This window comes from Lacerta agilis, chromosome 14 (assembly GCF_009819535.1).
Source record: "Lacerta agilis isolate rLacAgi1 chromosome 14, rLacAgi1.pri, whole genome shotgun sequence".
Classification (NCBI taxonomy): Eukaryota; Metazoa; Chordata; class Lepidosauria; order Squamata; family Lacertidae; genus Lacerta; species Lacerta agilis.
Window position 1 is genome coordinate 27990403 of NC_046325.1, and position 60948 is coordinate 28051350.

Consider the following 60948-nt stretch of genomic DNA (forward strand, 5'->3'; position numbering starts at 1 on the left):
ACCCTTTTGTGAATAACTCAAGCCCAAACCTGCAAATCACACAAAGCTACCTGTGTGGTTCTTTGTATTTTGGCTGCTGTGCTCAAAAGGCCTTTGTTTCTAACACGTTGCCACCTGTCGTGGGCCCTTGGAAAGGAGGAGGCTCGAAATCAAATCCATTAAATAAATAATCTATAGGAGTTCATGCTGTGCTGGAATCTTTCCTCCAAACGCATCTCATGAGTTTTGTTCTTCTGCAAAAGAGGCTTCTGTTTTAATTCCTCATGCGCTTGGGAATTTCTTTAGAATTTCAGTCCTGAGCTTACCTTCTCGTTGTGAGGTGCCTGAGGATGGCATATGCCGTATGCCGTTTTCCCCACATAAACATCGTTCAAACATTTCTCTAATGATTTGCAGCCTCCCTGGCTACCCATACGTCCTGAACTGACAAAGCCCCTTCAGATGAGTTCCTATTAAACTTTAATGGAAGTCCGGGCACCTGGGGAGGCTGCAGGGTGCAGTCCACTGGTGAGACGATTTGTAGAATGAAACAAAAACTATTCACAAGTGTCTTTCAGCCACCTCAAAAGTAAAGTAAGGAGATCAGACTCCCCGACTTCATTCACAAGTCTATTAAGTTTTGGTTCCAATTTCTTTTGTCATAGCTAGCAGCTTGTAATGAAAAGAATGACTGTTATTTCCAGGGACTCTGGATAACTTCTAACCAACTTAAACCCTTTTCACCACTTGTATATGTAAACAAATTATGAAGAGGATTCTGGAGTTGTGTGTATCATCTGAACCCTAAACAGCAGTCAATCTTAACTACAGTTAGTGAAAACAAGTCAGTTTCATGAACTATTCTTTGAAGTTGACTTGTTTTCATTAATCACAATGAAGATTACATAAAGGTCTAGGTTTGAATGAAACAGGAGCGAAAGCTTCAAAGGACACAAGGGTTTTTTGGGGGGTGGGGTGGGGATCTAGGCTCATTCTCATAATGTTTAATGTGACTTAGTTTTGTGCCTGAACCAGCCTTGTAAGAGGGAGGTGTATATTTCAGGGATATGTTTGTCTTAATCATTCAAATACGATTATGTTATCTGGCAGAGATCTCTTTCCCATACCAAAGCAAGTTGAGATGTCAGGTCTATCTCCAAAGCCTGAAGGGTGCGTTTCAAATCTGTGATCTCATTCTTGTTGGTGCTGGTCTCCTTGGCACTCACGTTGATCATCACGTTCAGTTCCTTACTCTGCAATAATTCAATAACAGCATTTGAGCGGTATAGTATTCAAACGACGGAAATGTGGTCTGAGCAATTGATTCTGTTTTCCAGAGACTTAGCAGCTCTACCCCATTTGTAAAATGAGAGCTCTGGATATAACGGACCCCGGTAACAGAAAGCATAAGAGTAGGGCACTCTGTACATGCTCAGTGCATCTTATACACCCTCCAGCTTCTCCAGGTTTCTTCTGCAGAATTTGGAATTTTACAGGGAAAGACGAATGCTGCGTTTAAAGGGCAATGGGGGAATGAGCAGCCAGGGAACCGTGGAGAGACGTGCACTTGCGAAACCTGCAGAAGCCTTGTTCTGTTATCCTTGGAACCACTGCGCAGTGGTAATCTGCTGGTTTATTTTAATGTGCATGTTTAAGCTGTTTCACAAACAAGGAAATGAGATGATTGGACTGACAAATATCATTTCTTTTTCTTTCTTCTTTAAAACACACACACAAAGATTTGCTGGTAGAGTGCTGATTTATAGACACATCCCTGCATTTTCGTTTACCTTTTCGGCGAACCAGGTTTCAGCATCTTTGCGATTCTGCTCTGCCAGAGCCTCATACTCTGCTCTCATCTTGTTCAAGAGGGTAGTTAGGTCAATTCCTGGGGCAGCGTTCATTTCAACGTTGACTTTCCCGGAGGTCGCGCCTTGCAAACTTTTCATTTCCTACATGAAGAAAGAAAGGGAAGAGGGAAAGAGAAAGGGACAAACAAACAAACAAACAAAAACAAACTCAGGACCATAACTCAGTTGGTAGATTTGAGAACATAAGAAGAATTGCGCTGGATCAGAAACCCAGCTAGTCCAGGGAAGCCCACAAGCAGAACTTGTGCATTTCCCTTCTCTCGTATCTGCTCCCTGCAAACCAGTAATCAGAGGCACAATCTCTTGATCCTGGTTGTAATACATATCCACACTGATTAGTCATTTTCTGCGTATTCACAGTGGCAACGCGTTGACTTGCTTTACACATGTAGCATTTCTGCATCCCTAGAAACATGAATATTCATTGGCTGGTCGCTGCCTCTCTGCCTAACTTACTACTCCCCAGGCTTGTTGTGGGGATTAAATGAGGAGGAGGAGAACCATGTACACAACTGTGATCTCCTTGGAAGAAAGAAGGCGGGATATAAATGCAATCAATCCATCAATCAAGATAAGCTCGGCATTCGGGTTCCTGTAAACTTTCCCCATCCCTGGGAGTAAGTGAGTAGGCACACAGGCAGATAGTGAAAGCCGGCAGGGAGGAGGAATCACTGCCAGAAAAGCGCCAGCTCAGAGGGGTAGGAATAGCGGGGGGCAGGGAGTGGGCTCAAAAGGAATAGGTTGGGGGCTGCCTCATTCTGGTTAATGCAGTGGCAAACCTGTAACCCAGGGGTATGGAACCTCTGTCCCAAATTTGAGGAATTTGATCACCCTTCAGAAACCAGTTTTGCTAGCCTTATGCTTTCTCACACCTCCTATAAGCTGCTGAACTTTCGTTCTGTGAAGCACCTTGAAAGATACTCGGAGTCCAGTGTGACTTTCATGTTCTTTATTCAGCTCATAGTAGTGAGGAATGCAGTTCCCCCAAAACGTTTGCTTTATATACACTATTTACACAATGGGCCCCACGTGATTGGCTAATTCCGGGATACTCCTGTATGCCAATCAGAGTGCGGATTCAGTTCCACCTGGAGCTGGATTGGGTGGCTCCTGCAGACCAATCAGACTGCTGCAATCTCAATCCTATTGTTCTGGGACCAGTCAGACTGCTGCAATCTCAATCCTATTGTTCTAGGACCAATCAGACTGCTGCAGTTTGGATCCTATTCAGCTCAGTACATAACACACCTCTTGGTATTATTATTGTTACCAGCATTGAACATTCCCTAAATCCAACCGTTCTGGAATGCTAAGTGATCAAGTTGTACCAGGGGAGTTGCTCAATACTGAGAGGATTTGGGGCACTGGAGCAGGAAAGAAATTTGCATAGATCAGCATATGCAAACTGTGTTTGTATGTATGTATTATGCCTCTGGGCAACTTAAGATTAGTGGACTGCTAGGATCTTGCTGTGCTTTGAGGTGTGCCCAGCTGACCTTTAACTTAGCAAAATTCAAAACAAAACAAGTTCACGAAAAAGGGAACAGGATGGAACAGGAACACCCGGGGCTCAGTGCAAAAGTCCTGGAGCTCAGGAACCCCCTAACAATACTTGGAGTTATACTGTCAGTTGCTTGAGCAAGATGGCTGCCTTACCTCTTCATGGTTCTTCTTGAGGTAAGCCAGCTCTTCAGTCAGGGTCTCAATCTGCATTTCTAGGTCGCTCCTGGACAGAGTCAGTTCATCAAGGACTTTGCGCAGACCATTGATGTCTGCCTCAACGCTCTGGCGGAGGAACACCTCGTTTTCATACCTTTGAAGAGGAATTATTATTATTTCTTTAAATGCTTAGCTTGCTCAAGTACTTAACTTTCGCTATTGCATTGGCTTGGCCAGTTACTTTATTTTCATTGTGTTGAGAAGCCTGAGACTCTGCTTATCAGGCTCTTTGTTTCGGTCATATTTACAAGTAAAATTAGGTATATAAACGGCTTTTTTTAAATAGCTGGAATTCACCAAAACTCAGTCCAGGCATCTCTGAGGTGAAGAAGATGAAGAGTTTGGATTTGATATCCCGCTTTTTCACTACCCTAAGGAGTCTCAAAGCGTCTAACATTCTCCTTTCCTTTCCTCCCCACAACAAACACTCTGTGATGTGAGTGGGGATGAGAGACTTCAAAGAAGTGTGACTAGCCCAAGGTCACCCAGCAGCTGCATGTGGAGGAGCGGGGACGCGAACCCGGTTCACCAGATTACGAGTCTACCGCTCTTAACCACTACACCACACTGGTGGGCTCCATTGCCACGATAAGAGAACAAGGGAGGCATTCATGGTGAGTTCCGGCACCTCTTTTTCTAGAAAATAGCACAGATACCCTGACTGGGCTCAAACTTACTTCATTTTGAAGTCATCTGCAGCCAGCCTGGCATTGTCTATCTGCAGGATAATGCTGGCGTTTGTGACACTTGCAGCAATGATCTGCATTGGAGAGGGAGATAGAAAAAGGAACAGGCGCTGAAGTAAAAAAAAGCAAATCATTTATATTATTTACACAAAAAGATTACATCCCTCTTTCCCCCCTCCAGCAAAATCACTCAAAGCGGCTAGAAAAATTCTAAAACAAATGTAAAGATTAAAAATAAGAGTAACTGCATCATTAAAACACATGGGGTGGCATTGGGCTGAATTTTACTCAGAGCAGAGCAATCACAATTAACATGATCAAGGGGACAACCCTAAAGCTGAATTTGTTTTATTTATTACATTCACACCCCACCTTTCCTCTAGGAAGCTTAAGCTGGTTAACAGACTTCACCACCTCCCCATTTGATCTGCACAATAGCCTTGTGAGGTAGGTTAGGTTGAGAGACTTTGTGTGGCCCAAGGTTGCCCAGTGAGCTTCACGGCTGAGTAGGGATTTGAACCCTGGTCTCCCAAGTCCTAGTCTAGCATTCTAACCATTACACCACACTGGCTCTCAATCACCTGGTTTAACTACCTGATCCTGGCTGAGCCATAGATATTGCCTCTGTATCTCCCACATCCCATTTTGGCCAGGACCTAGCTGCCTGAGCTGAGCCCAGTAGTTCTTCAGCTGGCCTAACAACCCTGAACAAGGGACATTCTGGGGTTGAGGTGAGGGTGAGACAGGAGGGGGACTTAGGCTGGTCACGTGACCTGAGAACCTGGCCTACATTAACCTGGCAAACAGGGGGATATAAGTCCAACTCTCTTCTAAGGGCTTGCTTTCATAGAGTCATAGAACTTGTAGAGTTGGGAGGGACCACAGGGGTCATCCAGTCCAACTTCCTGCAATGCAGGAGTCTTTTTGCTCAGCATGGGGCTTGAACTCACAACCCCGAGATTGAGAGTCTTCATGCTCTACCAGCTGAGCTGCTTTACCTGCCAAGTTTAGGGCAGCTCAACTAACACAAGCCACTCCTGAATGGAGCTTGGATCTGGCGGACATTAACACCTGCTTCACGTAAACCAGCTTAATCTACACTGGATCCCATACTTGAGTCCATTCAGTTCAATGGATCTGCTCCGAGTGGAGAGAAGCCATAAAAAGCAAAGGTAGCCTGTTGATCTGTAAGAGAATACCCCCCCTTAATAAATGTCACAGCCAGGCAGTAGGAGCTTTAGTAGGACCGACTAGCATAATCACAAAATCATGGCAAGCTTGATTGCGATTCATTTAAAGGCGAACCTGCTAATTTGCACTTTCAGAAACAACAAGCGAACCAAACACAGATATCCCTTGACAGCCACACTTCATCAATTATACTGGTGTAACGCGTGCATAAAACTGCATATGTTTAATTTCCCTTGATAGAAAACATACCCCCCCCCCCGTTATTTTCACTAACATACTCATTTTTGTGCACACTTTATCCAGAAGAATGTGCCTATCAGGTGGAATTCACTGGAGAATTTAAAACTGGGGAAATAAGAAACAGAGAGAAGCTGAAAGGGACAGATTTGCCCACCTCTGCCTCTTTTCCATCTTTAGCCAGCCTTACTCCTCCAAAATCTCCCTCCCTTCCCCTCCCAAGTCTTGCTCACCTTATTTCGAAGGTCCTCAATAGTGGTGTGGTACTTGCTGTAGTCGCGGAGGCCTCTGTCGGCGTGCGACGCAGATTTCTCGTACCAGGTTTTGATTTTGAGCTCCAGGTCGCTGTTGGCCTCCTCCAAAGCCCGCACCTTGGATAGGTAGGAGGCCAAGCGGTCGTTCAGGTTCTGCATGGTTTCTTTCTCCCCTCCCGAGAGAAGCCCACCGTCGCTGCCGGCAGCGCCACAGCTGTAGCTCTGGAAGCAGCCCCCAGCCCCACCTCCCAGGCCGCCCCATCCTGACCCCGTGCCCCAGGCTGCCCCACCACCAAAACTCCCAGCGCTGAAGGACCCTCCACCCAAGGCAAGCGCTCCGCAGCCAGAAAGCTTTATAGACGCCCCGCCGCAGCGAGAGGAGGAAACCTGCCTAGATCCCCAGCTAAAGTAAGACATGATCTCAAGGAAGTTTTAAGCAAGCTTGGGGGGGGAGAAAAGCAGGAAGAGTCACCCGAGGGGAGTTTTCTTGAGCAGTCAGAAGAGCATCAAGGTTTTATATGCCGACTTTGTTAAGGGTGTGTTCCTTCGTTGGAACGTCATTTCATCGCTGCATTGTTTGTTTGGAAGATTTATCATTTCAAGCCTTCATGACTGATGGATATTAATAACTTGGCCCGGTATTCCATCTCGTTCATTTGCCCCCCGGGCCATTTGTGAGTCTTCTCCCACCCCACTCCCAAGATGGCGAATGGGTGGGTATCACCTGGCCGAAACATTCATCACCACCACCATCTTTTCAGCGAGGTTGAGTAATTCCTCCCATCCCACCGCTCTCTCTCTCTCTGTGTGTGTGTGTTTTCAAAGCCCATCATTATAAACATATTTCTTTGGGTCCCTACCCACTTTTTTTCCACACTCGCACTTGCAACACTCTTTTATGACAGAGGGGTGTGCAAACCGCTTTTTAAGGATGGTTCCCTCGCGTTGCGATTTCCTCACCCTGGGTGGTGCAGAGAGAACTATGCAGTTTGCATTAGCTCTGCGAAATTGTCTCAGCTGTCTCAGCTGTCTACGTTTCTGACGCGGAAGTTTGATATTCTCATTATTTCTTTAAGCACCTGCGTTTTAAGGCTAAACTCACAAGGCGCTGCTTTGATTTCCTGAAGCTTTTTGCTCTTTAAATTGTCAAGGATCCAGTGAATGAAACGTATTTAAAGAATCTGCTTAATCAAACCGGCTTTGGAACGCTTGGGAAATGGAAGCTAATGGTTTCGTGATGGAAGTGTAGGACGATTGAGGAGATCGCTTTTGCTGAATCAAGTCAGCTTGAAGACTTAGGCGTTCCTAAGAAAAAAGAAATGATACGTACATCCAGGATGAGGCAGTATGACAAAATCATTATTCTTCTGTGTACTCGTTGCTGGGAATCTCAGGTGGGTACAACCCTGTGGCACTCAGGTCCTGCTTGTGGATTGTGAGAAAGAGGACAGAGGTGGTCATCCCGTCTTGTATAGAATTCCATAGTTTAACTACGCTGTGTGTAAGGAGTTACCTCCTGTCGCCTCTCCTCAGTCCTTAGCTTCTTTGGATCACTTTGGGTTCTAGGCTCTCTCTGAAGATGGTTCGAAAACTTCAGCTAGTGCAGAATTCAGCAGCCACGTTCCTCACCGGTCCATAAATCACCATATAGCATATATTCAACACAAAAAACAGTGACAATTTGTTGTTGACAAAGGACAGCTGGACATATAAAGGGCCCCATTACCTCCAGTAGCTTGGGGCCTCATCAAACCTAAATCCGGCCCTGGCCATCCACCCAAAGGCCTCATACCCAGTAGATCACGATCTGTCTTCTGTCCCCCCCCACCCCCAAGTGAGAGCAAGCGTAGCCAAGTGCCTCAAAGACTTTGACCTTTGAACCCGGAAGCCCCTAATTTAAACTTTTCTTTGGCCATCATCCCGTTAGGTAGTCTTAGGCAGCCTGCACTAACGAAGTAAGTCGTTTACTCCCTCTTATCATCAGCTGCACCTATATCTTTGCAAGATGGGGAGAGTGAAAGTCCTGACAAATCTCACCGGGTGTTATAAGGATTACCGAGACAGTGTTTGTGGACATTCTGAAGTGCTGCATAAATACTGTTGTTACAGCGAATTGTAATTCTTGGAGTGATGGGATCAAAACGAATTACGCAACGTCACGGAGGACAGGGCCACCTGAGTGGATCGTAATCTCTGATACTGGATGGGGCACGAAGCAGTGTGAAAGGGAGATAGATTTTGGTTGGCTTTGTATCTTACATTACACAAGAGGAGGCCTTCGTCGGAAGAGGCGTCACAGGAAAATCCTCTGTTCGGAGGCCCCTCTGGTCTGGACCGAGTACATTTTAAAGATACAGCATGCAGGGAACTTGACGTTTGCTGTGAAGAGTTAGCACCCAGAGAGCAGATTGAGTGGGCGGCATGCAGGCACTGGCAGAGGAAGATGGGGGCGGGGGGAGCGCCCCGACACCCAGCAGCGTGATCCCGGTGGGGTGCCATTATGGCTGCCCCTACCTGCGCTGGGTGCCACACCCCATGACGCACACCACGCCCCTGCGGGCAGTGCACCACATCCCCAGGACACGCACCAGCCACGTTCCCCGCCTGCTCTTTGCCCCCCAGTGCCGGAGCATGAAGCTCCGCCACTGCAAGCAGGTCACCTGCTCACCGTCTTCTGCACAACGATGAGATGCATTTCTATTTAAATTATCGTGATTCCCCCCCCCCTAAAATTGCACCTATCTGCATACACAGCGCATTCAAAAGTTATGCGAATCGATGTCCTCTTTTGGGGCAACCAGCTGACCTTGTTTGCCCGCTCAGTCTGCAACCTTGGGCCAGCTGCACACTCTTAATCTAACCTACAGAGCAGGGTTGTTGTGAGAATGAAATGCGGTGTGGCGGGGAAGGCACATGTATGCCGCTGTGCGCTCCTTGGAGGAAGGGTAGGGTAAAATGATATCAATTAACAAATCGTAATAAAGTAAGAGTGGCAGGTAGCCAGCTATTGCTATGTTTCCAGAGTGAACAGGCTGCAATACCACCAATCTTCTCCAGTACCGCTTTGGATATGCAGGATACTGTTCCTGCATAAACTCAGCTGTTACGCTCGTTGACCTTTTGGGAAACAAGGGGAAGATAATAGACTAGTAGGCAGCCAGGATGCCATTGGCTTCAAAGGTGCCTACAAAGTACACTGAGAGGAACAAGAGCTACAGTTCCCCCTGTTTTTTTTTAAATGAAAAGGAGGCAGCCCTTAAGAAAAACAAAAGGGTCAACTGTGGTCATTAGTCTATGTGGGTAGGTAAAATGCGCCGACTGACCTATATAGACGGACTTTGGAATGCAGCTGTTTAATTCGGGGACTTTTCATCATTCTGCAGAATAAGGCAATCTGGTTTATTAATTGGATCAGCACAGCGCAGGAACAGAAGGTGACAGAAATTACACCCATCTTGCAGCAGCAAAATTTACGGGCGACAGCTGTTTGCCAAAGGGTGTAGTCTTTGGCTGCTGAAGCTGATGACAGTTTCAGTGAAGCTAGGATTTATTGCTAAGAATTATTTATTTAGTAAATTTAATGTGGGAAGTGCTGTGCCGTTTTTCAGTTTGTCTGGACTCCTAGGAACCTTATGTGTCGGATCACTATAATCCCTGTGTTACTTGTTTAAGGCCACCCACTGATAGGGGTGGGAGAATCTGCAAATTTTGGTTTTTTTCTCCATTTCTCATTTCCCCACTCCTATTTCCATGGACTGCAAAAAGATCAAACTTATTCATCCTTAAATAAATCAGCCCTGAGTGCTCACTGGAAGGACAGATCCTGAAGTTGAGGCTCCAGTACTTTGGCCACCTCAGGAGAAGAGAAGACTCCCTGGAAAAGACACTGATGTTGGGAAAGATGGAGGGCACAAGCCAAGGAGAAGGGGACGACAGAGGACGAGATGGTTGGACAGTGTTCTCGAAGCGACTGGCATGAGTTTGGCCAAACTGCGGGAGGCAGTGGAGGTTAGGTGTGCCTGGCATGCTCTGGTCCATGGGGTCACAAAGAATCGGACACGACTGAATGACTGAACAACAACAATTTTCAGTTGGCCACATCCTCATCCCCTGCAGTTTGGGTCTGGACAGGAAACTTGCCGTACCAAACTCCAGGATCCAAGAAAAGAGATGAGGAACTCTTTTCAGCCTGAGGGCCACATTCCCCTGTGGCAATCTTCCAGGGGCCACAAGTCAGTGCTGGGCAGGGCCAGAGGCAGAAGTGGATGGAGCAAGTTTCTACACACATTCTCTGTCCAGGAAATCAAGAGGAATCATTAGAACATATTCCAGACACGAAAACACAGCTGTTGAGGGTGTGAAACAGGGTGGATGAGGGGTTGGGGAAAGAAGAGTTGGCTAGGGAGGAAGTGTGGCCTGGATTCCTGACAGGTAGAGAGGCCTAGAGGGCCACATCCAGCCCTTTGGCCTGAGAATATCTATTCCTGCACCAACATGTGACTGGTGGTCTAATGACAGCTTCTCCACAAGTGCTCCAGGAGCGCAGGGGGCTTTTGAACTCACAGCCTGGCCTCATATACATGGAGGTGCCCTTAATGATCATTGGGGCTTCTATGTGGAGGATCTTCATGGGACTGGGCAATTATGATGCACAGAGCTGCAGTAGCTTGGAAACAGGGGTGCTGTGATTGTTTTACTGAGGGGAGTCCCCTCTTTTGAAGGACTCTCAGAGGGCAGCCCTCTCTTCGATGGTGTCCTCTGTTTGAGGGCTGTCCTATCTGTGACTGGTTTGTAGATCTGAAACCAAGAGATCCACGGACCTTCCTTGCTGTGCTGGCTGGGGCTAATGGGAGTTGTAGTCCGACGCACCTAGAAGCCACCAGTTTGGAGAAGACTGGCACAGGCAGTATGTAGACAATGCTTTAAAATAAAGACACATGACCACAGTGTTACCATTTACTTGCTACAGAAGGAAAATCTTTATTGCAGGGTGCTAGCTGATAAGATCATGGTTTTTTGTCTTGGTTTGCATGGAAGAAAGGTGCTCAAGAAAGCAGCAGTGACAGAAGCAGAGAAAAAAGCCAATTCTAACACAGCATTGTGGGTTTAAGGCAGAAATCTTCGAGCTCCTGACATCTTGGCATAGCTTTTTTCATGGCATGCATCTGCTATGGCATGCTTCGAAAGATTCCCCATGAGAATCTGAGAGGGCTTATTTAATTGGCTTTTCTTCAACTGACTGGACGTGAGTCGAGACGACTTGATCACCAATTCTGTCTTCCACTATTGTCTTGATCACTCTTGTTTTTTGTACATCTGTGCAAGAAAGGAAATGCAGGCATTTAGGGGAGCAGTTATTCTTTTAAACAGGCAGATCATGGAGCTCTTATTTAAACATTGGGGTGGGGGGATTGTACTACATAGAAACACAGGAAGCTGCCTTATAGTGAACCAGACCATTGACCCATCTAAGCCAGTATTGTCTACACTGATTGGCAGCAACTATCCAGGTTTTCAGTCTGCTTTCTCAGTTCTACTTGGGGATGTAGGGGTTTGAACCTTGGATGTTCTGTATGTAAGGCAGATGCTCTATCATTGTGCCACACACTGTGCAATCAATATCCCATTTGCCCAGAGTCGACCCACAATCCATAGCCCATGCAAATAGCAGCTTGGAGGGACGAGGGCCAATGGGAACAGCTGCAACCCTGATCAACCATCCCACTGGGCAATTTCTGCACTGGGTGACTATCTGAGGTATTTGAAGAAGTGTGCATGCACATGAAAGCTCATACCAATAAACAAACTTAGTTGGTCTCTAAGGTGCTACTGGAAGGAATTTTTATTTTATTTTATCTGAGGTAAAGTTGTTATTACATTGGTGGCTCCTTAACATTGATACTTTCTTCACCAGCACAACCCTGCCATATACACAACAATCTCAGTTCAATTTTGGTACATCAATAGGCAATTTATCAGCACTATTTCGCCCTCTGAAATTAGTAGCAAAATAAAATTGTTTTTAGAAATGTGCATTTTTAACAGAAAAATAAGAACAACATGTATTACCTCTGGTGGTGCTTCCATATCTTGATCCTGAATCCTGGGAACTTTCACCACTAAATCCTCTGTCTGTAGATCCTGAGCTTCTAGATTGTGAGTCTGCAGACCCAGAGCCTCTGGACTGTGACTGAAAGCTGGAAGTTTCTAGGACCCTGGATCTGGAATCTGAAGAACCGGAAGATCCGAACCCTCTAGATCCCATGGATCTCGAGTCTCCACTGCCAAAAGCTCTGGATCCAGAGCTGGAAGATGTCTGGTCTCTAGAACTTGAACCTACAGATCCTCTAGATCTAGTTTCTGAAGAGATTCTTCTGGATCCAGATTCAAAATCACTATAAGAACAGTAAAAAACAAACAAACTTTAGACTTGGTTATAGAAAAAAAGAGGGCTTCTGTGAATGTACATTTGGCAGTACCAAGATCAGTAAAGTCTTTATTGTAGATATTATGTGGGATTGAGATAAAAAAAAGATGAGAAAAGGCAACATCTAACTGAACCTTAATGAAGTTTGGATGTATTGAATAAGTGTGCTAATATCATTGTGGGTGGTTGGGTGCAGAAGTACTTCACACTCTTTCTCTCACAGCCCTTTCCCTCACTGCTGGGTAACCCTTCCTCAGCTGGTGAAAGTTTTCCTCCCCTGCCATTCCTGTATTTGCCCCCCAAGCTACTATCAAACTTTCTCCTAAGCTTAATAGAAGCATGGGTGGTGGTGGTCCATCAGAATTGTGGAATTGTGGGTGGAGGAGGGAAAATTTTAGACATTACTTTCCCCGCAAGCCTCCTTGTGCTGCTCAGCTGACTAGAGAACAGCTGACAGTGGTGGAAAGGGGGTTGGACTGCGGAAGGAGGAGGAGGAGGAGGAGGAGGAGGAGGAGGAGGAGGAGTTTGGATTTGATACCCCACTTTATAATCTTCTTGCTAAGTTAATCTTCTTGCTACTCTGCTGATCAGTAGGAGGATCTGTTTTATGGACCATGTACAATTAGGCAGTTGGCCAGAAGCAGCGTATTTTTTATATTTCTCCCAAACGCTTTACAAATTCTTCCTTAGAATATGGTTCATAAAAATTTTAAAAATTTTCACCTTCCCATACCAGAGATATGCATGCCAGCTGAATTTTAAATCATAACCTTCTAAGTCCAGGATGTCTGCATTATCCAATGTGATCAATTATTTTAACCAGCACAAGCAGGCTGCCTCATAATACATTTGCACATTTCTGAACCAGAAATAGAAAGAAAGGGCATGTTTCTCGGAGACTATGCAAACTGACTGGAGGATGTGCATATTGAGAGGGGGAATGTCCAATTAAGCAATGAGAAACCAAGTGATGTGCGGACCCTTAGGCAAAGGAGAATCAAAGACATTTAGGAATGGCAGACTTCTACCATGTTCCTCCTTTTTCACCTGTCTCCTCCATCCAGCAGACTGCGGTAGGTTTCAATCTCATTCTCCAGGCGGATCTTGATATCCAGGAGCTGTTCATATTCTCTGTTTTGGCTTTCCATGTCTTCCCTGATCTGCACCACTTGTCCCTCCACGTTGCTTATCACTCCTTGTATCTGGGAAAGTTCGCCACAGAATCTGCCTTCTACATCTGCCAGGGTGGCCTCCAGAGATTGTTTCTGATGAAAGGGGGGGGGGAATGGTACATTGAAAGTGGTATAAAAAGATAAAATGAGAACATAAACATATAATAAAAAACATAAACAAACAAATAGCTCCTCCCACAAACACATTTAAAAGATCATGGTATGTTTAATGGTAGGGCTGGATGCTACAAGGCCATGTGTGCCATCTGTGTATATTGTCTATCTCTCTTCTTGTTTTAAACTTAAGGAAGGGTTAGAAAGGTAATAAATTAATAAGTAAAGAAAGATGCTAACTGTTAGCCCGAAAATGGAAAGTGAGCAAGGTCCCAAGTAAAGAGGGTTGGCAACTTAAGTTGGCAGAATCTGCAGAACTTGCAGATTTAACATATAGAATAAGAGAGCAAAAAGAACATACATTTAAAGAAGAGTGAGTTGATCATATGGAAAATAACTGTATACAGCTGAAAACACTGGCAGCCTTAAGATAAATTCAACAGAGTAAATAATTTTTGATTGATATAAAAGTGGAGAATTGATTTGAATGGTTATAGTAAAATATGCAAGGATGTATGATTCACAAAAAGAACCACGGAAAGAGAAGAAGGGAAGTCATTGGATATTTTAAAGTTTGTAAAACGTTTATTTGGAATTGTAAAATTGTAAAATAAAAATTATCAAAGAAAAAAAAGATGCTAACTGAACGAAAGAAAGAATTCTTATACCATAGACAATTGGGTTTGCAGTTCCATTTCTAGGCTTTGCAGAGTGTGTCTTAGTTCGGTAATCTCACTCTTGTTGGTGCTGGTCTCTTCAACGCTGCTGCTGATCTGCTTATTCAGTTCTTGACTCTGAAATAAAGCGATTAAAAGAGGGAGAGAGAGTTATCCAAAGGTTTTTAGTCAAATGAATAATTTTGCAGTCAAAAGTGAGCATTCTCTGCAAGATAAAAGGAAGGCACCTTTTATCATATGTGGTGGAATTGTAAAGTGATAAAGGAATTCTGGGAAATGATATATAATGAATTGGAAAAAATGTTTAAAATAACCTTTTTTAAAAAAACAAAACAAAACCAGAAGCCTTTTTGTCAGGAATTGTAGTTGCAGTTCAGAAGGAACTGAAAATATTGTTTATGTACACTACAACAGCTGCAAGGATGCCGCCTGCCCAGAGCTGGAAAGATGACAAGATTCCTACGAAGGTGGACTGGCCGATGAAATTACTGGACTATGCAGAGATGGCAAGAATAACTGGGAAAATCAGAAATCAGGAGGATCAAAGCTTCAAAAAGGAATTGGACAAAATCATATTATATTTGAAAGACCACTGTAAACACTTTAACTCTTTGGCAGGTTTTAATTAACTCTTGCAATGATACATAGACTTTGGATACAATGGAGGATTGTAAATTAAATGGACTTACAGTGGTACCTCGGGTTACAAACTTAATTCATTGCGGAGGTCCGTTCTTAACCCGAAACTGTTCTTAACCTGAGGTACCACTTTAGCTAATGGGGCCTCCCACTGCCAGCGCCGATTTCCGTTCTCATCCTGGGGCAAAGTTCTCAACCCGAGGTACTACTTCTGGGTTAGTGGAGTTTGTAACCCGAAGCATTTGTAACCCGAGGTACCACTGTATAGTGTGCAGTTTTTAAAAGAATACCTAAAGAACCCACGGAGGGGAGGAGGGAAGTGTTGAGATTCAGAAGAATCTTGTGTTTTTATTTATTTTTGTATTACTTTGACTATGAGTGTGAATGAGTGAATGAGTGAGTGTGAATGAGTTTGTAAAACCAAATGAAAACAATTTAAATAATAAAAAGTGAGCACTTCCGCCACCTACCTGTTCGTTGAACCAGGCCTCAATGTCTTGCCTGTTCTCCTCAGCGAGGGCTTCATATTCTCCTCTCATCTTATTGAGGAGGGCAGTCAGGTCAACTCCAGGGGCGGCATTCATTTGCACGTCAATGCCTCCGGCTGTGGTATCGGTCATAGAGCTCAAATCCTGCACCAATAAAAATGATCTTTCAACACTTGCTGCAATAGCAGGAAAATAAATCAGATTTAAAAAAAATACCAGGAGTATCTCTGAGTAATTGTAATGTTTTCTAGATGATGTCGACTGGTTTCAATAACTTTGCTTCTACTGCCCAGACTTCAGAGAGGTCTGCATCTGATCCAAAATAGATTGAGCAGGTGTAGGTGTGAGGACCCTCTTACCCAGGCACCCCCAAACTCGACCCTCCAGATGTTTTGGGACTACAATTCCTATCATCCCCGACCACTAGTCCTGTTAGCTAGGGATGATGGGAGTTGTAGTCCCAAAACATCTGAAGGGCTGAGTTTGGGGGTGCCTACTCTTACCATTTCATAGAAGCCAACTCCTAGGGGCCATGGGGGCCTCAGCTCCCACAATAAAATATTTGAGGGGACCAGGCCCTCACAGAGTTGATGGGCATTCCCATTCAAATGGTGTGCTGTGCACTGCGTCATGTGATTGATTATGTGGGGTGGGGCTTACCTGGGCCACCAACAATATTTTATTCAAGTTGGCACCCCTGTACTCTTTTGTATTCTGCTCCATCATTTACCTTAAGTTGTTCATGCATAGCTAAAGCTTGATTTGGGCTCTGGTCTGTTTATTATCTATGTAGAGGTGAAAAGGCAAAGGAACCCTGGACAGTTAAGTCCAATCAAAGGCGTCTATGGGGTTGTGGCGCTCATCTCGCTTTCAGGCCGAGGGAGCCGGCGTTTGTGCACAGACAGCTTTCTGGGTCATGTGGCCAGCATGACAAACCACTTCTGGCGCAACGAAACACCGTGATGGAAGCCAGAGCGCACGGAAACGGCGTTTACCTTCCCACTGCTGCGGTACCTATTTATCTACTTGCACTGGTATGCTCTTGAACTGCTAGGTTGGCAGAAGCTGGGACAAAGCAACAGGAGCTCACCCCATCATGCGAATTTGAACTGCCGACCTTCTGATCAGCAAGCCCAAGAGGCTCAGTGGTTTAGACTACAGCGCCACCCGCTCCCCTATTATCTATATGAGTAATGCAAACCAATGCTATTAAGTCCCATGGCAAGCACCCATTGCCCTTAAGGTGTGTGTGTGTGTGTGTGTGTGTGTGCGTGTGTGTGTGTGTAAAGGTATATATACACAAACACACACATATTGGACCTGACTTTAGGCATAACTGAGTCCTACATTACCTCCTCATGAGTCTTCTTCATATACTCGAGCTCCTCGGTCAGGCTTTCAATCTGCATTTCAAGATCACTCCTGCTCATGGTTATCTCATCTAGGACCTTACGGAGGCCATTGGTGTCAGCTTCAACACTCTGGCGGAGAGCGACATCGTTGTCGTACCTACAGCAAAATGGATTAAAAAGGTTGTCAGCCGATCATGTGGGAAACATCTGAACACAGAGAGGGAAACGCATTCCTTTTCTGTGGGTGTTTTCTTCGATGCCTTCATCGGTTTTCTTCACGGTTGGAGGCAGCAATGCTTCTGAAGACCAGTTGCTGGAAACCACAAGAGGGGAGATGTCCCTTGCGCTCGAATCCTGCTTGCAGATTTCCCACAGGCCACTGTGGAAACAGGATGCTGGACTAGATGGGCCACTGGCCTGATCCAGCAGGCTCTTTTTAAGTTCCCATATTATTTTACGTTGGGGCCATTTGCTTGTATACCAGGTTTTAACTGTTGTTTCAATAAAGAAGATGCAGTTTCCAGCGGTGTTTGTGTCACACATTGTGAACCAAACCTGGAATTAGTTAAGCACTCAGCTAAATTTATGATGTTAAATTAGGGCTGCAGCCCTATAACCATTGGGAGTAAGCCCCACTGAACTGCACGGGACGTACTTCTGAGTAGACATGGTTGGGGCTGTGCTGGAGCATGCAAATGCAATTAATTGGCTGGTGGGTATTGTCAGGGATTTACTCCTTCCCTTGGATGTTGCTCATGAGTAACGACAAGCCTTTAGGTAAGCTCAAACTATTTATTGTCCATAATGGAATTACAGAGTCTCTGCAGCCATGACTGCTCAGTCAGTTTCAGTTTCTCGGAGTGGCGGGCTTTTGCGTGCCCGCCAACACAACCAACGGCTCGGCACCCTAAAATGACGTCTGCGTCTCCTCCCCCCCCGGCTCATCTTCCTGTCTGTGACTGACGGTGCTGGGTCTCTGCTCTGTCATCCCCAGCCCTGGCATCTCTTCCGGAGACATTTCCTGATGGGGGCTGGAGGAGGAAGATGAATCTGTGGAGATTATGGGTGGCTGTTCTCTATAGCCCAGTGACTCCCCCTTCCCTGGAGGAATCGCTGTCTTCCCTCCCAGCTCTAGCTTGCTCCTCTCTCTCTCCCTGCTCCTCCCGAGTAGTCCCTCTTTCCCTGGCAGGTATGAATTTGTTCCACCCAAGCATGTTGTGGGTCCAGGTTTAATGTGCTGTATTTACACCTCATGGGACATGCATGCTGGAGATCTCACAATAGGCTGGTTTTTCTGCTCTGTACGAATGATTCAGCAAACGTCTCCACCAGCATGCGGAGCAGATGTCCATTTTGTCCCACTTACTTCAGCTTGAAGTCAGCAGCAGCCAGCCTAGCATTGTCGACCTGCAAAATGAGGCCGCCATTGTCTGTAATTGCAGCAATGATCTGCAAAAGAAAGAATCAATAGTTAATATATAATTGAATGTTGGATTTTGGACATGTAGCAAGTTCCTCTCCCAACTCATTCACACATGTTTAAAGCACCATGATGCCACTTTAAATAGTCATGGTTTCCCCCCAAAGAAATAAACTACAGCGCTGTTAGAAATTTCTATCCGATTTTAATTTTAATTTGCACAGTAATTATTATTTAGCACCATTAAGAATAGGACGGATTCTGAATTATGTTACATATCTTAACTGTCTCCTTTTGTTGTGGGAAGTCAAGACAAATCTACTTAATTAATGAGGGGAATATATAGTATTATATAGACAGGAGATTTGCGGGTTTTAAAACGACATCATTTCTTTCTTCTCTTTTATATAGATTTTGTCTAAAACTAAGCATCCAATAAGTTTAAGGAGTTTATTATTAGAATGGAAGAATTCTAACAACAACAAAAAACACAGAAAAGAAAAGCAGGTAGGAGGAAACTGCAAGACCCCTTAAAACGGTGACACCCCCTTTTCCAACCCAGATGTTGTTCATATTTCAGCAATAAATGACTGGGGAGCTGGAGCTACTTCTCTATGAGGAAAGGTCACAACATTTGAGGCTTCTTAGTTTGAGGAAAAAAGCAGGTAAGGACATGGTAGAGGAATATACAGTGTAAGATTATGTATTGTGTGGAAAAATGGATAGGCAGATATTTCCCCCCTCTCTCAGGAACATCCAATGAAATGGAATGTGAGAAGATTAAGGGTAGACTTTGGAATTAGATTCTAGAAAATCTAGTGATGGCCACTAACCTAGAAGAGTTGAACAGAGAATTAGACAAATTAATAGGCTGCTAGCCATTATGATTATTTTCTGCCTCTGCTGTTGGAGGCAGTATGCCCCTAAAAACCAATTACAGGGAATCACAAGTAGGGAGACTATAGTTGCACCCAGGTCCTGCTTGCAAGCTCCCCATAGGTCTCCGGTTGGCCTCCATTAGAAGTGGGTACTTGATAAGATGGGCCTTTGACCTGATCCAGCAGGGCTCATTTTATATTCTTACATGACACCCTGTATATGATCTCTGATCAGATAGGATTCCAACAAGAACTGTATAAATTAACAGCTGTCAAGCCAGATCTTACAGTTCAATAATTTTGAATATCTGATGATAAACGTAACATAGGAGGAAGCTGCAAGACCCCTTAAAACGGTGCCACCCCTTTTTCCAACCCAGATGTTCATTATCGTGCACAGGTGCACCCCACTTCCCCAAATGGTGACATGTTCCCAGGAAGAGGGATCGCTGGCAGCCTAGAGGGCTGTAATATTTGAGCTTTACAGGTTGAACATAGGTGGAGGCAGATGACTTAAACCTGCAGGGAACAGATTCCACTGCTCCAAATCAGATCACCAGACAGAAGCAGCCCCTAAGAGGTGCTTTCTGGAGCTCAACTTGAGTCCTCTTTTCTCTCGGTGTGTGCTACTCAGAAATGAGAATCGCCGTTTCTCTCCCAAACACAGATCTTGCTTAACATCATTATGGTGACGGGGTGTTATTAGGTTGTTGTTTTTATTCTGATTACAGTGGTACCTTGGTTTACAAACTTAATCCGTTCCGGAAGTCCGTTCTTAAACCAAAGCATTCTTAAACCAAGGCATGCTTTCCCATAGCAGTGGGGGGACTCAATTTACAAATGGAACACCCTCAACATGCTCTGCTTCCGAGGCAAAATTCACAAACCAAAACACCTACCGGTATTTCCGGGTTTGCAGCGTTTTTAATTTAAGTTGTTCATAAACTTAGCTGTTCTTAAACCAAGGTACCACTGTATATATGTTGCGATCTTTTCTGTGAACCGCCCTGAGACCTCTGGGTATAGGGCAGTATATAAACTCAATAAATGATGATGATGATGATTATTATTATTATGTAAGGGCTGAGGGAATAAAAGTATGCCTTTCATCAAAATGGATCTCACCTTCCAGAGGTGTCTCTGAGAAAGGGCTGTAACTCAGTGATATGCATGCAGATTCAATCCCTGGCATCTCCAGAACGGTCTAGGAGAGAAGCCTTTCTGAAATCATGGCCATCACTATGACTCAGTGTAGACAACATCTTGGCTAAGTGTAAGGCACCTTCCTATGTTCTGGTGTCTCCAGCTATCTCCTAGTTATTAAGGGCCATTCACCTGTAATTTCCCTAATAGATGTGTCTGGCAACTTGGCTTGTTGACCATTAAGGGACCTCAGCAGTCCCTCTGGCCCCATTAACTCTCTCCTGCCCCTCTCCACCTGCAAATCTGCAACATAAATACAGCCGCACCTTGGTTTTCGAACAACTTCGTTCTCTGACATTTTGTCTCCCGAACACTGCAAACCTCCGGAAGTGGCTGTTCCGGTTTGTGAACTATTTTGGGAAGCCGAACGTCCGACAGGGCTTCCGTGGCTTCCGATTGGCTGCAAGAGCTTCCTGCAGCCAATCAGAAGCCACGCTTTGGTTTCTGAACGTTTTGGGAGTCGAACGGACTTTCCGGAACGGATTCCGTTTGACTTCCAAGGTACGGCTGTATAAGCCTTGTGAATCGAACAAAAGCAGCAAATAAAGCTCTGCGACATATTTGCGTGGCTTGTTTCTTTCCATACCTGCGTCCTAAGGTCATCGATGACTGCGTAATACTTGCTGTAATCCCGTTGCTCTCCGCCTCTGGTGCTTGCTCCAAACTTCTCGTACCACTCAGCAATCTTCTTTTCCAGGTCACTGTTCGCCTCCTCCAGAGCTTGTACGTTATTCAGATAGGTTGCCAAGCGGTCGTTGAGATTTTGCATCGTCTGCTTCTCGCCGCCGGAAAGGAATCCGCCCTCGCTGCCCCCAAAGCCACTAAAGCCCCCGGCCGACCCACCTCCAACGGTGCCCCACCCAGCACCTGAACCCCAGGACCCGCCAGCACCGCATGACATGCCACCAGAACTCCATCTCCCTCTACTCTCAGACATCCCACTCATGCCGCACATGCCCCCGCCAGAGCCCCAGGCGCCGCCACCACAGCTGGAGCCTCCACCAATGGTCCTTCTGCTAGATCCACCACTGAAGCTTGAGCTTCCACCCAAGCCCCTGCCGCTAGATCCACCGCTGAAACTGGAGCTTCCACCCAAGCCCCTGCCGCTAGATCCACCGCTGAAACTGGAGCTTCCACCAAAGGCCCTGCCGCTAGATCCACTGCTGAAGCTGCATGCTCCATGGCCAGACATCCTTGCTGGTCCTCTGCTGTTGCTGCTGCTTCGGGAAGAAGCGGCTTGTCTGGAGGACTGGCTAAAGAAACTCATGTTTGCAGCACAACGTACAGAGGACCTTCCCTGTGCAGAAATGCAGCGATGGTGTCCTCGGAAGGCAGTTTTTACCTTTTTATACACAAATGTGCAATTGCATCATACTCCAAATGTATGGTTTTTTTTTTTTTGTCAAATTGCTAGCCTAGCCCATCATTAGCTAATTATAATAATTAATAGCTAATCCCAATATGCATGCTTGGGTTCTTCCCTCTGGTTAATCAGCATGTCAACATGGAGAATAGGTGGAGCGGGGTGGGCCAAACCTTTCATTAGAGCCTTTGGAACTCAATTGAGTAATTACTGTACTTTCCTTTTTATAGCTTCGCTGCTTCCTAACGCATTATTGCATGCTATTTCTTTAGGTATCCCTGTTTTTTATCCCCGTGTTACCTTGCCGTCTTTATTCCTTCTACCTTTTGCACACATCTTGCCAGAATTAATTGCAGCGTTAACTTTCAGGTTAACGCTGATTCTGGCAGGTTTTATTCCGGCGTAGACAAAAAGGAAGAACTTCTTCACACGGTACGTGGTTAAACTGCAGAGTTTGCTCCCACAAGAGAGAGAGAGAGAGAGCCAACAACTTGGATAGCTTTAAAAGAGGACTGGACAAGTTCACTCAGGGGAAGGCTGTCAATGCCTACTAACCCCGATGGTTATGTTCGACCTTCACGGTTTGAAGCAATATATCTCTGAACACCGGTTGCTGGAAACGACAGGAGGGGAGAGCACTGTCATGCTCGAGTCCTGCCTGAGAGCTTCCCATAAGCATCTGGTTGACCAATGTGAGAACAGGATCCTGGGCTAGCTGGACTAAAGCACAGGTCCATGACCCTTTACACCAGGGAGAGATTTTGGACCACAGAGATTCACAGGGGCAAATCAGATTCTAAAAACCACAGAAGTTCATAACTAGTAGCTGGTGGCTCCTGTTTATAACTGTGCTGAACTGTCACATAGCTTATGGGCCCCCTTTCCCTTTGCTTCACTTAGGGCTGCCTTACATCTGGGTTTTCTAGGAAATGGGGTGTCTGGGGGGACTTTAAAAAAAAGCTCAACTTTGGGGAATATGGCAACCCTAGCTCCACTGCTGGACCATAAAAAAGGCTGGTCACCGAAGAATTGATGCTTTTGAGTTATGGTGCTGGAGGAAACTCTTGAGAGTCCCATGGACTGCAAGAAGATCAAACTTATCCATCCTTAAAGAAATCAGCCCTGAGTGCTCACTAGAAGGACAGATCCTGAAGTTGAGGCTCCAGTACTTTGGCCACCTCATGAGAAGATAAGACTCCCTGGAAAAGACCCTGATGTTGGGAAAGATGGAGGGCACAAGGAGAAGGGGACACCAGAGGATGAGATGGTTGGACACTGTTCTCGAAGCTACTAGCATGAGTTTGGCCAAACTGCGAGAGGCAGTGGAGGATAGGCGTGCCTGGTGTGCTCTGGTCCATGGCGTCACGAAGAGTCGGACATGACTGAACGACTGAACAACAACAAAGCTCCACTGCTATTTAGTTTAGAAAGGGAGGAAAGACCATATCTCACAGAGAGATTGATGTAATCTATCAGACCCTTTTTTGCAGAAGAAAACATACTCATAATAAAAAGATAATACGAAGAAATGTTTTTTTTTTAAGACAAACATAAACAGATTTTTAATGCATGCACACATAAAAATGGCAACAAATGGCGGTAGTCATAATGAAAAAACAACCACATTGTGGGAAAGCTTGCAGAAAAGCTAATATGGCTTTTGGTTCTGACCAACAGGGCATAGGCCTTTTGAAAGGGGGTGTACAATTATGCTCTTGTAGTAGCAGCATTGAATAATTCCCCCCCCCCCATATTGCCATTATGTCTAGAAGCAGCTGTCATTTGGTGAATGGGGTTTAAGCTCTGCTTCAAAAGCACACCGGTTTTTGCATTAATGCAATGCGATACAATGCTATAAGGTTACACTGGGAGGTGTATTCTTCCTTGTTAATATCAGAGGATTATTTGATTCGTTGCTTTAAAAATTCAGCAGTTTTGGTAAGACAAAGGTCATCAGGAAGGTGGTAGCATTTTTATTCTGCTATCTATATAAGAATTTCCTATGAAAGGATCCTCAATGTTTTGTGATCCATCAGCTATTTGACTCCCCCTCCCCCCTTTTTTAAATGCCCTGCCTGGAGCAGAGGTCACAGTATATTTTGGATGCAGTTCAAGTGTTTGCTTGAAAAGTAATTTTTTAAAAACCATCATCTTAATTCTGTGATTCTATGCTTAATTCTGGACTGAAAATAATTATGCTGTCAATGAACGGTGGCAGGTGAGTCTATGATAGTGCACTTAGCTTATACTGGCTAATTTTCCTCCCAGCTTTCAAAGGGCAGATGAAGTTGTGTTTTTTTTATCCCACTAATTACTTAAAGCTTGTCATGACTGCTGACTAGCTAAATCTCCTTTTCAATTAAAATAATGTTAGATACATTGCATCACGCATACCCTTTGCCAAACCCAGAAACATAAATCATCTTTTGAGACCACAGAGGCAAGCTTTTGTTAACCTGTTAGTCATTCTCCATCAACCACGGCCATCATATTGAAGAAAGACATGAGCACCTTTTTGTATTGCTTCTGACTGCGCCAATGCAGGTTCTGCTCCATCTGACTAATATGGGTTCACAAGGGCAAGAGATGACACTGGAGCCAACGCCATTACTTGCACAATCTTGGCGCAAATGCCAATCCTGTTCAGTATCTATAGTGGTGCTTGCCAGATCAATGATCTGCAGCAGAGGTTTCCAACCTTTTTGAGCCCATGGCTTACTTAACCAACCACATTTTTTCCTGTGGCACCTCTGTGGGGCTCAGGAACCCAGTTACGTCACCCCTTGCCTGCAGAGCCAACAGCCCCTCACCCCTTTTTGAACACCTTCCCTTGTGGAGTGTCTTCTCAGCCTCTTCTCCTCTCCCCTCTCCTTGGGAGTCCTTTGGGCAGCTACCGCTACCACCCCAGTCTCTGAGCCACTCCCCTGCCCCAAAGAGGGGTGCCTCCTCACAGTGCCCCACAGGGGCCTGGCAAGAGGATGCCCCCAGCCATAACAGCCTGACGGAGACGGGCCAGAGGTGAACATGAGGACAGCCCCTTACTCACCTTGAGAGGCAGCAGTGGGCGCTGCCAGGCCTGCATGGCAGAATGGCTCCCCTTTGGTGCCAGCTCCCAGGCAGGCCTTTCACACAGTAAGCACAAGAAAGGCCAGGGCAGCGCCTCCCTGCCTGCCTGCCTGCCCGGCCTACCACTTGTCTGTCCATTCCCAACAGCAAGGGCTGGCTGGCTGGCTGATTAGGCTCCCTCACCCACTTGCTTGCCTACTCTGAGGCTGCCTCAGGTCCTGGCAACCAGCAGCCTCTGGCCAGCGCCAGAGGCACCATTCGCCTGGGGCTGTTGCAACAAACAACCACACAAGCCTTTGGGAGGTAGAGACGCAAGAGGGCATCAGAGGAGGGAGGAGTGGGAAGAGGGACAGAGGCCAGTGTTGCCCACGGCACCCCAGACCATCATTCAAGGCACCCCAGGGTACCACAACACACTGGCTGAAAACCTCTGATTTATAGTCACAGCAAGCAATGTAACTATCCAGTGCTTTGACTTCACTCCCAAAGGCGCACTCCTCCATTGTCTCCCGAGACAGACGGATGCTAAAATCTATTGTCCCTGAAGGATTTTTCAGTCCTATGGCAAATCTGGATAGCCTCATCCTTTTGCATTTTATTTAACAGTGAAGATGACACATGTACCATCCCTTCATGTAGAAAAGTGGACGGACTTGCACACTTGGACAGCGAGGGGTCAGGAACCCTCAGCACCTAGATAGCTCAGTTGGTTGCGCCTAGAGGCCAATCTTCCCTTGGTAGAATTACGGACCTGGCGTAGGACACTTAACTATTGGCTTCGCCTAAACTCAAAACCCCCCCAGTTTAATATCCCTAGTGCTGCAAGATTGTCACAAGAGTGCCTGGACTAAAATTGTCTATCAAAAACTTCACTCTTGTAGTTTATCACCACAACGGCTACTCACTTAGGGTTTTAGTAAAGCAAACAGTCTAATTTGTCAGTGCCTAAATGATATCGAGTGTTAGAACAACATCTGCATAGCCTACAATTCTAAAATGTCCAACCATCTCATCCTCTGTCGTCCCCTTCTCCTTGTGCCCTCCATCTTTCCCAACATCAGGGTCTTTCCCAAGGAGTCTTCTCTTTTCATGAGGTGGCCAAAAGTATTGGAGCCTCAGCTTCAGGATCTGTCCTTCCAATGTGCACTCAGGCCTGATTTCCTTAAGAATGGATAGGTTCGATCTTCTTGCAGTCCATGGGACTCAATATAGATGCACTTTTACTCTCGTAAGATTGAATGTATTGCCCTCAGCTGTACTTGAGGGACGATTCCAACAGATTCCACACGAAAACCACTTATGGCCCTGTGGAGATGGTGCATGCCCTTCTGGCTTGCACTCTTTTTAAAGACTTGAGGAATGAGGTTATCACCCCTCTTTTATTGTCCATTCTGGGTCGCCCAGCCACTGCCACACAGTCTTTTCTTTTGGCAGATCAAGATAAGCAGGTGACAGCAAAGGTTGCAAGGTTTTTAGCTGGGGCAATTAGAATAAGATCTACTAATTGACTATTGATTCAAAACCCTAAAATGTATTTTATATAATTGAGTTTTTATTTCTATTCTTTGTATATCGTATTGTTGTTTTATTGCTATGGCTGATGCAAATAAAGATTCATTCATTCATTCATTCATTCATTCATTCATTCATTCAGCTCAGTTGGTTAGAGTGTTGGGATAACACCAAGGCTGCAGGTTCGATCCCCATATGGAACAGCTGCATATTCTGGCATCGCAGGGGGTTGGACTAGATGATCCCCAGGGTCACTTCCAACTCTACGATTCTATGATTCTATGCAGGGAAATACCATAAAGGGGGGTGGATTTTCTAACTGCGTGTGATGTCCTTATGCTGCCATGTAACTTTGGCAGCCTGTTGGGCAGAACGTAGAAGCAATCCAGCAATTTCCAGCATGCCTCTTAAGGGTGTGCATCACCTCTGTGTGAATCCTGAATGACATAGCCAAGCAGAGCAGACTCTCATGTTCCCAAGTCTCATCACCCCATTAACAAGGCGGGTCAGGGAGTCCCCAGCCTTCCAAGCGGCTCTTTCGCTCTGGTTTTTTTCTCTCCAGAGTCGTATTCCGACACCAGAGAGTTTAATTCATAACCTCTTTCCCTGCTTTTCTATTCTGAGAAATGAAACTAAATTAACTGAGGAAACGCCCCGTGTTTTGGGTGGGGTGGGGGGAGCTTGGAAAGGAGAAGGAAGATGGAAGAGAAAAAGAAGGAAGGATATGTGTGTTTTGTTTCGATGGTCTACTTTTTAATTCACGGTTTTTCCCAGTGGACCCAAAACACAGTGATTTGTGGGGAGAAATAAAGAAAGCTGCTATTTATGTGGGTTATTGAGCAGGTCATAAGAGCACAGTAAGAGGCTGCTGGATCAGGTCAGTGATCAACCTGATGCCTGTAGGGAAATTTGCAAGCAGGACCTGAGCAGACTCCCATCCTCTGGTTTCCAGCAACTGGTGTTCAAAAGCAGGATGTCTCTGACATTAGCAGTGAAATTAAAACTTGGGGTGGTTTGCTTCTTTCCCAACCATTCTTCCCCCTAACAATTAAAAACCCTAGTACTTTCTTTTCCCTTCTTCAATGAGGGTGCTTCCAAGAAAAGGCAGGGTGTGTGAGAGAAGAAACAATGACTCAACCACAGTTCTCCTTAAAAAGGTAAATGAAAGCTAGGATGCCCCTGAACATATTTATCTAAATCAGGCATGTCCAACAGGTAGGTCGTGATCTACCAGTAGATCACTGGATGTCTGTGGTAGATCACTGGTAGATCGTTGGCTCCCCCCAAAGAAGTTGAACAACTGTGGCTCCCCTAAAAAAAGCTCAACATTTTACCTCCTCCCTGAAAAAACTCAACAACTTTGACCTGAACCCCACAAAAGGGAGTTTTTAACTCTGTGAGTAGATCACAGTCTCTTGGGAGTTGGCCACCCCTGATCTAAATGTTTGGTAGGTTTCCCACCCAGGGACAGCTCCCTCACATCCTCAGATTTTAAAAAAACAACTCACCCCCACTAAGTCTCTTGTGGGACTTTTTCTTTTCTTTTTAAAATGAAACCCTCTGGATGAATTTACTTGGAATTTGTTAGGCCTCATCCACCTTGGAGGGGCTCTTTTACCTGCAAATTCCATCCACTTATATGAAAGAGTAGAAAAGGATAATAGCCTTTTTTAAAGATTCCTTATTATAGTAAATGGGGGGGGGGTCGTTTCAAGAAAGTTGGAATAACTCCCATATCTGATATTACAAGGGTATTCTATTAATTCTTCCCATATTTTGCTCATCCATTCACCCATTTATTTTCCTTTGTACTGTACAAGAAATATTGCACTGCTTATTATATTAGCTGTTTTCACTTTGTGTGTTTACCAGAATATAAGTTGTGCACATCAATCTTAAGAATGGGATCCACTTCAGGTAGCACAATTTGTTGGGTAACCAGGTGTTTCTCTTGCAGAGGGTCTTCCCTTTTACCACAAATTATGTCCCTATTTCAAGGGCAGTTGAAACAATCTCTTGGTTGACTTTTTGACAGATTTATTAACTTATTCTCCAGTTATATTTATCAGCAGAATCAGATAACCCTGGGGTTTGCGGGAGAAGATACATTCTAAGAAAAACTTTGTAAGGAAACCCCCGCACATCAGCCCAATGATGACACATTGTTGTGGAATGTTGTCACACTGAGACCCGGGTGAGGGTGGGGACTGGCATCCAGCTGGTAGGGTTATTGAAATGGAGAAGTGGAAGAGGGCAGAACCACATAGAGATGAACAGTGTAGAAAAAAACCACCTCACTGTGAGGACTGGTCATTTTCTGCTTCACACTGGGGAAATGTTTTTAAATGGCCCCAGGGATGGAAGGGAGAAACATCCTTAGGGGTGAATTTAGGGCTGTGTGAGTGGTGCACACACACACACACACACACACACACACACACACTGGGAGGGGAGGGTGCTGTCTCAAAGCTCGGTAAAAGAGGTACTGGTCTTTGGGAAGGAGGCGTGAGATTCTGATAGGCTTCTTCCTCCTTCCTAAAGCCTAGTTAATGCTTTTCCAGCTTTGGGAAGAAAGAAGGGAAGGGCTCTAGGACCCTGCCAAAGCCTCTGCACCTCCTTCCCAAAGCTGAGTGCCTTCTCACCTGGCTTTGGGAAGACAGCGCGAGGGCTGGGGGGGGGGGGGAATTTGGCCTTGCACAGGGTTCTGTAGTACCCAAGTTCTCCAATTCTACCCACTGAAATCCATTAAGAAATACAAGATGCTAATGTCTCTGGGACTGGGGGCAAGTTTGTTCACCCTCCCATATCCAAAATGGGGGGGGGGGGAGACGACAAAATGGAGGAAGAAACTCAAACAGTCTAATAAGTACTGAGCATGCTCAGTGGGAATGGAATGCTCAGTGTTGGGGGGATGATGACAAGGAAAACTGGGGTGGGTGGAAAGGGGATGGAATAGAATTTGCTGCAGGGCCCCACTTATTCTCTAGTGCCAATCCTTATGTATCCAAAATGACACCACCCCTATATAAGAATGAGGTTTCACGAGACTCAGGAACCTGAAAGCCTGTGTAAGTGTGGTATATCTTTATGCCCACCCACTCTGGGAGACCCAAAAGAGCCCAATGAGAACTGAGCATGCCCAGTGGGCATGGAATGCCAACTGTATGTTGGGCAGGAGGAAACTGCACTGACAATACAGTTCCCAATTTCCACTCCTCCCTATCTTCAACATTTGCCCCATTGGCCCCATCAAGATTTTCACCCCATTGAACCCCAGCCCTGGCTTGCTGTCCCTCAATTCATTATCCCCACTTATGGTTTCATGGTTGCTGAGAGGTCCTGGCAGAAAACAAGAGACCTGGCAAGTTTGCTCCCTTTCAGTTCCGGCTCTTTCCTTTACCTTCTGCTTTTTATCTGGCCAAGCAACATTACTGCACCTCCCTGATCCACACCCATTGCAACAATCTCTGGAACAATCTCTGGAATTTCTGTATTTGATGCTCTGCTAAGATTTGCCCTCCACCTGCCTGCTCCGCATTCTCCAATTCTCCCCCCCTTCACTGACTCATCCTTGCCCTCTAGGATCTTGGTTGTTCTTGCTTCCCCCCACCCTTTTGCCTCTAAATCCCTGGAGTGTGCTGTTCCATTTCTTGAGTTTCTCTCTTCCAACATCTGTCTTGACCCCTTTCAATTGGACCTCTACCCTCTGTGCTCCACTGAAACACCCCTTGTTAAAGATCACTGGTAATCTTTTTACTGCCAAAGATCTCTGCTCTACTGTTATGTTCCTTGAACTCCTTGACCTTTGCCTTTGTGTTAGAGATTGTGGAGAAATGAGTTAAGTTTGCATTTTTATGTGAACCTGCCTCATTTGCTCTCCCCAAACCAATATGTGAACTGAAACATGTAAATCCTTTGGAATTGGCACTTCTCTGAATTTTGCAATTTCCTGTAATACATTTTTGCAATTTCCACTAATATATGCCTTTGTATGGTCACTTAATCGGACATGGGTGGCACTGTGGTCTAAACCACAGAGCCTAGGGCTTGCCGATCAGAAGGTCAGTGGTTCGAATCCCCGCGACGGGGTGAGCTCCCGTTGTTCGGTCCCTGCTCCTGCCAACCTAGCAGTTTGAAAGCACGTCAAAGTGTAAGTAAATAAATAGGTACCGCTCTGGCGGGAAGGTAAATGGCGTTTCTGTGCGCTGCTCTGGTTTCGCCAGAAGTGGCTTAGTCATGCTGGCCACATGACCCGGAAGCTGTCTGCAGACAAACACCGGCTCCCTCAGACAGTAAAGCGAGATGAGCGCCACAACCCCAGAGTCATCCACAACTGGACCTAACGGTCAGGGGTACCTTTACCTTTATGATCACTTAAGCCTAGTACATGAAGTTTTGATACACATTAATTGGCTGGAGAAGTGCCTTGCAAGACGTGTAGGAGTGTGAATTTCAAAGGGAGTTTCTATTTGTGCAAATTAGGTAGGCTTGCCCTTAAATGTGAACTGAACTGAATTTCTTCCCCATCCCTAGCACTGGCTAGACCAGGGAGAAGAGCACGGCAGCTGCAGCCTTCACTCTGGGATGCCACTTTTTGCTTGTTTGCACTTAAGCCATGGTTTCACTTTGTGTTGTGTATGAACTGGGCCACTGTATTCTACGAGGAAAGGAAGAACATCCCTTCAGGTGCATGGGGATTAACAGGATTTGAATCTTAATGAAATATAATAGGCCAACCATATTCTTTGCCATAATAAACATCGCCTTGCCTAGATTGAACGGATGAAACTAGGCTAACAACCCTGGGCAACAGAACCACTGAATCAGGGTGAAATCGTTGTTGGCATCCGTCTGTCCCAAGAAACAATGGAGTGCGCCTCCAGGGGTGGAGTCAAACCACGGTGTTAGCAGCACCAAAGTGACCTCCCCAGGGTGAAAGCCTGGGCAGTGTGTATGGAGGTCTAGGGCTGCCCAGACAACAAGACTCTCGCCTTGGCCTCACTGATGCGGTCCAAAGGAAAGCAGAGCAATACATTTGGCACCAGCTTGGCTGCAGGAGTTGCCGGACGGAGGCATGCAAGGCGCCACCCAACCAGCTTAGGGACTCCACTCCAGATTTGTGTAGGGTTTACTCCTTCCAAAGACATTCTGCAAGGCAGCAGAGGTTTAGGGTGAGAGTTTCCCTTCTCCTTGTCAACTTCCCAGGTTGACAAGCCCCATCTGCACCTTAGGGTGAAATATGTTTTTTGGTAAAAAGTGAATTCCTTTAAATGGTTGTTTTCTGTGTCCCCAGTAGATGGCACTCTGTCCTTCTTAAAACTAAATAAAATTAAAAATTCTTTCCAGTAGCACCTTAGAGACAGAAGTCCAGTGTATCTGAAGAAGTGTGCATGCACACGAAAGCTCATACCAAGAACAAACTTAGTTGGTCTCTAAGGTGCTACTGGAAAGAATTTTTTATTTTGTTTTGTTTTGACTATGGCAGACCAACACGGCTACCCACCTGTAACTTCTTAAAACTAGTTTGAAATGTTTTTGTTTGATTGTGGTACAGTGTCCCATAGACCTGTGGTCTTTATGCTTGCTTGTTTTTCTTGCTCGCTTCCTTTTGTCTCTGTATTTATTTTAAAAACTCATTTATTTACATAGTGTTCTTCAACAGGGATCCTCCTTTAATTTTGCTTCCATTCCTTCTGTAATCAGATACCCAACATGGTGCCTTCCGGATGTTCATAGAATCACAGAGCTGGGAGGGATCCAGAGGGTAATCTAGTCCCATCCCCTACAATGCAGGAATCTCAACTAAACCACCCACAGCTCCCATCATCCTTGACTATCCCAGGAGCTCCCATTTACCCTGACGGGGATTTCAGTAATAGCTGGAGGGCACTATGTTACTAAATCTTGAGGAAGTCTTGTCTTTTCAAACCTTTGCACGGACAACGTTAATAACATTTCTTACCCTTTTTGTGTGTTTTCAAATGGAGACAAGTTGCCACAATATTATGTTCTGAGTACGGTTATTGCTTTTGGGTTGAATTGAGAAAATCACATAGAACTATGAATTATGGTAGGCAGGAACACAGGAAAGCTATTGTATACTGAGTCAGGCTGTTGGTATTGAGCTAAGTGCTGTCTACAGAGCTTGCCAACAGTTCTCCAGGTTCTCAGGCAAAAGTCCTTTTGAACCTAAGCTGTAGATGACAGGAAATGAACCCGGGCCTTTTTTGCCAGCCAAACACTTGCTCTGCCACTGTTTCATACCTGTGGATTTGAATATATGTACAGGTAGGACTTGGTATTCACTGCACATAGATTGGAAATCTGAAGTGTGAGGCTGTTCCTAAAGTGCAGCCAGCTGAGATAAAACATGTGACTGACTTGCACGCAAAAATACCCCCCTCCACCCCAAATAACCAAAAGTCCTGGGAGATTCAATATACAAGATTTCCTAAAGCATCCTCTGGTCTGATTTTAACACCTCAGGACCGCAATACCTCATGGACCGCATCTTTCCATATGAGCCTCCCCAGACCCCGAGACCATCTTCTGAGGCCCTTCTTCATGTGCCTCCTCGAGGGGTCTGGAGGGTGGCAACACGAGAACGGGGCCTTCTCTGCAGTGGCTCCCCGCCTGTGGAATGCTCTCCCCAGGGAAGTTCATTACACACCTTTAGGTGCCAGGCAAAAACGTTCCTTTTTAACCAGGCCTTTAGTTGATCTGATTTACATATACCCTTTTAAAATGTGGCTCTTTTCTGGTGTGTGTGTGTGTGTGTGTGTGTGTGTGATTGGGTTGTTGTTTTTATTCTGATTATATATGTTGTGATCTTTTCTGTTTTACCTATTGCATGGTCCAACCACCTGGCTGGGAACAACAGGAGAGGAGGATGCAAGGACAGAGCTATTCCGCCTGGCCTTCAAGTTTTCCCTTCCCCTTTTCTATGAAGAAACCCTTCTGGGACCCCACATTTAAATTCTTCCCTGGTCTCCTTGCTGGCCCTAGCAGGACTAACTTGGCCAGTTAGCCCTGGCGATGCTACATTTATGTTGTATTTTATGTTGTTTTTAAGCTGTTTTTAAAGTCGTTTTAAATCAATGTTTTATATTTGTTGTTAGTTGCCCGGAGCCCGGTTTTTAAATCGGAAAGGGTGGGGTATAAATAAAAAATATTATTATTATTAGTAGTAGTATTAGTAGTATTAGTATTATTACTTGGCACACCTGCTATATTCCTTTTGGAACAATGTTATCCACACCAAGCCACAAGCCACCATAGCTGTCAACTTTTCCCTTTTCTTGCGAGGAATCCTATTTGGAATAAGGGAATTTCCCTTAAAAAAAGGGGGAAAGTGGACAGCTATGCAACCCACCCAATGAAACCACCTGTGATGGAACCGCCCCATTGGATTGACTTGTAAGATAACCCACCATGCAAGCTGAGGCAGAGTTTTTATTGAATCACGTGGCTAGAGAGAAATTTCAAATGCATCTTTGCTTCTGTAACATTTCATGCTTAAGAGAGGAAAGTGGCGATCGGAGAAAAAGTAAACCTAGTAATTGCGCACAATTGCAGAACGAATCGTCGAAGCTTTTCTCTTATACCTTCTCTTCAACTTCCTGAACTTGGGAGGAAACCACTTTGCCATCCACTACCTCTTCGACGATGGTTTTGATCTTCCTGGTTTTGCTTGGATCTAAGTAAAACAAAACAGAAGTTTTCACGAACCGTTTCACTTTCACACGACCCGTTTCACATTTGCCAAGCGTTCGGTTTAGCTCGGGATACTTTAAATGAAAGGGCTTGCTCTGGCAGAGTCAGTAAATAAGTCCGAGAGGCAAAACATGCTAGAAGAGCCTGGAAAGACAAAAGCTTCGTCCTCCAGGTGGCAGCAAGTAAACTGAGAAGACGGTGAGGAGATGTTAGTGCAAGGTCGAAGTATTCAGACCAGCGGTTTATGGCATTTTGAAGGGGCGGAGGCAAATTGTCCCCCAAGGAACGTTTAAGGGCCAGTGGTGGTGGGCAGGCCAGAGGCAAAAGCAGACAGAGCAATGAATGCAAATTTTGCCTTTGTACACTTGGCTAGTTCCTGAACACACTGATACCCCCACACTCTTCATCCCCCATCCTGACAAGCGAAAGCAACGATCGCAGTTAAGGGATTTGCTCCAGCCAGGCAGAAAACCCACAAGAAGGGCATGAAGCAAGGCTGATGAGGGCCAGACAGTCATAGTTGCCCCCTGGGGGGGTGTGGTTTCCTGCTTCTGCTATATACCCATTAGCAAACCCATATTCCATGTGTGGGCATTTCATAGCTCCAAACAGCTCCACAAATGGGAGGTAACGCCCTCAGTAAGCTCGGGGGACAACTCCCAGGTTTGTAGAAGTACAAAATAACCAGTTTGTCTTATTTATTTATTTACTGCGCATAGCCCCAGACTCCTTCTGGAGAAAAGGCGATTCATAAATGAACTAAACAATGATTTTATATGGGGCTGGGTGGAACTCTAAGAGGGAATATCCTACAAGAGCCCAGTAAAGACGGAGCAGGTTTAGTGGCAACAGTCTGCTGAGCTGACTAAATGCTGAGGAGAAAATGGAAAACCTGGGGGAGTGAGAAAGGGGAATGGAATGGAGTATCCTAGGAGAGGGCATGTCATGGAATCCTGAAATCAAGAGCATTGTAATGAATTTTTGGCAGGCCCAAGCTGTGCAACTGCAATCCTAACGTTTGCTCACCGCGAGAGGAATCCACCGATTTGACACTTGCCACGGAAGCACTTTCAAATGACCTGTGGAGAGATGGTAGAAATGTCAGGCCACATCCTTTTGGTCAGAATCGGGCGCAGTAAAGACAGAACAAGCTCAGGGTGCACACACTATACCTTGAAAGCACAATTTGAGGTGCATTCTTCCTCTCAAATAATTTTGGGTTCTGTAGTTTACACCTCACAGGGTTAAAGTTCCCAGGAACCCTTAAAAACTACAACTCCCATAATTCCTCGAGGGAGGAAAATGTGCCTCAAATGTGCTTTATGTTGGTACATTGTATGCTCAGTCTCAATGTGACAGAACAGACACCGCAGTGAGAGTGGTAAAATTTGGTGGCCTTCCTACCCTATTTCGCCATCTAGCAGTCGGCGGTAAGTCTCAATCTCCATCTCGAGACGGGTCTTGATATCCAGGAGATGCTGATATTCCACATTTTGCCGCTCCATGTCTGCTCGGACCTGGAAAAGCTGGGATTCCAGGTTTCCAATTTGAAGCTGCATTTGTGCCAGCTGGGCACAGTAGCCTGCTTCGGTTTCCCCTAGAGTGTCTTCAAGAGATTTTTTCTGTATTGAAAGAAAGAGAGGTGCGTTATACCCAATACACAGAAGTGAAGCGGAAGAAGTAGGTTGTATAACCTTTTGTCAGATAGCGGCACCCATATGACTCTTGAATGAAAGACAGAGCGACCCACAGGCCCAATAACACATGGCTCGCAAACCTAGGTAACTGTGGCCCAGTTGCCTCCTTTGAAGAGGGAAAAGCCAGTTCCAGGAAGGGAGATCAAGAGGGGAGACAAACAGCTGGCAGGAAGCTATGGTTTTCCAAGTAGTGATATATGGAAGTGAGAGCTGGACCATAAAGAAGGTTGATTGCCGAAGAACTGATTCTTTTGAATTATGATGCTGGAGGAGACTCTTGAGAGTCCCATGGACTTCAAGAAGATCAAACCTATCCATTCTGAAGGAAATCAGCCCTGAGTGCTCACTGGAAGGACAGATCCTGAAGTTGAGGCTCCAATACTTTGGCCACCTCATGAAAAGAGAAGACTCCTTGGGAAAGACCCTGATGTTGGGAAAGATGGAGGGCACAAGGAGAAGGGGATGACAGAGGACGAGATGGTTGGACAGTGTTCTTGAAACTACCAACATGAGTCTGACCAAACTGTGGGAGGCAGTGGAAGACAGGAGTGCCTGGCGTGCTCTGGTTCATGGGGCCATGAAGAGTCGGACACGACTAAATGACTAAACAACAACAACAACAACAACAATGTGCTGTTTGGCTCTCAGATAGAGATGGACCACTCTGTCTTCTCTCTGTTCCTTATTTTTCAGATCTTAAGCTCAATTTTCTACGTTCCCACACCGCATGGCAATTTTGTTTTTCACCCCCAAAAAGCCCTCGTGAAAATTGGTCGGCTTTTTGCGTGTACTTCCTCCACCCCAATTTATACATTTTCATTGCATGCAATTTGCACGCCATTTCCACAAATATATGCCCTTTAATATGCATGACCTGCGAGAGATACATTTTGTGCACACAATTGTGAATATTCGCTTATCTTTTCAGGGAATGCATGTGAGGCAGGCTTGTGTTAATAGGCAAACCGAACCAAATTTCCTCCCCATGCCTTCCCTCAGGTAGCTTGAAAAATGGTAGGACTTCTAGCTGTTGATTTTGGTACTTGTCAGACCCGCACTGACTCATAGTGAGATATCATTCAGTCATGGTCACTCTTTCTATGACTTCGCAACTCTTGCTCCTCTCTAGTCATGTGTCCTGTGCCAAGGTTCTTGTCGTGACTTCCTCTTTCCCTTTGATTCTTTTTAATTTAATTTCCCCGGTGTATACCTGCCTTCTGGTTCAAATCAGCCCCTCCCCCCAGGAGGCCTATGTTCAAGTCCCAGTATTCCTCAGCCAGGTGCTCTCCAGACATCATGCCTCACCAAACCCAGTAGCTGGAGCTGATGGGAGTTGGAGTCTAAAAAAAAATCTAGAGGGCTCCAGATTGGAGAAGGCTGATCTAAATTTTGACTGTGGCAGAGGTGAGAACTATTGCCATAATCTTAACATTAATGCTCTAAGCTAGGCCAGTATCATCATTTTCCCACTCTGCCCCATGGACAGCTTCTGCAGCTACTAACCCCCCCTTTTCAGCTTGCTAAACCACAGAATACAGCTCCCCATTGAGACTGGTGCCTGGGTGGATAAAATACTAATCCACCATGCTGTCAGGCTTGAACCAACACCTCACTTGATGTTTTCCTGCTGGGCCTGGCTTCTGTTGCTGCCAGTGAGTCAACTTACCACAAGTTTACTGAATTCACCCATATTTGGAGCCTCTGCCTCCTCTCCCTGCCGTGCCCCATTGTTCTGATTTAAAGGTCACGTCCGCAAAAATGTAAACATTAAAGAGACATTAAAGGTTCTCTGGCCCCAGTGGGTGGATTCCCCATACCATAGCGAGTTGCGACTGCAGCTCAATCTCCAGGCTTTGCAAAGTACGTCTCAGGTCCGTGATTTCGCTCTTCCCCGACTGGAGCTGCTCGGTGTTTGAAGAGATCTCTCTCTTCAGCTCTCCGCTCTGAAACATCAAATGCCGGAATGAGGGGAGAAGGACAGTAAGGACGCAGCTCACCTTCGAGCACTAGTTTTGTTTTTTTTGGCCATTTGACCGGAGCAAATGGTTTTGTTCCCAAGGTGGTCACCTTTTCGTTGAACCAGGCTTCAGCTTCTTTCCGGTGCTGTTCAGCGACTGCCTCATACTGGGCTCTCATGTCATTCAGGAGTTTGGTCAAGTCAATCCCTGGAGCAGCATCCATCTCCACACTGACTTGCCCCCCAACACTGCCCTGGAGTCCTTGGAGCTCCTGTGAAGACCAAATAGAAACAAGCAGTCTTTATTTTATTCATTTGTTAAACTTAAAGGTAAAGGTAAAGGGACCCCTGACCATTAGTTCCAGTCACAGACGACTCTGGGATTGCGGTGCTCATCTCGCTTTATTGGCCGAGGGAGCCGGTGTACAGCTTCTGGGTCATGTGGCCAGCATGACTAAGCCGCTTCTGGAGAGCCAGAGCAGCGCATGGAAACGCCGTTTACCTTCCCGCCAGAGTGGTACCTATTTATCTACTTGCACTTTGAGGTGCTTTCGAACTGCTAGGTTGGCAGGAGCTGGGACCAAACAACGGGAGCTCACCCCATCACGGGGATTTGAACCGCTGACCAGCAAGCCCTAGGCTCTGTGGTTTAACCCACAGCACCACCTGCGTCCCATCCTTGTTAAACTTACTAGACTTAAAAAAAAACCCAGTTCACCAGCCTTTTTATTAAAACAAACACAAAAGTAGCTCAAAGCGACTTACAGCAACAAATAAAATAAAACACGCATTAAAACCAGCATAAAAATGAAACAGGAGAGGGAGCTAAATCTCATTTATATTTTCCAAAGGCAGGACTAATCCATCTGACCCACTGAAGGAGGCCGCAGATAATCAAAAGTGAAGGGCCTGGCAGAATGGGAAAGGTTTTTCCTGGCACCTAAAGATAAGTAATGATGGCACCAGGTGAGCCTCCCTCTGGAGAGCATTCCACAAGTGGGGAGCCACCACAGAAAAGGCCCGTTCTTGTTTTGCCACCCTCTGGACCTCCCATGCAGGAGACTCACAGAGAAGAAAACTGTTTGTGCCTACTCAGATTCTAGAATAATACATCATTCAGGGCAGTGGTTCCTAAACTCCCCCTGCCCCGGACCACTTTTAAATGGTTGAGGGTCTTGGAAGACCAATTCAAGATCTTTTTGCCTGCCATAGCAGTTAGAATGACTTGTCCTTGATTCTGTATAATTTTTAAACTGAACATTTGAATGCTTTATATGTTGTATTACAATTTGAATTCCAGAGATAAGATATGTAAGAAATAAAGGCAGCAATAAAAATATAATTAGAAATCAATGTGAGCATTTGATGCAATGGATGTGCCTCTCTCACTCTGCCTTTCTGGCTGCCAATCCTCTCCGCTCCTTATAGGTACCCTCTCCCGGTCACTTCCAGTCCTTCCTGCCTCTTAGAACAACAGAGCTGCCACTGAGCCTGCCATTCAAAGTGGCTGCTCCTGCCTTTCATCCCAGACATGCTGAGGAACACCTGGGTGAAACTTTTGAACTGCTCGTGGTCCATGGACCACAGTTTGGGAACCCCTCATTTGGGGTTTAAGAAGCTTTCTGATATGAAGAAGCACTTCACGTTCCTTGTGGCATCCAAGTATACCAGAGTTCGACTCCCTTTGCCCCAACACACACATATTTGACAACCGATCTAACCCTTAGCCTTAAAACTGCCTCTAAGGGCAGATCCACAATATACATTTGAAGCATACCCAACACACATTAAAAACATATGGCTTCCCCTAAAGCATTCTGGGAACTGTAGTTTCCCACCTCACAGAGCTACCCTTTATGGTGAGGATCTGCCCTAAAGCAAGGGTTGGAGAACAAGATCCAGCAAGCAGACCTGACTCTGGCTTCCCCTTGAAAAATGAAAACAAACAAACAAACAAACAAACTGAAATAATGTAAGTACAACATGGCCTACCTCCTCATGGTTCTTCTTGAGGTATGCCAGCTCCTCGTTCAGATTCTCTATCTGCATCTCCAAGTCAGCCCTGGTCAAAGTCAGTTCATCTAGGACTCTGCGGAGGCCGTTAATGTCGGCCTCAACACTCTGGCGAAGTGCCACTTCATTCTCGAATCTAAGAACAAATTAGACACAGAGCTCTTTCTGTTAAACAAGCGGCATTGTATCAAATGACTTGCTGTAGCTGGATCTATGTGATCTGCACCTTACCTTACTACTATTTACGAATGCAAAAGAGTACGTACAGACCACATAGCTAAAGAAGATGATAGATTTGGAGCGGAGAGGTGAATATTTCATAAGGAATGGATGTCTACTTACTTCAGCCTGAAATCATCAGCTGCCAGCCTTGCATTGTCAATTTGAAGAACAATCCGGGCATTTTCGATCGTTGCATTGATGATCTGGGAAACAAGAAGAAGGTTTCTAGAGAATGCAGCTCTGCCCAGACCTTTGCTTGTTCTTTAGTACTGATGTTTCACTAGTAATTCTAAAATAAATACATGCAGATAAAACTGCACATGGAAATAAAAACATGCCTGCAAAACCACACGCAGCAGCTAACTTGGGATGGCCGCAAACTAAGTTTCACTGACACACTGAAATTAATGAACATGGCATAGACCCCCCTCTGCCCTATACATCCGAAGCATCATCATGCCACTTCAAGCAGCCATGGATTCCCCCAAAGAATCTTGGGAACTGTAGTTAGTTAAGGGTACTGAGAGAAGTTAGGAAACCTGTCTAAGCATTACGGAACTGCCGTTCCCAGAATGCCTCGACAATCAATCCCTCTTCGCAGGGCATCATTTGGAGGGGGGGGGAATTGCTCACCTTGTTCCTGAGATCTTCAATTACAGGGTAGTATCTACTGTAATCTCTGCCGGTCCCTGGGCCACCAGCCCCAAGGCCATTTTTCTCGTACCATTCGCGGATCTTGCGTTCCAGTTCAGTGTTGGCTTCTTCCAGCGAACGCACCCTGTCCAGGTAGGCAGCCAGGCGGTCGTTCAGGTTCTGCATGGTTTCCTTTTCAGTACCTGATAGAAGGCTGCTTTCTCCTCCTCCTCCTCCTCCTCCTCCTCCAGCCCCATAGCCACCTCCAAAGCCAGCTCCTAACCCTCCACCGTAGCCCCCTCCTAACCCTCCACCGTAGCCCCCTCCTAACCCTCCACCGTAGCCCCCTCCACCGTAGCTGCCTCCTAACCCTCCACCATATCCACCACCCAGTCCTCCACCAAACCCACTGCCTCCTCCATATCCTCCTCCTCCTCCATATCCACCGCCACTACTGCTACCAAAGTTGAGCAGAGACCCACCGCCAAACCCCCCGAAGCTCCCTGCACTGCTGCTGCTAGACAGCCTAAGAGAACCTCCTCCGTATCCGCTGCGGGAGGAGAACTGGCGAGGCCCCGAGGATGCTCGGATGGAGAGGGCCATGGCATACGAGAAGGACCTTGCTGGGCAGAACCTGCTGCAGGGCTGGCAGAGCGAAGCAGAACAGCCTTAATGTAGGATTGGGCTTTATATATGAAAACAAAGGGAGTGTTTGATTGCAGAAGTCCACACCTCCTTAGGCAACATACTTTCATCTCTTTGCCCATTTAATTATCTCCTGGCCAAGCTGGATGATGTGTGCAAACCCAAATTGTCTGCTGGTGTGGAAACTCAGTGCCCTCCAGGTATTTGCTCTGCTAACAGGGGCGGATTTGGGTGGAGTGGAGTCAAAACTCCGAAATGATCCATGTGATGCAGCTCTGGCCGGAAATATCTTCTAACTTATTAAGCCTCCTTCCAGTTTCTAAAATCATTTACCTTCATTTCTTCAGCATACTTGAATATCTATCTATCTATCTATCTATCTATCATCTATCTATCTATCTATCTATCTATCTATCTATCTATCTATCTATCATCTATCTATCTATTTATCTATCTATCTATCAATCATCTATCTATTTCCTTATGGCTCTGGATAATAATAATAATAATAATAATAATAATAATAATAATGCCCCTCCCATCCTTCTTTTCAATGGAGCCCAGGGCAGCTAACACCAACATGTTAAAACAATACAATTAAAACAAAAGCATATTTAAAGCAATTAAAATCATCTGAAAACATTTTAAAATATAAATCCTTTTGGTTTTAAAATATAATTTTAAACAATATAAATAATTTTGGTTTAAAAATAAAGGCCCATTTAAATTGCATTGCCTGTATATCACTAGTATATCACTAGTATATCATAGTGCAAGTTCGATGAGTGAAAAGATGGTGTAAATCAAATTCTCCGCTTGCACTAAAGAAACCAACCAATATGTACTGCATTTTGCTGGTACTGACAAATCGCTATCTTGCTTTTCTTCCCTCCCTGTGTAAATGTGACGGTTTTAATAGACCCTTTCTTTCCCCCCCAAGTACAACCCATGCAGCAATTGTGTTGTATTTTGAACGTATTGTTTTGTTTCCTTCCCCTAAGTAATAGGAATGGGGGAATCAGGATTGGTGGCGTAACATGAGTGGATTTAATCCCCCGTAATGGTTGCAATAATGGGACGCGGGTGGCGCTGTGGTCTAAACCACAGAGCCTAGGGCTTGCCGATCAGAAGGTTGGTGGTTTGAATCCCTGCAATGGGGTGAGCTCCCGTTGTTCGGTCCCTGCTCCTGCCAACCTAGCAGTTCAAAAGCACGTCAAAGTGCAAGTAGATAAATAGGTACTGCTCCGGTGGGAAGGTAAACGGCGTTTCCATGCGCTGCTTTGGTTCACCAGAAGTGGCTTAGTCATGCTGGCCACATGACCCGGAAGCTGTATGCCGGCTCCCTTGTCCAATAAAGTGAGATGAGCGCCACAACCCCAGAGTCGTCCGTGACTGGACCTAACGGTCAGGGGTCCCTTTACCTTTACATTTAATGGTTGCAACGCAATTTCCCTGTCCCCAAGGTGCTATTTGCTACCAATGGGTGTGACAGGGGAGATTTTTATTAGGACTGCAATGGGGATGAGCATTAACTGACTACAGGCTGTAACCTCGGTCCTGACCCTCCCCTCCCTCTACAGCCATTACTCAGATACAGGAAACTCAGTGATCATGTCAGAGATGCCATCTTGAGCTTATCACTTTGCAGTGGACCCAAGCCCTGCGGCTTATAGGTGTGGTGCATGTTTGTTTTTGACAGGGATTTCTTATGAATGGTACTGGAGCAAGAAGTCAAGAATCTGAAAGAATTATTTCTCTTTTCTTCTTCTTCTTCTTTTTCATAGAATTGGCTAGTGACTCACGCCTGTGAAACCGAGGAGTGGTTTTCTTTTTTGCTCTTTTGCACGGATCAAGATCATCAAAGCGAGATGCGTAGTCCTCCCCCCCCCCTCCAAAGGACGACTTTATATATTTGTATATTTTCCTTTGTTGGGAAACAACAGAATCTTCCTGTTTTTGGAGGCCTACATGTTTGCCAAAGGCGATGTGTGTTAGCTGACAGGCAAAGGATTACTGTACTTCATGTATCAAAAAGATAAAAAGGAGCTGGGAGAATAATAAGTAAGCAGTGGTATTGTTCGAGGCAGGTGTCAGGGGAAGCTGCCCTGGGTGCAACTTGGACAAGGCAACGGGGGCATCGTATCCCATCCAATTTTGTGTGGTTAGCCGCTATTAAAATGCTGTCAATTTACCTGTTTGCTTGCTTATAGCGTTTCGATCCTACCTTAGCATGGAAAGAAATGCTCAACGCAGCTGAAAATCAACATGTCAGGACAAACAAATAGCACGCGTAATAAACGATAATAAGAAAGGGATTTGACAAATCGAAGGAGGAAAATGCTATTGATGGGTACTAGCCACAATACCACTACCTCTGCAGTGAACAAATGTCATGCCTCTTAATGACACTTACTGGAAATCACAAGTGGGGGGGTGGGGGTGGAGAGAGCACTGTTGCAGTCATGTCCTGCTTGTGAGCTTCCCAATGTGTACAGAAATGCATAAAGTACTGTAAATAGTGTCCATAAAAATTGCATGTATTTCTGAAAATAAGTCACAGAGGTACGTTCAGTTGAGGGAAATTGCTTGCAAAAAAAAAAAATGCACGTGTTAATCAAAACCGCACGCAGGTTATTGAGAGAAACCGACAGTAATATGCTGAAGAATTTTCTTGAAGATTTTTTTTTTAAACGATCACATATTGCTGCAGAAATGTGGAGAACTGGATTTAAGATTAAAAAGATGAAAAGCAGAACAGTAATCGAAAGATCATTTCTAATCTCTATCCTAAGGGATGTGGGTGGCGCTGTAGTCTAAACCACAGAGCCTAGGGCTTGGCGATCAGAGGGTTGGCAGTTCAAATCCCCGTGACGGGATGAGCTCCAGTTGTTCAGTCCCAGCTCCTGCCAGTCTAGCAGTTCGAAAGCACGTCAAGTGCAAGTACCGGTAGATAAATAGGTACTGCTCTGGTGGGAAGGTAAATGGTGTTTCCGTGCGCTGCTCTGGTTCGCCAGAAGTGGCTTAGGCCACATGACCCGGAAGCTGTCTGCAGAGCAGATTTTTGAGTGCATGCAAAGGGGAAGAAGAAGTCCTGTTTCAAGAGTGGAAGTGTGCTCCTCCCATGCATGGCCAGCACTAGATTCAGGCTAGAGTGCTTTAACTCAACCAGTTAAACTGATAATAACAAAACACACAGTTGCAGCCTTTTGACATAATGAACAATACTTTTTTTTTAATTAGAAGAAACAGATGATCAGTTATTTAGGAATAGCACATTGTTTCCTTTATCATTGAGTTCCCTTTTTAAAACTATAGAGAAGTATCATTTCGTCTTCAGAAAGGCAGGATTTGAAATTAGGGGTTTTGTTTTTTCTTTGGCCTTAACACAAAGAACGTAAAATGCGTATCATTCCACCACCGGCTACATCTTCTGCTCCCGCTCGTCAGTTCTGGATGATACCACTTGCCCATCGACCATCTCTTCAACAACAGTCTTGATCCTCAGGACTTTATTCCTTTCTGGAAAAGGGAGATTGAATCATAGAATTGGAAAGGACTGTGAGGGTCATCTTGCCCAACTCTCTGCAGTGCAGGACTGTTTTGCCCAACATGGGCCTCGAACTCATGACCCTGAGATTAAGAATCTCATGCTCTACTAAGTTATCTGAGGCCCCCCTCCCAAAATGTATCAGATGCATGCTAAGAATTTATTGGGTGCTTTAAACAATACCATAACATCATCAGTGGGCAAATATTTCCTTTCTTGCTTGGAAGACCCCCTAATCATTCCATTTTGGCATTATGGCTAGGGATCAGGAGGTAGAAATTCTGCAAAGCTCATTATCAGTGAGGCCAGTGCCACCAATTCAGGAATGCAGCTTGACCACAAGACTGGTAAGAACCAGTTCAGAAGGAACCTAATGCTGACTGTTAAGAGTAGAAAACCAGACCAGATAAGATGCACAGAGGGCTTTGCTTGTACAGCAACAAAGCTTGAATTGCACAAGTGTTTTCAATGACTGGTTGGATGAAGAGATGGGGAGGGATATTACTGCTGGCTTTTGCAGCAGGATGACTGTTTGGATTCCTAGTGTGGTGAAGAAAAACTGGGCTCCTGCCACTCATGTCACTGCAGCTTCTCTAGATGGGGCTAGTTTATTTATAAAATAAAAAATATAAATAAAATGCTGGGACAGGGCAGGGAAGCAGTAAGGTCAGGGCTGTGTGGACCTCACCAGCAGGAGCTTCATCTGTTCACCTGGGCAGCCCTGACCTGGCCACCGTCCTCTCCTGCCCCCAACACAGTCCAGGTAAGTTGCAGTGCTGCTAGTGACGTGTGAAGGACTTTGCTGTCTGTCCTGTGGGATATAATCCACTGAGAGCAGTGAAGTACAACATTCCTTGTTTTCCTAGAGTGGACATACAAGGGAATGTTTGGTCCAGCCAGTCGAAACTTCCTGTTCCTCCTGGCCTGGAGCATCCTTCCTTCCTTGAAAGGCGTGACCTTTCCAGACCTGGTAAAAGGACAAGGCATGCTGCCACTCTCCCTCTTTTCCATCTTCTTTTTTGTCCTGCGAACTTAAACTGCTGGCTGCCAGCCAAGCAGTCCCCCAGATCATCTTCCTTATGGGATAAACCTGTTAGTATAAGTTTGTAACTTTAAGCCTAAAACCTGCCTTCAGGGATCACACTGCGCTCTGCCTGATTGTGAGTAAACTTTCATTTTATTGCTTACGAATAAGACTGTGGTGTCTTTATTGTTTTAGGAGATATTTAAAAGGGGATCTTGCCAGGAACACACAATTCAATCTGAGGGAGATTGAATTGCATAATAGTAAGAGGTTCTAATGAGCCTGCAACTTGATAGCGCAAGTTAGGAAGGTTATTACCGGTAATAAACAATATATCCTCTCTTGCCACCCTGAACATTCCCACATGTGCCACCCCAATAGTCACTGCCAGCTGAAATAGATTGTGCTTGGAGTTCACCAATAGGGGCCAATGGCTAAATTAAATATGTAATGTACCCAAAACAATGTGAAAAGTGGTTCCAGCCACATGGCAGAACATGCGTAAGTCGATATGGGTGCTGCCTAAAATACTTTTTTGTATCACTGACGTACATGGTACGGATGGGTGGATTGCTGATGCTGGAAGAGGCCTGAAAGCCCTTTTCTGTGCAAGCCAGTTACCTGCTAAGGGGAAGGGTCATAGCTCAGTGACGGAGCATCTGCTTTGCAAGCAGAAGCTCCAGGTTTCAATCCCCAGCATCTAATGGGGTTGGATAGCTGCTGCCAGTCAGTGTAGACAATACTGAGCTAGATAGACCAATGGGACTGACTCAGTATAAGCTTCCTGTGTTCCTAAAACAATGGTGCGACACCCTTCTGCCAGAATGCAATGGATTTCTAAAAACAAAATCCCAATCGGGCCTCTCTGAAATTCTTTTTTCAGTGGAAACCTTCAACAAATGAGAGAGTGTGTTGACGATTCATACTCGTACCTTTTTCAGCTTCCAGTTCTTCAAGAATAGTCCTGTTTTTTTTAAAAAAATGAAATAAAAACAGAATCAGACAAAGTGTGCTTTATAAATCACAGAATCACAGAATCTTAGAGTTGGAAGGGACCCCAAGGGTCATCTAGTCCAACCCCCTGCAATGCTAAAGGGATCTCAGCTAAAGCATCCATGATAGATGGCCATCCAACCTCTGCTTAGAAACCTCCAAGGAAGGAGAGTCCACCACCTCTCGTGGGAGTCTGTTCCACTGATGAACAGCTCTTACTGTTAGAAAGTTTCTTTTCCCCTGAATGTTTATTCAGAATCTCCTTTCTTGCAACTTGAAGCCATTGGTTCCAGGCCTACCCTACAGAGAAGGAGAAAACAAGCAGGCTCCCTCCTCCATGTGACAGCCCTTCAGATATATCGAAGATGGCTTTCACATCTCCTCTCAGTCTCCTCTTTTCCAGGCTAAACATACCCAGCTCCTTCAAGCGCTTCTCAAAAGGCTTAGTTTCCAGACCCGTGATCATCTTTACTTGATCAGGTTTGCTTTCTTAAAGAGTTTCACCATTTGCTTATTGCATTTGGGTTCTCCATTTCTGTCTGGCCTGGGGAGAGCACACCAGGGCATCATACCAGCTAGGTCCCATGTCTGCAAGTGTAATGTAACTCCCCTTCCCTCTCTCCTCAGCCTGCATCAGCTGCAGATTTGAAACCCCAGAGCAGGTGTGTTTGTGTGTGAGAGAGACATAAGGGAAGGGGAAGTTCCGTTGCATGAATGAAAGCCGTCCCACTTGCACAATGACTCCACCGAACACAGCCCATTACGATCTCGGTGAACGACGAGAGATAGCATCTTTTTAGCGGCCTGACATCTGCATGGCTAAACTTCCTATATGGCCTCTGCATGCTCGGTGTATTGCTTTGCAGACCAGATATTTTAAAGCTCTCCTCCTCCTCTCTGCTCATTGCTTGTACCATCTGCTATACCAGAGTCACTCTGCTCTGTTTTCCTCCACATCCGATAACCTTTGGAGCGAATCCCTCACCTGCTGTCTTCCCCTTCCAGCAGGCGGCGATACGTGGCGATCTCTGCCTCTAGCTTGACCTTGATGTCCAAGAGGCTGTTGTACTCCTGGCTCTGGCGCTCCATGTCACTCCGCAGCTGCATCAGCTGGGCCTCCATGTTCCCAATGGAAGCCTGTATCTGGGCCAAGATGGCTCCGTAACGTGCTTCGGTTTCCGCCAGGATATTCTCCTGGTCCGCTTTCTAGAAGAAGAGAGCAGGTGTTCAGTTCAAGAGGATGTTCCCCTAGCCTAGAATGTCAAGTGACCCAAAGTCTGTGGGGGTGGCCAGCTGATTGCCAGAGTTTGCATAGCTCTGAGGGGCAGGAACCCAAATGGCCATGCAGTGAATCGAAAGCAGTAAATGTATTGCTGCACTTGAACTTTACCAAGTTAAGCTGAGATTGGAGTTCAATCTCCAGGGTCTGAAGTGTACGTCTCCGCTCTGTGACCTCATTTCTATGGCCCTCAAGTTGTTGTGTAGTGGTGGTCACCTCTATATTCCATTCTTCAACCTAAAATACAAAGATGGAGAGAGAGAAATCCAACGACGAGAAATCAAATGTTATTGTTGTTGGGGTGATGCTGAATATGCTAATTAATTTCAACCCAGAGCCTATTGGAACAATAATCAGCAGAAAAAGGAGGGGGCTTCGAAGGAGGACTGTGCTTCAAAATATTAAGACTGAGAACACTGAGGAAAAAGCCCCCTGCGTGTTCATAGAAATAAGGAATGGTCAAATAAAACAAGATAGAGAGTTATACCAGCGACTGACTGATCGAGAGAGGAGATTGTCAATATCAGGCCTGGAAAACTGTGAAGTAATAAAGAAGATAGCAGAAAGATAAAGGATGGACATTTACTGGTAGCTCTTGAAATCCAGAACACGGGAAGTCCCATTGAAATTAATTCATTCGGATTATATAATTGGCTATATTGGTTTTTGTTTTTGAATGTGGAAAGATTTGGTTTGATTTGTTATTAATATGGATTTGTTTTTAATTGGGAAATGAATATATATATATATATATATATATATATATATATATATATATGTATATAGCAGTGTAGCTGAATAGATTAAAATAGACTGTTGAATGACAAAGGATGTGCCCCATAGTAGCAGCATAATTTTGTTTTTGTTTTTTTAAAAAATAATGCATATATATTTGTGTGTACATGTATATGTGTATATGTGGCGGGCACAATATCAAGAGGGGCATTCTCTCACACAGAGAGGGAAATGCCCCTTTTAAGCTCAAATCTGCTATAATGTGTACATGCACCATTTGATTTTGGAAGGCTCTCTTAGCCTGAATTTGCAGAACAGAACAATTACAGCACTTGTCTGCTCATAAGTAAGTCCTATTGGATTCAATTCTGGGGATGTAGGAACAGGATTGCAGACTTAATGTCCTATTTCATCCAAGTGTTTCGTGAATAAGCAAAACAGAGCGTGTCAAGTAGTTTTCACAGGTAAATTATTATTAGTCATAATAACAAACTTTAGTCATAACAACCATCATGACAAACATCACCTGTTTATCAAAACGGTCTTTAGCCTCTTGACGATTCTTTTCAGCCATGACTTCATACTGCTGGCGCATGTTGTCCATAATCTGTCCCAGATCAATGCCTGGAGCAGCATCCACCTCGACTGACACGGTGCCACCCAGCTGATTCTGCAATCTTGCCTTTTCCTGCAAAAGACCAGTGATCGTGATTATTCTGTGATAGTTAACTTTGAAACCAGCATCAAGTTCAAGGAATAGGGTCCTTTTTGGCTTCTCATATTCCACTTAAGTGGTTTGATATATGAGTTTTACCAGTCAACCAAATGAGATTACTCCTCACCTGTGTAGTCATAGGCTTTCAAGATCTGGCTACTGCTTACTAATGCGGTCCGAGGGATGTAGGAAGCTATCATTTTCTGTTCAACCCTGTATCTGCTGCATGCAGCACTGTTTCCATTACCCTGCAGTTTGGCTTCCATCCAAATCTGTGTTGTTCACCTTGCTGTCTGCTCTGGTGAAATCATGCAACTTATGTAATTTAAGTAATTTGTTCCCATTGTGTCTTCTCTGACATCTCTGCTAGATCCTCCTACTTTTGCCCTACTGGCAGGCCCAGCTGAATATATTTTTCTGCCTAAGATGGTTTCCTCCTTGCATTCCATGTCCAAAAGTTTACCAAACTGGAGAATTGAATCTGCTGCACCTGAGCATAGCAAATCAGGTTCGGGTGTGTATGCACAAGAACACCCAGCTCTGCCATCCGACATCTTGCTACCTGCCAGCATCTGTCACCTGAGGCAAATGCTTCACTCTGCCTAATGGCAGACCTGGTCCCGTGGACACCTGAAGCTGAGAAAATCCACAGCTCTCTGGCTTAATGGGATGTTTTCTTACCTCTTCGTGATTTTTCTTGAGGTAAGCCAGTTCTTCCTTCAGACCTTCGACCTGATGCTCAAGATCAGACTTAACCAGGGTCAAGTCATCGATGAGTCTGGCTAACCCTGCTGTGTCATTTTCCACACTTTGTCTGAGACCCAGCTCATTCTCGTATCTGTTTGATGTTCAAAAAGACATGTCAGCTTCCTTCTTAGCAAACTGGACCAATTCCCCAGCCGTTGTTAATTTCATTGGCCAATACAACTGCAATGGACCTCTTTATGATAGCTGAATCCTGAATTCTGGGTTTGTTTATTTTTATTATTTTTTTAATGTTCTTGGGTAGATACTTTCAAACAATTGCTACAGTGATTATGGTGATCTCTAGGGTTGTCATATGTCTGGTTTTTCCTGGACATGTCTGAGATTCCAAAGCTGAAATGACCACCCAGGAGGAATTTTCAATAATCGGCAAAATGTCCAGAACCAGAAAGTGTTACTTATGGGCGATTTTCCCAAAAAAGCTCAACACCCTTTTGTGCCCGGATTTTTACTTCTTCAAATATGGCAATCCTATCTCAGCCTAGTCTACCTCACAGGATTGTTGAGATTAAATGAGGAAGGGGAAAACCATGTATGGCACCTTGAGCTACTTAGAGGAAAAGGTGGCATATAAATGCAAGCAATGAATGAATGAATGAATGAATGAATGAATGAATGAAAGTAGACTGCATAAAATCTTCACAGATTTTATGATTTCCACTCCTGCCACCCGTGGAACTGGAAAGACATTCCCATAGTTCCTGCTTTTCCTTTGAGAAGCCCACAGCGGTATTACTGTGCATGTTTAATGGATTGCCAAAATGCATTCATTGGTTTTTAACCTACGTACTTCACTCGGAAATCATCGGCTGCCAGCTTGGTATTGTCAATTGCCAACACAGTCTGGGTGTTGGCCAATCGTTCTGCAATAATCTGGGGGGGACAACAGAAAGTGAGGGGTTAGTCATGCAGCAAACCAACTCATGAAACTTAGAGTTACCACCTCCAGGCAACGGAAGTTAGAACTGAAGGTCAGTGAAAGACAAGAGACAGCAATATAATGAGAAACAAAGGCCCAAAGAAGAAGATCAGTGGAGAACTTTAAAAGGATGTTCTAATAAAGAACATGGGCCCTACCACTAGGCAGAGAGATGACCAGCATGACTCAGCATTGACTTTTTTTTTTACTCTGTCACCTGATTCTGCTTTCCTTTTTTAGAGGAATTGTTGTGGCTCAGTGGTAAAGGTAAAAGGTAAGGTAAAAGACCCCTGGACGGTTAAGTCCAGTCAAAGGCGGCTATGGGGTTGCGGCGCTCTTCTCGCTTTCAGGCCGAGGGAGCCGGCATTTGTCCACAGACAGCTTTCCGGGTCATGTGGCCAACATGACGAAACCGCTTCTGGCACAACGGAACACCGTGACGGAAGCCAGAGCACATGGAAACGCCGTTTACCTTCCCGCCAGAGCGGTACCTATTTATCTACTTGCACTGGCGTGCTTTAGAACTGCTAGGTTGGCAGAAGCTGGACAGAGCAATGGGAGCTCACTCTGCCGTGGGGATTCGAATCGCCAACCTTCTGATCAGCAAGCCCAAGAGGTTCAGTGGTTTAGACCACAGCGCCACCCGCATCCCTAAGTCTCAATGGTAGAGCACATGCTTAACATGACAAAAGCTGCAGGTTCAATACCCAGCATCTCAAGGTAGGGCTAGGAGACAGACCACAACCCTGGAGAGCTCCTACCAGTCAGCTACTATTACCAATAGTCTGACTCAATATAAGGCAGCTTCCCAGTGCTATTTTTCTAGAAAAAGAGGTGCCAGTACTCATCATGAACACCACAGTAATCTCTTAGAATGGCAATGGTGCCTACCTGAAAGGTGCCGGAACTGAGTTCCTTTGAGTTTCCTCCTGAAAAAGAGCCATTCAGCTTCCTAAATTCCTACCTTTCCCCCTGGGTGGATTAGCTGCAGTTCTAAAACAAATTTGGTTTTACATTTCCCAATAATCTTGAAAAGAATTCCCACCCTGCTCAAATGGGAGCACGTAACGTCGGGGGCAGCTTCTCATGGAAATCTTCTCAAAATTCCAAGTGCCGGCATGTAAGTTTTGCTTGGTCGCGGTGTTTGTTTGCTCTCGAAAACCACGCAGTGAAAATTATCACGGATCTAGAAGCTATGACCTGAACACGGACTCTACCCCTTCTCACTACTTCCATACATGGCACCTCCCAAGTCTCAATCGACTACGTATTTACTTTTCTGTGGGTGCAACTTTATGGCAGAGATTAGATTAGGTACAAAATAGTGAGGAAAGAGGGTGGGGTGAATGATTTAAATGGCACGCACGTAAGGCCATTCTCATCAGCATTTGGGATTTTATAACAGGTTTTAATTGACTCATGGTAGGGTGTGGGAAGAGTAAATAGGGAAGTCCACTCCCCACCCCCATGGGAATAGTAGTAAGTTCAGTGAAAAACATGCATGGTGAAAACAGAAGATTCCTTCTCAAGGAGCTTCGATATTTTCTGACGGGCAGACATTTTTCTTGACACTTTAATCTGATTATGGGACGGATGTGCTTTTTCACTAGAGTCTCTTAACACAGCCCAAGATACTATCCCAATGAAATAAAAATGGTGGGTCTAATTAATCTGAGGCTTAACCAGAGCAGACCCACTAAAATCAGCAGGCATGACTAATGTAAGTTCATTGATTTCAGTCTGTCTGCTCTGACTACGACTTGGCTAGATACAAAGTTGTGGTTCCATGCCCCAGATAATACAGTGCTGTTTGATTCCAGTTGTGCTCATTGCTCAAATAATTGTTTAAAAACAAAAGTCAAATATGCCTCTGTTCTGTTTTAGTATTCCGCTGGGGAGCCTCCCAAGTTATTCACTGTGCAGGGAAATGTGCACATGACCTTTGCATGTGGTGACCAATGACATGAGTCCATAGAGATAATAGATGATAGAATCATAGAGTTGGACCGAACCCACAGTCTTGGCGTTATCAGCACCACGCTCTAACCAAGTTTGCTATCTAGTTCACATTGTGTAATGAGGTCATAGCTCATCCACTTGGTCAGGGCCAAGTCAGCACATATCCTCAAGCAGTGCACTGCCTGCAAAAGGCGATTCAGGAGAGCTCCGTTGTGCCATAATTGTGAGAAAATCAGCATGAGCTGCTCCAAGCTAAAATAACTTTTTGGCTTGATTAATATACAGTCATACCTTGGGTTGCAAACGTGATCCGTGCGGGAGGCACGTTTACATCATGCAGCGTTCGCAACCTGCAGCGCCGCATCTGCGCATGGGTGTGGCATGATTCGGTGCGTCTGCGCATGCACATGACGTCATTTTGTGTTTCTGTGCATGCGCAAGCGCCGAAACCCAGAAGTAACCCATTCCGGTACTTCTGGGTTCGCCGTGGTCCGCAACCCGAAAACGCGCAACCCGCAGCGTTTGCAACCCGAGGCATGACTGTGCACATGTAAGGAAATGGCACGTTGTCTACCTTTCACAGGCTCCTACCGTTACCCAGTCAATGGCTTAGAATTTGAACTACTTCTTACCTTGTTCTGGAGGTCTTCAATGGTTTTAAAATACATGCTGTAGTCTTGCTTAGCAACAGGGGAGCACTTCTCATACCACTCGCGGATCTGCATTTCAAGCTGAGCATTGCTCTTTTCCAAGGAGCGCACCTTGTCCAGATACACAGCCAAGCGGTCGTTCAAATTCTGCATTGTCGCCTTCCCACTGCCGGCAAGCAGCAGGTCGCTGGTGGAAGCACCAAGCTGAAAGCCACCGCCCAAGCCACCATAGCTGGTGCCGGTGGAGATGCGGGTGCCGTACCCACCAGCTCCTCCATGGACACTGGGCGCTCGGTATGTTTTGACGGACGATGTTTTGTAGATTGAGCCAGCTAGGCTTGGTCGAGAAGACTGAACAGAGGAAAAGCCAGAGAAAGCCATTGATTCTTCTTCTTCTTCTTTAGCTAAGAACTACCAGCTTCAGAGACTCTTTTGTAGGAAATGATCGGTGGGGCAAACTTGTTAGACCTTTATACTTGGTGTAAAAGAAAGAGGCTTGACCGTGTCAAACTCCACCTCTGCTGATAAGCCTGTTAAGGTGGCATTGACATTCTCAACATTTTGCCCCAACCCATCGCCGGGCAATAAAAGAGACGTTTACTACTAACAATCCAATGTTTAATCAACAATTCACCTATGCTTCAGTCCAAAGTCTGCAGGGGATCCGGGTTTCTTTGTGATTATGTTGGAGCAAAGATACACCCTTCTGAATAATTTATTGCACCATCTCACTCTATAGGCAGCCATAGTCCTGTACAATATGCCAGTTTCCCTCTGGATAAACTAACAAAAGGGAAGTGTCAATGTGTGGGAGGGCTGGAAGCTACTCTCTATGGAGGGAAAAAGTAGCTGGAACATGATGAATTCCTGCCTGAATCCATCCTTGCTTTGTCAGTGCAATGGGTCAGTGCTTCTGGCTGCTAACCAGAAGGTTGGTGGTATGAGCCTACCCAGGGACAGCTGTGGGCAGGATTCCTGCATTTGCAGGGGGTTTATTAAATATTCAGGAACAGTCAGAAGCCCAATATAACTTCGTTTATTCAACAGCTCACTTCCATATTAAAACAAGAACACACTCTGAAAGCCCAACAAGAAGAACTACCAGTTGGCAGTTGACAGTTGACAGAGCTTGCCATTAGAACTTTCATCCACCTACGCTCTGCGATTGGTTAGAATCATAACGTGTTAAACCCAATACATAACACTCCTCCCCCCAACTTCCTAACAAAAGAAACAAACATAGTCATCAAAGTGTGCTGGCCTTTTCCGCTCCCGCTGGGACCGTCGTGGTTCCTGTGCCCGAATGGGTGACCCAGGAGGTTCCTCCGGTACCTGCGGTCTAAGTGGGGAGGCCAGCTCTGAAGGGGTAATGGCCAATGGCACCATTGAGGACTCCAGCCTGAAGTCACCTTGCTGGGGTAACTCGGTCACCAGCAACCCATCTGGTTCCCACCCTGGCCTGGGCACAGATTCTCCCAAAGTACCCATTTCTCTGTACTCTGGTTCCGCTTGAAGTTCCCTGTTCGGAGGTGTCCTGGTTCTGATCTGGTCAAGGTGTCTCTTCCAAACCAGACCCCCCTCCAGCCCTACCTCGTAGGAGACCGGACCTGTACAGCGGGCAATGGTACCTGGGACCCAACCCTGTCCGGGCCCATAGTTCCGGACGTACACAGTGTCCCCAGGGAAGAACCCTCTAGGAGCCCCCCGCACCACAGTCGATGGCCGTTGCTCAAGAGCCCGGTCGGGGTGCATACGATCAAGGAGGGTAGTGAGCCTCCTTCCCATAAGCAACTCCGCTGGGCTCCGGCCGGTCACTGCGCTTGGAGTGGTGTGTTGGGCCAATAAGAACTCCGCTAACCGGAGAGTCCAGTCACCATGCACTATGCGCCTCAGTGCGTCTTTGGTAGTACGGACCATGCGTTCAGCTTGGCCATTAGTGGCTGGGTGAAAAGGAGCGGAACGAATGTGGCGGATTCCATTCTTTGTTACAAATTCTTTGAATTCCGCCGAAGTAAAAGCAGTCCCATTATCACTCACCAGTGTGTCTGGCAAGCCATGTGTTGCAAATAGCTTCCTAAGCGCGTTTATAGTTGCTCTCGTGGACACGGTTGAGGTAGGCACCACCTCTAGCCACTTGGACTGAGAGTCGACCACTATTAGGAAGAGTTGGCCCTGAAAAGGCCCCGCGAAGTCCACGTGCACCCGGGACCATGGGGACTGTGTGGACTCCCAGGACTGTACTGGAGCCTTGGGTGGATCCGGCCGGGAGACCTGGCAGGGCTCGCAACGTTTCACCCAACCCTCTATCTCCGCATCTATGCCTGGCCACCACACATAGCTACGGGCCAATGCCTTCATCCGGACAATTCCCGGGTGAGACACATGCAGCCCTTCTAAGACTTTTTTTCTTAACGGGGTGGGGACTATAACACGGCTACCCCATAACACGCATCCTCGGTGAGTAGACAGCTCGTCATTGCGGGCTGTGTAACATGAAAATTCTGGACCCGGCTTCCCGGGCCACCCCCTCCCCACCCAGTCCGAGACACGGGCCAATAGTCTGTCCTTCGCGGTTGCGGCAGCAATGTCCTTCACATGCAGGGGCTGGTCAGGTAAGTCTTCCAGGCGCAGGATCTGGTGGGCAGGAGCAGGGTCAGGGCCGCTCTCCGGCAGTGGCAAGCGGCTGAGCGCGTCTGCGTGACCCATGGCTTTCCCAGGTCGGTGCTGAAGTGAGTATTGGTACCCGGCCAGGAAAATGGACCAGCGCAATACTCGTGGCGAAAGCATCTGGGGTGTCTGGCGGTCGGGCGCAAAGAGTCCCAGGAGTGGCTTGTGGTCTGTAATGATTGTGAAAGGCCGACCATAAAGGAAGTCATGAAACTTTTTGACTCCTTTAACTATTGCCAAACCCTCCTTGTCGATCTGGGAGTAGTTGCGCTCTGCCGACGTGAGAGTTTGGGAGAAGTAAGCCACTGGAACTTCCCTCCCATCTGGGAGCTGGTGGCCCAGTACTGCGCCCACTCCATAAGGGGAAGCATCGCAAGCCAACACCACCGGAAGCTTTTCGTCGAAGTGTGCCAACACTGAGTTGGACACAAGCAAGTCTTTGACCCCTCGGAAAGCCTTGGCCTGTCGAGGGCCCCAGATCCATGGTGCTTTTTTGTCCAGGAGCCTGTGCAAAGGCTCAGCTACGGCTGCCTTGTGTGGCAGGAATGCATGATAAAAATTAAGAAGTCCCAGGAAGGCTTGTAACTCTGCCTTGTTCTTTGGGTCTGGGGCATCGCAAATGGCGCGCACTTTGTCCTCTGCTGGATGCAGGCCATCCGCGTCAACCCGGAACCCCAGGAAATCCACACTGCTAACTCCCAACAGGCACTTTTTCTGCTTTACTTTAAGTCCTGCTGCCTGGAAGCGTTGGAGCACTGTCCGTAATCTGGCGGTAAAGTCCTCTTTTGATGATGCGGCAATCAGCACATCATCGAAAAACGGTGTGACTCCGGGAATGCCTTTAAGGAGACGATCCATTAGGCTCTGAAATAACCCTGGGGCCACGCAAACTCCAAACTGTAGGCGTCTGACCCTGAAAGCACCCCTGTGAGTCACGATTGTCTGGGCGTCTGCGGTAGCCTCATCAACGGGCAGCTGCTGATAAGCTTGCGCTAAATCTAACTTCCCGAAAATCTTGGCCCCAGCCAGGGTCGCTAACACGTGGTTCACTACTGGAACCGGGTATGCGTGGTCCTGTAAGGCCCGGTTCAGGGTGCATTTGTAATCACCACAAATACGGACTGAGCCATCTGGCTTAACCGGTGTGACAATTGGGGTTTCCCAGGTTCCCGAATCTACCGGCTCTAAGACCCCTTGTGCGACTAAGCGATCAAGCTCCTCATCGATCCTGGGTTTCAGCGCAAATGGGACTCTACGGGCCTTGACCCGGATGGGTTGCACTGTGGGGTTCAGCCGTAGGGAAATCGGGGGTCCGTTGTACAGGCCCAGGGTTCCATCAAAGACTGATGGAAACTCCTGGCAGATTGATTCGAATTCTGCCCCTGGGGAAATCTGATTAAGCCCTGAAATGCTTAAGCCTAATGGCCCGAACCATGCTAGGCCTAGAAGGCTAGTGAATGGGCCTTTTGTTATGATGAGGTTCAAATTCTTGGTGTACTTCTTAAACTGGACCTTGAAGGTGCCCATACCCTTTAGCTGTATTCTTTTCCTCTGGAAGTCCCGCAGAACTATGGGGGCCGGGCGGAGAGGAGGACCGCCGTCAGGACAAAGCTCTTTCAGAGTCTTAGCAGATATTATGGAGTAGGATGAGCCGGTATCCAACTCCATAGTACACGGGGATCCCTCTATCTTGAGTCGCACCCTAAGCTTATTGGGCCCCGGGGACGGAAGTTGCAGTACCCTGGCTGAAGAGGTGGACTGTAACTCCTCCTCTATGTAGGCCTCATGGACACGTTGCTTGGGTCGTGCTCCGAAGGTCTTGGAGCGGCAGACTCGACCAATGTGCCCAGTTTTCCCACAGCGGCGACATGTGGCATTCCGAAACCTGCATGTCCGCCGCTCGTGGTTTTCTCCGCAGCTGGCGCAGGTCCCTTGAGGTGCGTCAGATGATCGCTGGTTCGACAATGTGCTCGTAGCTTGAGAGCTGTGGTGTCGGTCGGATCTGTCCGAAGCTCGGTGGACATCCCCATTGTGGGAATCTACTGAAGGTGACCGGTCTCGCTGTATGCGGTGAGTTCTCACTTCGGCATGTAGGCTGTAGGCCGCCTCATGGGCGTTATCCTTCTCAAAGGCTGTGGCCATATTAATTGCTTCCATCATTGTGATGTCATCTTTTGCCAGCAGCTTGCGGCGGAGACGGCTGTCTCGCACGCCAGTGATGAATCTTTCGAGAAGTCGTTCCTCGATGTCCGTGAATTGGCAATACATCGCAATTGCCCGGAGCGCGGTGATGTATTCACTCGCTGACTCTTGCGCTTGTTGCACTCTGTGCGCCAAGTCGTAGCGGCAGTGGTTCTTAGTTGGCTGAGGCGCGAGGTGTCTTGTCATAGCCTGTGTCAGCTCATCGAAAGTGCAGGCCTCTATGTCCCTGGGTGCCATCAGACCTTCCAGTAGAGTGATGGCGGAACTTCCCAGCACAGTGAGAAGTACATCTACTTTATCAATTTCCCTAGTAAACCCTTGAAGCCGAACATAGCTCTTTATTCGGCGGAGCCATTGTGGCCATTGCTCGGGGTGGCTCAAGTCGAAGTCTGGTGGTGGCCTAGTCTGCCCAGTGGCCATTTTCGTACCTTGAGCTGTCGCTTGTGTTGTGCTGGTTGATTGCGAAGGCGCTGCTGGCCCTTCCTCACTACCGGAGTTCTCCGCAGAGTCCAGCGTGACTTGATGTCGCACTCACTATGAGTGGCAGGGCGGTGCTGCAGTGCCAACTCAGGCCTCAAATCCAGGCCTCCAACTCAAGCTCACTGTGAGTGGCAGGCCTCAAAACCGGGAGGGCCAGCATCCCATCCTCGTCGCCAGTATTAAATATTCAGGAACAGTCAGAAGCCCAATATAACTTCGTTTATTCAACAGCTCACTTCCATATTAAAACAAGAACACACTCTGAAAGCCCAACAAGAAGAACTACCAGTTGGCAGTTGACAGTTGACAGAGCTTGCCATTAGAACTTTCATCCACCTACGCTCTGCGATTGGTTAGAATCATAACGTGTTAAACCCAATACATAACAGGGTTGGACTAGATGACCCACAAGATCCCTTCTGACTCTACAATTCTATGATTTCACAGGAATGAGCAAATTCCTCTGCTTTATTTGCAGGGAAGGCAGGCAGGCAGGCAGGGTGTAAAAACTATCAACAAGCAGAATTCGACCTCACTGTGGTTTTAGCAGTGGGCATGTTCATGAGGGTGAAACCCAGTTCCTGGCTTCCTATAGGCAGGGGCGTCGCAGAGGGGGCGGGGGGGCCCCAGGCAGCGCCCCTGCTGGGGGTGACACATCGGGGGGCGGCCTCGCCCCCAGGGGTGCCTCTTGGCTTCCCGCCCCGGGCAGCCAAGAGGCTAGGAACGCCCCTGCCTACAGGCATCTGCTTGATCTTGGTGAGAACAGGATGCTGGACTCGATGAGCCACTGGCCGGATCCAGCAGGGCTCCTCTTACTTTCTCAGTGGATCATTACTCCACCAAATATGAATGGAGATGAAACTGAGCAGTGGTTTATAATCTTTGCAAGTTTATTATTTGCAATGGTAATATAATCCCCAGTTTGCCTTGCAGTCTGTGGCCTGCCTCAGTGCTTCTGTCCTCTGGAGGCATTGGCAGGCTTGCACTTTAATCCTCTATTTCAGGGTTCACCAGCATGGTGTCTGCTGGTGCCAGTTTGCCCACCAGTACTTCCTGTGGTGTTGGTGAAAGGTCTCAGTAAAAGTTATCTCAGAAATCCACAGTGTATGAAAATCCTGCTTGTACTGCATCCTCCTAAACATATTGTATTGGATGCCAGGTCGGGATACCTTGCCTTCCTTCTGTTCTGAACTGAGGAGCGGTGCAAAGAGCTTCTCTCTGCGAATGCAGTGGTGGCTAACGTGAGGGATAGGACAGCATAGCTGCAGTATTTTGTGGTCCCCTCTCTCTTTCTGCTCCGTTAGATGCAGCAGCCATTTTGTGTCATGCCACATTCCTGAGGCAGCCATTTTGTGATTGGTGCCAATGGAGCAGTTTCAAAATTCCAAAAAGATTCAAGACCCCTGCTCTAGTTTCTGCTTGAATTTGGATTTGGCCCACCATGGTCCTTTAGGCTATGCTGCTGGCCTGCCATCCTTTGCCCCTAACCCCACAACCGTGTGCAATATTGTCTCTATTTTCATCTGTGAAATAGGCCTACTGGACATCAACAGAGGCAGAGGCGCCATCTTCCGAAGCACATTGTTCTGACATTGCTCTGCACCCGGCTCCAACAATTCAAGGCCTCAAAAAGATTGAGAGGGCCCACAGTGCCTCAGCCCCCTGGAGACAGCGACTATGGGTGAAGTCCCCCCGCCTGCCCCATTATGAGAGCCTAGTCATCCTGTTGACACATCAAAAATGCAAAACATGATAATGGAAAGCTAGGGCAGACATGGCTTTGATCAAAGCATGGATGGCAGATGTGTAATGTATAGACTCTATAGCTAAAGGTGCTTCAGGGCATTGCAATTACATTAACTGGCTGCTTCTTTAAGCTGCACCT

The 60948-nt window shown here is 46.1% G+C and overlaps 4 protein-coding genes across 4 annotated transcripts in view; all 4 read right to left on the reverse strand.

Moving 5' to 3' along the window:
- The window catches only part of LOC117057941 (keratin, type I cytoskeletal 10-like), a 20438-nt gene extending 16172 nt beyond the window's left edge, over positions 1–4266 (reverse strand). The window contains exons 1-4 of the mRNA XM_033168783.1: positions 4247–4266; positions 3507–3663; positions 1770–1931; positions 1107–1232 (exon numbers count right to left, since the gene is read on the reverse strand). Coding sequence (XP_033024674.1) covers positions 1107–1232; positions 1770–1931; positions 3507–3663; positions 4247–4251 — 450 coding nt within the window. The 5' untranslated portion in view covers positions 4252–4266. The remainder of the gene's footprint in view (positions 1–1106; positions 1233–1769; positions 1932–3506; positions 3664–4246) is intronic.
- A 6803-nt stretch (positions 4267–11069) lies between these two features.
- Positions 11070–21241, reverse strand: LOC117059267 (keratin, type I cytoskeletal 10-like). The gene is made up of 8 exons (XM_033170877.1): positions 20894–21241; positions 18173–18255; positions 16807–16963; positions 15437–15598; positions 14319–14444; positions 13412–13629; positions 12842–12906; positions 11070–11253 (listed from the first exon to the last, which is right to left on the reverse strand). The coding sequence occupies exons 1-8, from the start codon at positions 21206–21208 to the stop codon at positions 11150–11152; spliced, it is 1230 nt and encodes a 409-aa protein (XP_033026768.1). The 5' UTR covers positions 21209–21241; the 3' UTR covers positions 11070–11149.
- A 12450-nt stretch (positions 21242–33691) lies between these two features.
- LOC117059268 (keratin, type I cytoskeletal 12-like) lies at positions 33692–41319 on the reverse strand. Its single transcript, XM_033170878.1, has 8 exons — positions 40484–41319; positions 39971–40053; positions 39608–39764; positions 37726–37887; positions 37476–37601; positions 35366–35583; positions 34988–35040; positions 33692–33944 (listed from the first exon to the last, which is right to left on the reverse strand). The coding sequence occupies exons 1-8, from the start codon at positions 41084–41086 to the stop codon at positions 33847–33849; spliced, it is 1500 nt and encodes a 499-aa protein (XP_033026769.1). The 5' UTR covers positions 41087–41319; the 3' UTR covers positions 33692–33846.
- A 3216-nt stretch (positions 41320–44535) lies between these two features.
- LOC117059269 (keratin, type I cytoskeletal 19-like) lies at positions 44536–54133 on the reverse strand. The gene is made up of 8 exons (XM_033170880.1): positions 53697–54133; positions 50977–51059; positions 50103–50259; positions 49233–49394; positions 48083–48208; positions 47678–47898; positions 46632–46663; positions 44536–44647 (listed from the first exon to the last, which is right to left on the reverse strand). The coding sequence occupies exons 1-8, from the start codon at positions 54093–54095 to the stop codon at positions 44550–44552; spliced, it is 1278 nt and encodes a 425-aa protein (XP_033026771.1). The 5' UTR covers positions 54096–54133; the 3' UTR covers positions 44536–44549.
- Between the last annotated feature and the right edge of the window lie 6815 nt (positions 54134–60948).

Coding starts and splice junctions, on each gene's coding strand:
- LOC117059267 (XM_033170877.1), bottom strand. CDS start 21,208: ATGTCATGCGGTGCTGGCGGGTCCTGGGGTTCAGGTGCTGGGTGGGGC. Junction 18,256..20,893: donor TCGATGACCTTAGGACGCAG/GTATGGAAAGAA, acceptor TTTCTTTTGCAG/ATCATTGCTGCAATTACAGA. Junction 15,599..16,806: donor TGAAGAAGACTCATGAGGAG/GTAATGTAGGAC, acceptor TTATTGGTGCAG/GATTTGAGCTCTATGACCGA.
- LOC117059268 (XM_033170878.1), bottom strand. CDS start 41,086: ATGGCCCTCTCCATCCGAGCATCCTCGGGGCCTCGCCAGTTCTCCTCC. Junction 40,054..40,483: donor TTGAAGATCTCAGGAACAAG/GTGAGCAATTCC, acceptor CTTGTTTCCCAG/ATCATCAATGCAACGATCGA. Junction 35,041..35,365: donor CTGCTAGATGGCGAAATAGG/GTAGGAAGGCCA, acceptor ATCTCTCCACAG/GTCATTTGAAAGTGCTTCCG.
- LOC117059269 (XM_033170880.1), bottom strand. CDS start 54,095: ATGGCTTTCTCTGGCTTTTCCTCTGTTCAGTCTTCTCGACCAAGCCTA. Junction 51,060..53,696: donor TTGAAGACCTCCAGAACAAG/GTAAGAAGTAGT, acceptor TGTCCCCCCCAG/ATTATTGCAGAACGATTGGC. Junction 47,899..48,082: donor TCCAATCTCAGCTTAACTTG/GTAAAGTTCAAG, acceptor CTCTTCTTCTAG/AAAGCGGACCAGGAGAATAT.